The 72,089-nt window shown below is 39.0% G+C and overlaps 1 pseudogene; it reads right to left on the bottom strand.

The window, feature by feature from the left end:
• Positions 1–49,949: 49,949 nt before the first annotated feature.
• Positions 49,950–53,451, bottom strand: LOC149263006 (putative phospholipid-transporting ATPase 9 pseudogene; annotated as a pseudogene).
• Positions 53,452–72,089: the final 18,638 nt, after the last annotated feature.

The following is a 72,089-nucleotide window of genomic DNA, read 5'->3' as shown; positions in this document are numbered from 1 at the left end:
ATGGCAACAGTGATGGTAGCAGCAATAACAACAAAGAGTGGATAGCAGTAGTAGCAGTTGTGGTAGCAGCAGCAATGGTGATGGTAGCAGTGATGGTAGTAGTAGCAGCGACATAAAGTGGATAGCAACAATAGAAATTGTGGTTGTAGTTGTGGACAAATTGCACTTGGGCCATTATCCCTGATACAGGAGCCCAATCATTCAAGGAGCATTTGCTTCCTTCCAACATTCTTGGTAAAACCCATTCGGGTGTCTTGCACTTCCTTCTAGATCGACTGGTAAACTTTGTATGTACATCATACATAACCAAAGGACTTGTTGAGTGACAAATATTTGGTGTACTAATCTTGTCATCTAATGTTTCAAGTTCTTATTAATGTTATGAATGTTAAATTGTTAAGTTATGGTATGTTCTATGCTTATAATAGTTTACTTCTTTTTCTTATTATATTCCACAGATTAGCAATCACATGTACATAAAATAAAGTGCAGATAGAACATTAAACGATCGACAGAAAACAAGCCAAGACAAGAGACACAAGATGTGGCAGCTAGCCAGGGACAAACTCCACAATGTGTGGGGAAACCCTTTGATCAAATCTTCTTTTATCTTCAATAATTCAGCAGAGAGAAATAGTACAATAAATCCGACTTATATCAGCAGTGGCAAACCCTAGATCAGCAGCATCAGCATTAGCAGCTTCATCATCAAAACTAGGGCAGACGATATCTCACAAACCGACCATCGAATCGGCTTGATTCCACCACCAAAAGTTGCGACTTCCATAGGAGGTTCAGATGAACCTACAACGCAGTTCAGATGAGGAGATCTTCTAGTCCACGCAGGTCAAACTTTACTTCTGCAGTTCCAGTTTCAGTTTCGGCAACTTCTGGCTTCAAACTAGGGCAGTCGATATCTTGCCAACCGTCTGTCGCATTGACTTGATTCCACCACCAAAAGTTGCGGCTTTCAGAGGAGGTTCAGATGAACCTACAGTGCAGTTCAAATGATGATATCTTCTAGTCCACGTAGGTCAATCTTTACTTCTGCAGTTGCAGCTTCAGTTTCAGCAGCTTCCGGCTTCACATGTGTGAGGGAGAGACCCTTTTCTGCGCAGTATAGAAGAGACTCTTTTCTGCGCAGTAGAGAGAGAGAGTGATGAGATGAGTGTGTCCAAATGAGGAAAAGTCCTCCTGTATTTATACACAATGTTGGTGTCTGAATAGATGCGATTGTTGGGCTTCTGAGGCTACATGAGTTGTAGGTCGGCTTGATAATAATTCCATAATCAAAATAAATTTTTATCTCCATGAATCCTTATCGGAATCGGATGATCTTTATATCAATCCTACACCTCTCGACGAGAGGAATCTAATAAAAATATTATCAGCCATGAATAAGATGACCCACATGAAGTTTTGCCCTAGTTTCCAATTTTGACACTCCCTCTCAACTAGGGAGAACTTCATCTATAATCTATCTATCGGTCGTTACTATTCATCCATCAAATGCACTGCCCTGTACAGCCTGACCCTTGCCCTGCTCTGCTCTATTCTGCCTGTTCTGCTTTGTCTTGTTCTGCCCTGTACTGATCTGTATCGCTCTGCTATGTTATGCGCTGCTCTGCTTTGTTCTGTTCTGCTCTGCTTTTGCCTGAATTATGAAGAAGAAGAAATGATCGAGGATATATCATAATGACTCAAAGTCAGTCTCAGAGTATGTACCACTGGTCCCAGACCAGTCTCAACCAACCCGAAGTCAGCGTCATAGTGAGTACAACTCCACTGGTCCCAGACCAGTATCATCCTCCACTGACTCAAATTCAGTCTCAGAGTGTGTACCACTGGTCCCAAACCAGTCTCAACCGACCCGAAGTCAACTTCATAGTAAGTACCACTCCTACCACTGGTCCTTGACCAGTGTCGCAGTCTCGGAGAGTGTACCACTGGTCCCAAACCAGTCTCAACCGGCCCGAAGTCAACGTCATAGTATGTACCACTCTCATTGGTCCCAGACCAGTACTGCACTGACACGAAGTCAGTCTCAGAGTATGTACCACTAGTCCCAGACCAGTCTCAACCCACCCGAAGTCAGTGTCGTAGTAAGGTACAACTCCTACCACTGGTCTCAGACCAGTATCAATGATCCCAGATCAATGGAGGTCATCCTAGCGTAGGGAGTACAGTAGATACAACAATGCGTCCATCGGTACTACTATGGTCCCTAACTTCATTTCCCTGCTCATTGATCAGATGAGAGGTACTTCCCATGAGTCCCAGACTGCATGGGTAGGATGCCTCGACAGGAGAACTAATCAATCCTGTCCTCACAGGAGAACACATCAATCTTGCTATAATCGCCATGGAGAACACATCAATCTAGGCTGCCATGGAGAACACATCAATCCAGGCCTCACAAGAGAACACATCAATCCTGCTACAATCGCCATGGAGAACACATCAATCCAGGCCTCACAAGAGAACACATCAATCCTGCTACAATCGCCATGGAGAACACATCAATCCAGGCCTCACAGGAGAACACATCAATCTTGTTACAATCGCCATGGAGAACACATTAATTCAGGCCTCACAAGAGAACTAATCATCCAGCTACACAGGAGAGTGAATCATCGTGTTCCACAAGAGAGTGAATCATCTTGTCCCACAAGAGAGCGAATCATCTTGTTCCAATGCGCTCTACCAGGGGAGGGTGAGTCACCCTGTGGTCGTATGTTGCTCCAGTAAGAACTGCAAGCCCTCAGAGCTCCAAGAGCTCAATGTATGCAACATGCAGGACCCTTGTACAAGGGTTTCTTGACAACTCCAAGTCGTTTGGGAAAATCACAGATTAGATCTTTCCTCGGGGCTTTGACGGTGTATCGACCTGTACATCATCTTAATGTGATGGAGCCTCCTTGATCATCGACTTACCATATCCCAGATGATGTCTATCTGTTGGAGCAATCGACGAATATGGGATTCCTCAATAATCGAATCCCACCTCTAGTTGTTACAGAGAATCACAGTGATATGTGTTCAAATAGCTCACTAAAGAGCTTCCCCAACCAGGCAGCTTCATATGAGATCATACTCATAGATATGTATCCGGTCTCAGCGGTGCTTATGGCAACCGACTTCTGCTTCCTGCTCATCCATTATATCGAAGCAGAATCCAAAGAGAAACAACACTAAAAGGTGCTCCAGTGATCCTCCACACTACCTGCCTAATCAGCATTCGAATAATCATGCAGTTTCATATTTCCGGCAGTGTATCTCAATCCATGAGAGATTGTGTCCTGAAGACATCTCAGAAGATTGTTGACACCAATCTAGTGAGGCTCAACCAAATATGAGCTCACAATGCTAACTGAAAAACATATGTTCAGACGGAGGTTCACTAAGAACATCAACGCGAATGAGTTTTTGAGACTCAAAGGCATTTCCCAACTCTGGTCCGACATCACTACCATATAACTTCTGAAAGTTAAGATCCTCGAGGTAGTCATAGGCTTGCAGTCCACCATACCAAATCTTTCCAGAATCTTCACCACATATTTTCCTTGAGATTGGAAAATTTCCCTTGGCTTCTGCCACACTTCAAGTCCTTGGTCCTTCATTTCAAATTCAGAAGCCAACTCCCTCTTACATTTTTGAATGAGATGGTGTGCAACTGTTAAAAAGAGGTCATCCACATACATCACTAGTATGAGAAGCTTGTCATCTTCAACCTTAAAGTAAAGGTTAGGATCGGCTTCACTCTTAGTGAATCCCAGCTTCATCAAGTAGCTATCGATCCTCTCATACCATGCTCGGGGCACTTGCTTCAGCCCATAGTGAGCCTTCTTCAACCTGCATACATGAGATTTTCGATCATAAATCTCAAATCCTTCGGGTTTCTCCACGTAGACCTCTTCTTTGATCGAACCGTGCAAGAATGCGGTCTTGACATCCATCTGATGTAGGTTCCATCCTTGTGAAACCGCAAGGGCTATGATCGAGCAAATGGTCGTATATCTGGCAACAAGTGCAAATATCACATCATAGTCTATACCTTCCTTCTGGGAGAAACCACGAGCAACAAAATGAGCCTTACACTATTCTGTACTTCCATCTACTGCAGCTTTATCTTGTAAATCCATTTTGAAGTAACGATTGTCTTGTCCTGGGGTCTGGGAACTACTTCCCAGACATCATTCTCCATAATGGTCATAGCATCCTTCCATACTTGATGCTTGATGGCATCTGAGAATGATGAAGGCTCATTTTGTGTGATTGTGCTCATATTGGTCAGGTATCCCTGATACCTGTTGGGTTTCTTACTTTCACGGAAGGTTCCTCAGGGTGCAGCATGTCTTTCAGCATCATCAAGTATCCCCCTAAGCCATGAAGGCCTCTTCTTGGAAGAGGAAGGCTCAGGTGGATAAATACGATCCATCGGTTCTTCCACATCAGGCATTATTACATCATCTACCAATAGAGACAGCGTCCACAATCGTACGGTGCCACACCATTATGCTCTGGAGTATGTGGTGTAGTAGCCTACCTCTTAATGCCAACCTCAGGTATGCCTGAGTGAACCAACTGTAATATATCGAAGGTCTTGCTTAGGCTTGAGGGGAATGGTCCCCTTTTGAGCTTTCCTTCGGCACATCCTGAACATACACCTTTTTCTACTCGGAATTCAAGCATCCCTGTTACCATATGTCTTACATCGGGTAGATCTTTGTAATGAAGGTGGGCAAACCTCCAATGCCAAAGTTTGGACTGAAGAGATGTGTCATAAGGCATGACACCTACCTTACTTTCATTGACCTGATATAATGAATCAACACGAAACCCAAGAGTAAAGGCATCTTTAACATTATTTTTCGATACATGTACCTTGCCATCGTTAAAGGTTACCTCGTAGCCTTTGTCTTCCATTGCCGAGATGGACACCAGGTTCTTTCAGAGGTCAGGTGCATTTAATACATCCTAGAATTTCTAGCCTTCTTGAATGGTTGTCCTCTTCCTGGATTTCCAGCATTCCTTTTACCTTTGCTATTGAATTTTCCATCCCTTCGATTACCATGAGAGGGATTTTGATCATCGTCACGGTGAGAGTCCTTTCTATCAGGGCATTCCCTTGCATAGTGACCTACTTTATTGCAAATGTAACATCGTCCTTTTCTTCCACCCTTAGATCCAGCCTTTCTTTTCGATTTAGACTCGTAATTATTTATTTTCTTAGCAGGAGGACCTTTAGGCAAGGGCATTTCTTGCTCTTCTACCCTTGTTTCTTCTAGAATGCATCTAGCCATTAAATCCTTGAAACCAGGAATTACATGATTGTTCAAAAGAGTAGTCCTGAACACGTACCACTCGAATGGTAATCCTCTAAGAGTCGTGAGTGTCATTTCCCTATCAGTAATAGTCTCCCCAATAGATAGGAAATCGTTCTTGATCTCGGTGATTCTTAAGAAGTATGCTTGCATACTCTCATCTTTACCCTTCTTGATTTCCCTCAACTTATTTCTAAGAGACAAAACTTAATTTGCATCATTAACTTTAAATAAACTCACCAGTCTATCGTAGATTTCCTTGGAGGTGTTCAGGTCAGAGATGTAGGCCACCAAGTGCTTGTCAATAGAGTCCCAGATGATCTTCTTCGTTTTGACTTCTCCGTTTTTCCATTTGTTCCAGGCAGCGGCGGATGCATTTGATGGAGGCTCAACAATATTGCCTCTTACATGATCCAGCACTCCTTGATCTTCTAGGATTAGATCGATAGACATCTTCCATCCGTGCTAGTCAACTTTCTCACGGAGCTTGTCTTCGGCAAAAAAGAGTGTTGAGGACCCCATAGTTCTTTTAAGATAGCCTTGCCAATCTTCTCTTCAGTGATTGCTCTTGCTCTTACTCAGGCTTTGTCTTCACCTCAGCTCTGATACCATGTTAAGTTATGGTATGTTCTATGCTTATAATAGTTTACTTCTTTTTCTTATTATATTCCACAGATTAGCAATCACATGTACATAAAGTAAAGTGTAGATAGAACATTAAACGATCGACAAAAAACAAGCCAAGACAAGAGACACAAGATGTGGCAGCTAGCCAAGGACAAACCCCACAATGTATGGGGAACCCTTTGATCAAATCTTCTTTTATCTTCAATAATTCAGCAGAGAGAAATAGTACAATAAATCTGATTTATATCAGCAGTAGAAAACTCTAGATCAACAGCATCAGCATTAGCAACTTCATCATCAAAACTAGGGCAGACGATATCTCACAAACCGATCATCGGATCGGCTTGATTCCACCACCAAAAGTTGCGGCTTCGGTAGGAGGTTCAGATGAACCTACAGCGCAATTCAGATGACGAGATCTTCTAGTCCACGCAGGTCAAAATTTACTTCTGCAGTTCCAGTTTCAGTTTCGGCAACTTCTGGCTTCAAACTAGGGCAGTCGATATCTTGCCAACCGTCTGTCGCATTGACTTGATTCCACCACCAAAAGTTGCGGCTCTCAGAGGAGGTTCAGATGAACCTACAGTGCAGTTCAGATGATGATATCTTCTAGTCCACGTAGGTCAATCTTTACTTCTGCAGTTGCAGCTTCAGTTTCAGCAGCTTCCGGCTTCACATGTGTGAGGGAGAGACCCTTTTCTGCGCAGTATAGAAGAGACTCTTTTCTGCGCAGTAGAGAGAGAGAGAGTGATGAGATGAGTGTGTCCAAATGAGGAAAAGTCCTCCTGTATTTATACACAACGTTGGTGTTTGAATAGATGCGATTGTTGGGCTTCTGAGCCTACATGAGTTGTAGGTCGGCTTGATAATAATTCCATAATCAAAATGAATTCATATCTACATGAATACTTATCGCAATCGGATGATCTTTATATCAATCCTACACCTCTCGACGAGAGGAATCTAATAAAATTATTATCAGCCATGAAGAAGATGACCCACATGAAGTTTTTCCCTAGTTGTCAATTTTAACATAAATGAACTAACCAATTGTGAAAAAGAATGAAATATCAATTCACCCCCCTCTAAGTATTTCCAACTATTGATATCAGAGCAAGTCCTTCTTTGAAGCTTAACTGCTTGAAGGCAGATCCATAGCATTCAGAGTTGAGTGGTGGAGATTGCAGTGAATATAAGATGGTTGTTGATTCGAAAGAAGATGTTAACTCCCTCAAAGACATGCTTCGAGCAGTGGAACTAGACAGAGGTAGGACCATGAGATTGTTTAATAGTCTTTATAGAGAACATAAAGACCTGAAGGCCAAGAAAACAAAGTATTATGATAGTTGGAGATTTGTGATAGTCGATATCAATTGGCTTGAACTTCAAATTAAAGAACTACAAACATCAGGAAAGGATCAGGAACTTGATGAAGCAAAGAAGGAAGTGGAGCATCTCAAAAGCATGTTGGAAGAGGCAAACAAGAGAGAAAGCACCCTGACAAGCCAGCTCAAGGAAAAGGAGAAGCCAAATAAATGGAACAAGCAGGATAAATAACTTGGCAAGCAAATCACCTCCTTGAAGAGGGAACTTGAAGAAGCCAAAAGGACTGAGGATGTCTTAAGAAGTCAGATGAAGCAGAAGGAAGAAGATGGCATAAACCATGAGCAGTAAATTGTCATCTTGACAGAAAAAGTTAAGATAAATCAAAATTTGAGGAGCTCATCAGTCTTGGATAACATTATCAATTTCCAAAGATCACCGCTTATCAAGACAGGTCTTAGATATGTTGGTGAGTCCTTACGCTGCAAGATTGAAGATGTCAAAGAAGAAGAAATGTCACATGATGAAGATGAAAAGAAGCCTCAACCCAAAAATGAAGAGAAGCCCAAAGTCAAGGTCTTGTACAAATCAACCAGCACTGAAAGATGGAATACAAATGCCTCAAGAAATAATATGATGCACTCAAGACACCAAATTATAATAGAGCACTCAGAAGTCAAGAGCAGCAAAGATATTCTCAAGGGAGAGACACTTTCAGCATATCTTCACCCTATAAACCCAGGTATACAGGCACATTTTATGGTTATTGTTATTCATGTTCCAACTATGGACACAGAGCTCGAGATTGCAGGGGATATAGCAGGAGTATTGATTGAGGGTTTTATCAAAGCTTTAGAGGCATATTTTCTGGAAGACAAGACAGAGTCCCATATGCCTATGACACAAAAGGTTACAATGCCTTTGCTCCATTATTGAGACCATTTGTAAAGTCTTAATTATGCCATAGTTATGGGCATTTTTTGCGATATTGTAGAAGTGGCTTGATGTGGACCCCACAGAACCAGGAAGGAAGGAGTTTCACCAAGCAAGGAGACAAGAACACCAGGGTCTAGCAGAGAAAACACGCTTCACGGCGAATTCTCACACAATTGGTAGATGCACTAAGACAGGGAGAGTTTGTAGGAGAGCATACTTCCAGGGGGAGCCTATGTTATTAGAAGAGATGATGCAGCAAGCGAGCATGGTGTCATGGGGAGCCACATCACTTGGAGATATCATCAAGAACGTGTCAACCACCCTTTGCAATTGATGTCAAAGGGGGAGAGAATCTTGGGAGAATCAAGGGAGAGAGAGAGATACATGATGCAACATGCCTTGTCAAACTAGGTGTGTTGACATCAATGACAAAGAGACAGGTTGTTGAGTATGTTATCGTTGATGTCAAAGCGGGAGCAGGTGCAAGATGTCAAGCAGATGCAGCAAAAGCAGGATGGTGTCATTGATGTCCCTGGCATATGGTTGTCATGGATGAGTGGATGTAGAGGGTGTATTCATGAAACCCTAAGCCCTAGGGTTTGAATTTCTTGGACGATAGATATACCCCACACTTGTTGGAGTTTTTAATGATGCATATCAGTGATTTTGACTCGGAGGCCATCGCCATTAGATTCTCCTCATCATGTTGATTCCATTGATATGTGGAGCATTCTGTGGGCCCTCGCAGTTTGAGAGAAATGCTCAATCAAAGTTGAAGACCAAATTTATGGCTCAAAACCCCAAAGGGGTTGCTGAGGTGGAGACATATGATTAGTTTATGATGTGGCAATTTAATGTTGGTTTAGCAATGGCATGTAAAGAAAGAAGAGGTCAAAAGTTTCATTCATTATTATTGAAATATTTGAGGGAAAAATCTAAAGAAAAGTCTTGCAATTTGACCATGGTCTAGATCCTTAATAAAAAAATTAAATTAAATGGTAGTCAAAAATTAGATGGGAGGTTATTTGAAATTTAAATATTCAAAAGGAAACAACCCTCCAAAACCCTAGTCAACCTTCATAATTTGGGCTCAAAATTTAAATTTAAAATGATGAATTTCCCTTGAAACTTGGAGTCATCCTACCTATTGAAAAGAGTTTTCAAGCCCTCTCAAACAATATAAGAAAGGCATCACTCTTTATCACTGGACATATGGATGGTTTGCACATAATTATGTTATGAAATTCTTCTCGACTCTAATGACATATAGAGTTATCTTCTTGGGAGATCAAACCTTTTTGTGTTGGGCTTTGGCTTATGGTTTTCTGTGGTCATGGGTTTCGTTGGTCTCTTTCTGTTCAGGGTTTCATTAGGTTCTTTTTGCAGGATATGGATTTGATTCTGACCATACTCATCACACCTAATTCAAGCATGCTCCTCTTAGCCTTCTACAAGAGGGAGCATTGCGGTCCTTTCCTCTGTGCAGATCTAAATGCAAACCCTAGGTACATGTGTTTGTGTGTGTGTGTGTGCACATGGCTTCTTCTAATAATCCACGAGTTTCTGAGATAAAAACAGAGTTTGTTTTGTTGTTCTGAGCATGACCTATGGACTCATCTAAACCTAAGTTGACGCATATATGATACTATGCTACAAGGCCAAGTCTAAAGCAAATGTTTATAGCATGAATTAAATGCTCGTCCCTGTGGTATAGCTCTTGCGAATATCTTAGCAGCGTAATGTCTATTTTGAAGTGAAGAAGGACGCGTGCCTCTTTAGGGCTTTAACTCTAAACATTTTAGTGCCCAACGAAGAAGTTAATCCTATAATATCACCATTGTGAACCTGAATCAACATCTATTAGGATTTTATCTCAGTGAATTTGATATTTGTGTGCTTGCAGTGTTTCTTGGAAACAATTTTAGAGAACAGAAGACTTGTTACTCATCTTCTCTATGACAGACCTAACTCAAGGTCAGTGAAAAGCTTTGGCCTTGTCTAGGGTTTGCTACACGTGAAAAACAAAGGTATAAAAGGTTGTTTAATCATTTGCAGCTTAGACTTATTGTATATTTCAGAAGTGTATCTTGGAAGGCCTTCCTCCAATACAGTGTATCAGATCCCTAAAATTTCAACCTAGGGCATCAAGGAACAGCAATAAGGATTATTGTCTTTTTGATCATTTGCAGCTCTCTCTGAGGTTTAAGATTCATAAATGTAAAGGCATGAAGCAGCAATCAAATACCTATAGCATTTGTTTGAGACAGTATGAACCCTAATTGTCATGTGATGATGTTACAGCGTGCAATAAATTGTTGAGTTGATGAGTTTTTCACTATAGTTGAGACTGTCTAAGTTCATTACACCCTGTGGTGCTTGATCTCGTTCATTACAAGTGCCTTGTTCTCTACACTTGTTCTTTGTAGCAGTGTGAAACAATAGTTAGCAGTGACTGGAGACGATTGCAATGGGTTGGATGGCAGTATCTTCTATAATATTGTAACTATGTATGTCTATATGACAATGTCCCTAACATGTCACTGTAATCTTGCTCCATATCCTTGATATATGACAATGCTCTTAACCTCGCAGAGATATTTGACATGATAATCCTTTTATGAGTTACGCAAAGGACTTTTGTGTGAGTGAAAGGGACCTAACCACTGATGAATGAGTCTTTTGTGAAACGAAAGATAGGGCATGCTAGGGTTTGCACACTGTGATTATTCAGTATAGACAGCAATAGTTGTAGAATTTTAGTGACTGTGTGACAATGACCAAACTGCAATGTGATGTATGATAGTGAACTTGGATATAGAGTGAGCTTGGCAGAAAACCTTTATGTGACATACAACTTGTTGACATTCATGTATGGTACAATAAGACAAGGAGACAATATTGACATTGTAACAACGCTTCATTGATAGTGATAATAATCCTGATGTGCACTAGTTATATGATTGATATGAATGTAGTTTATTGAGAGATAATGATACAGCGAGTTCTAAGACATTTACATATGATGTGACCTCGAGGAACCTTAATGATAGCAGTAATCCTGGAGATGATAGTGATGATGGTATTCTTGGCACAACAATGACCTTGAGATATGTAGTAGTGATGGTACTTTGCAAAGTTGGCTTAATTAGCAACAGCAAATGGAAGAGCAACACTAAGTTGCAGTAATTGTTGTGGATGTGAGTGTTGCAGCAGTGTGTAGTGGATGAGGTAGCAGTGGATAGAGAAGTGGGCAGTAGCAGCAGCGGAGAGTGGACAGTTGTAGTAGCAGTTGTGGAAGCACCAACAGTGGTGATGGCAGTAATGATGGTAGCAGCAACAACAACAAAGACTGGACAGCAGCAATAGCACTTGTGCTAGCAGTAGCAGTGGTTATGGCAGCGGTGATAGTAGCAGCGGCTGCTGCAGAAACTGGACAACAACAGTAGCAGTTGTGGTTAAAATTGTCGACAGAATGTACTTGGGCCATTACCCTGGTACAAGAACCCAATCACTCAGGAAGCATTTGCTTCTTTCCACCATGTTTGGTAAAACCCCTTGGGGAGTCTTGCAATTCCAATTCGAGTGGTAAAATTTGTATGTACATCATACATAATCAAAGGAATTTTTGAGCGACAAATCTTTGGTGCACTAATCTTGTGATGTGATGTTTCATGTTTTTATTAATGCTCTGAATGTTAAATGAACTAACCAATTGTGAAAAAGAATGAAATATTGATTCACCCCCCTCTTAGTATTTCCAACATTAATTAATGATTTTGCAATATTAATACGAGCCTTGTAATAATCTAAGTAGCCATGTGCTGAAAAGAAGACCATGCCACCAACAAACACCAAGAATATTTATCAACGACCTATTTTTAGCATTTGTCTAACCATCAGATACAATTTATACCTCATATCAATCCAATCATTTGTAAATTTTCCCATAGCACATAGATTTTGGATCTTTCCCTATCGAGTCCCATGGTTCTAGTTTTTTCATACTCGAGGCCTCTCTATCCTTTAGGGGCATCATTGATGGTTTGTACCATTTAATGTGATTAAGGTGAGTAAAAAACATTGAATGGTACACCACATGCATAGAGAAAGCTTAAAATTTTTACGTCCACATCATCCCTAAAAGCTTGGCCAAGGACATCAACTACCGAACATTCTTTCTATGGACTCTCATAATCAAACCTTGATTTTTGGATTTGTTTTATGTCGCCTCCTCTTCCTTCTTGTATTTGTTTTTATATTTGACTAACGCATACTCACATTAGGGGAATTTTTAGGTCTAAAATGGGCCTCCTAAAAAAATGTACAACCAAAATAAACTTTATAAGAACCAATAGGATTCAAGATGATGATGTCAACCATTGGGGATGATTCACCATTTTTGGAGTAAAAAAGTAAAAAGATTATAAAATTATAAAACTACTTTTTCAACTCGTATTTTCAACTTATCGCCCTAAGTTTTTACTCAAATTTCGAGCGGGAGTACTCGTTGGATGCAAAATTTAATTCCTCATCCAAGGAGTACCCATGTTGCATACTTTTGATGGATCATGCTACACAAAATATGAGAAATACATGAAAAATCGTGATTGTAATCACGTTTTCATATATTTCCCATTTTTCATGTAACAAGGTCCATTGAAAATACGCAACATGGGTACTCGTTAGATGAGAAATCAAATTCTGCATCCAACGGGTGTTTCTGCTCGAAATTTGAGTAAACCGATTAGGAGATAAGTTGAAAATGAGAGTTGAAAAAATAGTTTTTTCTTTTTTCCCTCTAAAATTTGATGATATAATCTAACCTTATTTTATTATTTCCACTATTATTTTATAATTTCCTTAGGAGGCCCATTTTAGACCTCAAATTTCCCCTAATGCATGTTTTGATTCTTATAATTGTATCTTCATCCCATGACATAATCCAACGAAGATGCTTTCTCACATGGGTATAGCAACCTATGTAATTTTATAACAATGGGAGCATATATATTTTGTGGTTCCACCCCCTTTTGCTCCCTTAAGCTTTGTCACACACTTCCGCAAGGATGCTAAGATCTCTTTGGGTTTTTGTCCATTAACAATATCATTTTCATTATCATCATCCCCTTCCATTTCTTCATCCCCTCAATGGTATGTCTTGTCTCCTTTTTGTTCTTCCTCATCCTCGATGGTATTTCAATGTCCTTCCAACAACACTATCACAATCAAGCATGCAATAAAAAGGATATATATCACATCACATACTCATCATGTTGAAAAATGTAATTAGTGACGGTCTTCATAATTGTATTTGAGTCATAATGTAATGTATTTGTTAAAAGTAAGAAAAATAAATTTTATTGACTTATTAAAGCATGGGTTTCATGCTTGGGTCAATGGTTAATAGGTTAAAGCCTCCATTGCGGGCTTCTAGGGTTTTTGTCAAGAGTTTGTGTCCTTGTCATCATGTAAAAGACCCTTCTTGGGCTTCATCTATCAAGAAATAAAATCGTTTTAATGTAAAATAGGTATTTTAGGTCTCCTCCACCAAGTCGGCCTCAAAGAAGGACAAGTCAACCTCATCAAGGGAATTCAACCTCATGGAAGCAGTATAAATAAAAGAAACTCAACCTCATTTGGAACACATACACTCGAGTTCAACCTGTAGTAGATGGAAGCGGTAAAAGGGGTGTGAAGTTCAAGAAAAGAGGAAAACCTAGCAAAGGAGAAGGAAGTCTTTGTCAAGTAATTTTAGTCGAAATTTCCCTATCTATTACCACACGTGCGAAGTTTTTGAGTTGTTGGAAGGGCTAAAATTGCAGTAATGAAGTTGGGTCGGAATTTTGAAGTAGCTGAGCCGAAATTCTGAAGTAGCTGGGCCGAAATTTTGTCTTTGATAGTGTATCGATGCAGTATTGTTGCAGTGGATCTTTGGAATCTTGAAGGACAGTTTGAGCGCTAACTTGGTGGAGCCAGAAGAGCCTTTTGTCATGTTTAAGGTCTTGGTCTATCTCAATTTGATTAGCGAAAGAGTTTGACTAGGTTTTCCCCTAGAGAGGGGTTTTAGCCTTGACTGAGTGCCTATATCTGGTGTCATTTAATCTTCATGTTTTAATTTGATAATTGTTTGATTAAAAGAAGATAAAAGCAGAACATAAAGAAAGTTAGTAAGAATACAAGAATATCACAAGTAATTATCAACATAAGAGAATATGTCTACCTTTCTGATTTCCTAACATGGTTTCAAAGCTAAGGTAAAGGATGAAAAAAAAAGGCAACTTGAAGGTTTATTGAAAGAAGGGTTAAGAAGGAAGGATCTAAGGAAAGGTTCATATAAGAAAAGAAAGGCCTACTATATATATAAAGAAAAGAAAACATTATAAAGTCTATGAAAACCTTAATGAAGACAAAAAATAAGCTAGAAGGAGCCTCCAACTATAGAGCATGGAATTAAAAGATCGATCTCATCCTTACTAAGCACAAAGTTTTGGGATTTTTTCAAGGAAAACATAGGAAACCTACAAATGATGTAAGAAAGGAAAATTAAAGGGAAATTGATATCTTGGCCATGAACCTTATAATAAATGTAGTAAAGGACAATCTAACTCCATACATATCCAATATATATTATGCACAAGAAATGTATGAAGCCCTCTCCAAGTTATTTACTATCAAGAGCATTGGTCAGATAACTAACCTCAATAATGAATTAAGAACAATAAAGATGACTAAAAATGACATTGTATCATCCTACTTCGTAAGGATATCTAGAATAAGAGATGAACTCCAAGCTATTGATGAAGTTGTACTAGAGAAAGAACTTGTGATTGTTGCTCTACTAGGTCTACCAAAATCTTGGAGCCCTTTTGCATTAGGAATTATTAGTTGGAAGGATACACCAATGTTTGAACAAATGTGAAATTCATGCAGTCAGGAAGAAGCTTGTATCTCATTAGTAAGTGACAAAAAAGAGAATGAAGAAAACAACACTTCAAATGCCTACTTTGCTCATCATAAAAAGAAGGGAGTATACAAGAAGTTCAAGGGACCAAAGAAAAAGATTGATCTATCAAAGTTTGAATGCCACAATTGTCATAAGATGGGACACTACAAAATTCAATGTCCTAAGAACCTAAGAAATAAGAAGAGAGAAAGAGAACATGAAATTGTTGTCAATGAAGCTCCACCCAAGAAAATCAACACTGAAGAATCTGAAGTCAAAGACTTATTTGCTAAAGCCCCTTAGGGATATTGTTCCTTGCATATCCTTTTAGTAATGTCTTCTTTTATGTTTTGATTTCTAGAGTTTGTAGATCTAACATATCTTGTTAAAACATTTTTTGGGTTGCTTAAGTTGTAGGTATCCCTCATAAAGACTAGATTAAGATAGAGCCTTCACCATTTTACCAAAATATAAGTATATTTTTCTTTGTTTTCATTTTTCATGTTTGGGTTCCTCCTCATATCAAGATTCATTTGTATTGTATACCAATAACATTTTCTTTATATTTTCATTGGTTAGGAAAGCTTGCATAATACACAAAGGTTATGGAGGAGACTTCAAAGGAAAGACTTGAATCATGAAAGAAGTTATGTTGCAAAGGAAACCCTTCAAGAATTGATGTCCTACAAGGTTTGTTAAAGAACAACTCAAGGTATGTCTTAGACTACACGTTTTGTTACAAGGTTCTCTCCATACAATAGGTATGATCATTCTCTTTTGAAATGTGGTTTACATTACTAACATCTTTATGTATAGGGTTTTGAATCATTAAGATTATGGTGATTACTCATTAGATTGAATCTACCCTCGTTATACTATCTCTATCTCTTGCCATTTGATCATTCTTATGAAACCCTAACCCTTAGGGTTCACTGTAAAACCATAGCCTCTTGATGTTAAGGGTATGTCAATGTTAATAATGAAACCCTAGTTTGCTTAGGTGTTGTTGATAAAGTTTATAAATCTTATTCTTTTTAAGTTTAGGGTTTTGATAATGTCATAGTAAAACCCTAATTCTTTGGGTTTGTTGTTATACAATGGAACCTTAAATTTTTAGGGTTTGGTGAATTACTGTTTATGAACAAAACCCTTGCAATAATTATAGTAAGATCCTAGGAAATAAATCGTAGGTGTATATTCTTATGTATAATTGAAACCCTACTATGGTCAAAATTGTCGTATATCTAACTTTGATGTATTGATGCTTGTATCTAGGGTTTACCTAATAGATATTAATATGAGATGCTAGTGCATGATAATGAAACCCTAGATATATATATGCAAGTATGTTATCTTGATTGATGATAAAATCTAGGGTTTGCAACAAACCCTAGTAGACTCTGACATGTAATTCTAAAAGCATGTTGTTGAAACCTTAGATGTATAGAATTATGATTGGATTGTTATTTGATTAAATTGTTGATATCTAAGGCTTTGTGTCTCGAAGATGGAGTCTACGGTTTATGACAAAACCCTAGCAAGAAGTTGAAACCTAGTATGTAAAAAAATGTGACCCTTGTTGATTATGAACCTAACTAGGTTTAGGTATTTGATGTCTAAAGCTTGAATGTTTTGATGCTTCCACTGTAATGACATAACTTTGATATAGTCAACTTCATGCTTATATATATTTGTATTTGGTTGTACTTGCTATTAAAGTATTACAGGTACATGATCTTCAAGATGTTGAAGATGTTCATAATGATGAGCATGATGAAGGAAGCTACAAGAATGATGGTAATCAAAGACAACCTTGATGCCATGAGAATGAAATGAAGCCTTGAAAAGTTGGAGTCTCTCCAATGCTATAAAAGAAGGACGTTGTTAAGTTGAGAGGGAGCATGGTTAGAAGCAAAGGTATATTTCCCCAGTTGAATAGGGGGCATATTATGACAATCATAGTAAATACCTTGAAGAAAGAATGAAACCGGAGATTGAATGAAAGTACTACAGATGGATTTGCAAACAAAAGACTTGAAAAGCACTGAGGTTGTATTTGGTGCTACTGAAGAATTGAAAGAAGAATAAAGCTTTCGACAAGTTGTATTTGGATAACTTGATGTTATAAATAGCATCAGAATGATTGAGGACCCCAAAGGTTTTTGTTTGTTTGTATATATATTTGAAGGTTTATTATTGATTAGGGTTGTGATTTTACGGGATCTCTCTGTAAAAAGGTTGAACGTTTGAAGCATGCTTGGATTGATCGATATATATCTGATTTAGTTGATAAGGAGAGATGAAGCATCTTGTGGTAACAAGATGCTTGAGAGGACATTTGGTCGGCGTATGTGTTGATGTCTAGATCTCGAAGTAGGGAGGGCAGTGTTGGTCTTGGAGCTCCAGCCTTGGATACGCACCTAGATCCCCAGGTTGGTGTTAGAGCTTAAGAGCTTTATGGTACCTAGAGTGGCTAAAATTTGAGCACACCTTACTCCCACCCAATTAGAGTACCCTGGTCAAGTATCTAATCTATAGCAATGTGTGTGTTGTGACTCTTCTTCATAGAGTATATCATTTTGAGATATTACATGTACCTCTGTATATATGTAATTATGAAAACCTCCCTAATTAAAAGGGAGTGTTGAAAAGCGAAACTAGTATATGTCTTCATAATTGTATTTGAGTCACAATCTAATGTGTTTTTTAAAAGAAAGAAAAAAGAAAAAAAATTGACTTATTAAAGCATGGGTTTCATGCTTGGGTCAATGGTTAATAGGTCAAAACCTCCATTGTAGGATTCTAGGGTTTGTGTCAAGAGTCCATGTCCTTGCCATCATGTAAAAGACCCTTCTTGGGCTTCATCTATCAAGAAAGAAATTTATTTTAATGTAAAATAGGTATTTTAGGTCTCCTCCACCAAGTCGGCCTCAAAGAAGGACAAGTCGGTCTCATCAAGGGAATTCGACCTCTTGGAAGCAATGTAAATAGAAACAACTCGACCTCATTTGGAACACATACACTCAAGTTCAATTTGCAGTAGTTGGAAGCAATAAAAGGGGTGTGAAATATAAGAAAGGAATAAAACCTAATGAAGGAGAAGTCTTTGTCAAGTAATAGAAGTCAAATTTTCTCTCTCTACTACCACACGTGCGAATTTTATGAGTTGTTGGAAGGGTCAAAATTGCAATACTAAAGATGGGTCGAAATTGTGTCTGATGCAATGTTGTTGCAATTGATCTTTGGACTCTGGAAGGGCAGTTTGAGGGCTGACTTGGTGGAGTGAGAAGAGTCTTTTGTCAAGCTAAGGTCTTAGTCTATCTCAATTTGATTAGTGGAAGAGTTTGATTGGGTTTTCCCCTAGAGAGGGGTTTTAGCCCTGGCTGAGTGCCTATATCTGGTGTCATTGATCTTCATGTTTTTATTTGATAATTCCTTGATGAAAAGAAGATAAAAGAACATATAGAAAGTTAATAAGAATATAATAGTAGGATGGAGAAGGAGAAATGTGAAAGGATAGGAGATGAGAACATTCACGTGTTCAACATGGTAAATATTTTAGTTTACAACACATGGAAAACTAAAATTAAAAACAGACAAGAGTGGGCTTTAGAACCTACCTCTTCAACTCTCCAATGGTGATTGAATATAACTATGGCATCCTTCAATATCCCTTCTAGGATCTCACAAATGGCATCCTTCAATCTCCCTTCCAAGATCTCATAAATGGCAGCCTTCAATCTCCCTTCTAGGATCTTACAAATTGTAGCCTGCAATCTCCTTTCCAATATCTCACAAATGGCAACATTCAATCTTCCGTCCAAGCTCTCACAAATTTGCTCCTCCACAACTAGTAAACAACCCACTCAAAACCCTACCAAAGATTAATAAAATGAGAAATAGATTGAGAACAAATGGAGTGAGTAAGTATTTTAATCCACCAAGGAACCCTAACAATGCCTAAAGCAAGATTATGGAACATTGTCTTAGTTCCCATAAGCAAAAAAGTTTCCTAAGTTCGCCTCATTGTGTAAGAGAACTAAGGGAGCAATTTGCAAGCTCTTGAAGCATTATACGCCTACATCCTAGGAGCACTCCCTAAAGGGAAGGTAGCACCTTTTTTCCCTAGGAGTGCACTCCCAAAAAATGCTTCCAAAAGAGAACGCTTAAGAAGCATGCTCCCCAAGGGGCTTCCTAAAGAGTCCTTTTGGAAGCACACTTTAAGAGCGAAGAGCTTTGAGGGGGTTCGCTCTCCTATAGCATAGGAATTAACCTCCCTCTGGAATTATACTTTAGTGTTTAAGGAATCATGGAGGCAAATGTGAAATAACACCATATTTCCATCTCTTTTCATCATGGTAGCTCAATCAACCAAACCCCTAGGTCTCATTCATGTTATTTATTAGAATGGAGGAATTTTTTTATGAATTAGGTACCATCTTCATTACACATACGAAATTAATGCCTTAAACCATCGCTCTTGCATGTATTATGTCAATTTTCTTCATTGGTATGCATTTATACTTATTGGATGCAATTTAAAACCCAAAAGGTTCGATGTTAAAAATTTGAAGCCATGACAACAAGTTCATAAACAACCCTCCCTTAACTACAAATGTTTTTTCCCAAGTTATTTGACATCCAAAATTGAAGTATGGCACTTGTGGTTCTATATGGCAAAAATTCACTAAAACCTCATGTTTAGCTTCTTGATAACTCCCAAAACTAGAATTTCATTCTTTGTTTTTGGTTTTTTGAGATTACAACAATGTTATCTTCTTCAAATCCAACATATGCATTCTAAGAGGAAATCTAATTCATTAAGGGTACAGTACACCCCCAAATTCAGCTTGAAAGCCTAATGAGACAGGAGAATAATCCTCCACATATGCCCTAGAATTGTTTCATGCAAGAAGGTACAAGTTGGGGGACAACATAAACTAGCATTATTGTCAAGGAGAGAACTGTCCTTGGGAAATTAATGACAAATTTGGTGACTCCCATATTTGTCTGATCATTGCATTTCAAATCCAATGGAAGATGGTACCCAAAATCTTGAAATCTTACAATATTGAGGAATTTGCAGTTGGTCGAAAAGTTATTGGCAACTCAACATTTTTGTGAAGGCGCTAGAATGAACCCACATCAACACATGTCTCTATCATATCTAACTTCTCAATCACACCATTTATCCAAGTTCGAAATCTAAACTAACTTATTATTTTGAATCATATTCTAGAAAATTCCAAGTTCAAAAGTCATGATGTCATTTCATAGTAAATCCTAGGTAAATGCTCTTATTTCAAATGCATCTCTATCGGAATTCAAACTCTTTTAATCCTCCTTAATATATGGTGTTGCACTTTCTTTCCCAATTATTCTATCCCTAAACATTGCTTATATTAAAAATTGTTATTCTATCTTTCCCTTAGTTGTGAATACATCCAAAATTGAACCTAGTTCTGTGAATCCATGGTTGGTAGCAAGGTGCTAACTCATAGACTTGCCTAAGACCCTTCATCACTTGTACATTGGGCATCTAAAACTCCTTTCTTAGTTCATTGGTGATGGGCCCATAATAGTTGGTATACATATCTCAACATCACGAGATATCCCTAACAATGTTGTCATCAAGTATGAAGACATTTTTGTGTGTCCTTTTGTGCATTCCTTCAAAGGGAATGCTAGATCTAGGTTCTGAAATTTGACCAAAAAAACACCATCTCTACTTCACAACGATTGGGTGATCTCTCTTTATGTCATTGGCGAGAAAAAAACAAAAAAAAACAAAAAAAAAAACATTTTCAAAAGTTAATGGATTTTAATTCTTTGAACAAAAATGAGTCTAAAAGTGTAACAATATTCAATGGTAGGTTTCATAAATCTTATTATGGAATTCCTAAGAATGTAGTGACCCTTACCATTTCCTAAAGCAAGGCAATCTCCATATATGGATTTTATGTTTGATAATGCATTAGAACTTGAAAGAAATATGATGGCTCACAACAAGTTGGCTACTTCTCATCCCCAATCCCCTAAAGAAAGTGAATGCAAACAAGAATCCATTTTGGCATTGCCTTCCTCCATTCTTGATGATTATCGCCTACAAAAAAGCATTCCAATGTTGCCAACATTTGAAAATAATGAAAAGGCAACGCCTAGTTTGCCATTAAAAATGCAAAATCATGTGTTTTGACTAAAACCCTACTTTTATTGATCTCACAATGGCTCAACCTCTTGGAGGAGGCTCACCTCCTCCTGCCCCCTTTTCTACTCCACCGGATATCTCTACCTTCAACACTTGTTTTTGTGCAATCGAGAACCACAAAGTCTTCTCACTCGAAATTTGTCAAGTGTTTGGATAAGAGCCCCAAAGTTGTTCATGCTTCAGAGTCTTGAACTATGGCCCTCTAACTCGCAGATGGCAGCCTCATAAGCCAATTCATAGGAATATAGCCCTCCCCTCACACCCTAGCAACATGGGTAGATAAGAATTGGAAAGCACTAATAAAAGGTAAAATTCTCTCTTTCTTTCTATGGAAAAGGATTTTATACTTTTCTTTTTCAGAAGAAAGAGGACAAGGACCTAAAAGCGACCCTTCATAGGAGCACAAGGATTATATCTGAACAAATGGACCCTAAACTTCAATCCAGAAAACGACATCCCCTCAGCAGTCCTAGTCAAGGTCAAACTTCTCCATCTTGCTCTACACTATTAGAATGAATATACCTTCAAAATCATTGGAAACACTCAAGAAATACATTGATAAAGCAGAGCCTAAAGATGAAATGTTTAGTTGTGCTCTAATATGTTTAAAAGTAATCTAGAGAAGGGGCTTCCTAAGGCTGTCCAACTCTAGATTGTTGGAGCTTCATTTAGCAAGTCTATTACAAACAAATCCCATTCAAATGAAAGTCTTGCCATGAATGTGGCCATTTCACAAGAGATTGCCCAAAAGCAACATTGGAAGAGACACAGACATAAGCGAGTGATCAATAGCAACAACCAAAAAATAGAAAGGCAAAACAAGACCCTCCACAAAACCTTCACACCCTAATTCCCCTGCTTCTCATGACCCATCCTCCTCCAAACAACCCAAAAACCCTTCCACCAACCCTGATGCCATACAAAAACCTCAGATCGAATTTCCTTTTGAGATCAACCCTATGGGATTTATATAGAATATTTTCAAGTGAGAAAGGGCATGATCCTTGAGAGAGCCGACATGAAGTCAACCTTGGACATTAGGAGGGAAATTATCATTTAAAAAAAAAAAAAAAAAAAAAATCAATTTTCTTCCAATATAATCAAATTCCTTTTTATTATTTGAATTACTTGTAGGCTAGGGAATTTCTCCCTAGCTGCCAAAAATTAATACTCCCTCTCAAACAGGGAGGAATTTCCATTAGCATCATAGGCCTCATGTAAGATATCATAGACGTATCATAACAAATGTCGACATAGTTGCGTCATCGAAAAGACCCATCTCATATCGTCTCGAAGACATATCCCATAAGTATATCAATAAGACATCTAACTCAGTGATCAGTTGAACAAGAAGAAGAATCACCATCGGGGAACTCAACTCAGTCATCATCATAAGAGAGCATCCAGCTTTAACCCTATACATATCTCGACCCAGCTCATCTCTATTCATCTCCATCTATTAAACAATCTTGAACCTAAAGAAGAAGAGTCTGGCATCATTAGGGAGCCCAACTCAACCCGCAACAACATCGGAGAGCTTAGCTCAATCCAGAACAACATCAAGGAGCCTTGCTCAACCTAGAACCACATTGGGGAGCCCAACTCAACCCAATACATCTTCCAATGAGGAGAAAAATGCTACAACACGGGAAACTCGTCATCGAGAAGCCAATGCTACTACCCAGAATCCACTGACAATGAGGAAGGTCATATGGGACGCTCTCACCTCATGTTTATGACAATGGGTAAGGTCTTATGGGACACTCTCACCCCAAGTCATCTCATATAGGGGAGCATCAGGCTACCACCCTATATCGAGCAATAGGTGAGATACTACTTACCAAGCAAGGATCACAACCTTCCCATTGTGCAATCAATGGGCGAGATACCACTTGTCATACATGGTAAGGGTCACAACCATCCGATTGCATGTTGATCTTCCCAACAATTACCTGTCATCATCTCTACTGAATATTCTCGAGTCTAAAGAAGAAGAAACATCACAATGGAGCCCTTTGCTTCCACCCTATATCCAAATACAATGGGTGAGATCAGACCTACCCCAATGCATAAGGATCACACTCTATCCCAAAGTCCTTAACAATAGGTGAGATCAACTTAACAGAGGTAAGGATCACACTCTACCCTATTGTCCTTGATCTTCCCATCTTGACCCGCGAGAGTCAGATGGTAGAACACTTGCATCCACCAGCGTGGACGAGATCCACCTACTGCAATGGGTAGGGATCACACTCTATCCCAAGTGCCTCATCCCATTGGCCAAATGGGGAGGTTGGTTATCCCACAGTGAGCAGGATGCTAATTGTGGCATACTCTAACTCGGGGGGATCCTAGATCTCACACACCTTATCGGTCAAAGGTCCCTCATCCCCAAGAGCCTGCACACTCAATTCCTCACTCTAGGAGCTCAACCAGGGAGGAAGATTAATGGTCAATGTCCTCGATCAGCCTAGACCCTTAGCCAAGAGGGTCACACCCATCAATCCAAGGAAAATCATAAACATATCAACTCATTGAAGAGGTCCAAGAGAAACAATTCTATGTTGTATTGTTCATATAGGACATCAAAAGTCAAAGCAAAAATATATATAACATAAAGAAAATAATACCATATTCATATTGTATCCCTCTCATGCAGGGAGGCAATAACCACAAGCCTAAGATTTTCTCATATAGGAGTATCATCTTAATTCATGAAGATGGCTTTGTCCCAATTATATACGATCAGACTCTGTAGCCTAGGGAATTTCTCCCTACCTACCAAAAATTAATATTTTAAAAGCTTCTAGGGGACTGGGGCAAGGATGTCCATTATTTTCTATTGTTTGTATTATTGTAGTTGATTCCCTTAGTAGAAAATTAGAATGTGAAAGTAGGATATGCAATCTCCTAGGGTTGAGAATTGTCCAAGGGGTAGAGGTATGCCACATCCAATTTGCTAATGATGTCCTTTTAATGGGAGGTGGCTCTACAATAATAGCAACAAGATTCAATGAAATTATGAACCAATTTTCCAAAGCCTCTGGAGGTCTAGTCAACAAAAAGGAAAGTCTCATCCTTACTTGGAATGCCAATAAAATGAGAAAAGTTGCCATACAAATAACTCTTTAAATCCCAGTGTAGGAGGAGGGGTCCTTCTTCAAATATCTAGGCATCCCTGTTAATCTAAATCCATTCCCTCACCCTTCTTGGCAATTAATTTTCAAAAAATTCAAATCAAAATCCAATAAATGGGGAGCTCATCTACTTAACCCAGCTAGAAGGCTTGTCCTTCTCAAAGTTGTTCTTTCTACTCTTCCAATCTTCCAATTCTCTATTGCTCCTTTAGCAATGACGAAAAACAAACTCTAAAAGATTTCACCTGGTAAATTGGAAAACATATAAAACTCCCTTAAGCCATGGTGACCTCAGTGTGAAGGACCCCTCCCTAAAGAATATAAAACTAGGAGGGAAATTACTATAGAGATTGATAACAGGATAACACAACTAGTGGCAGCAAGCTATATACTCGAAAATATCTACAAGGGGAAAGAGAGCAATGTTCGGACCAAGTACCTAACCCCAAATGGGGATCACGAATACGAAAACTTGTGGCTATAAAAATTCCATTTTTAGAAGACTCACTTGGGTCCCTGGAAAAGGAAAAAACATCAATTCGTAGAAAGACAACATTTTGGGAACGCTGCATTTGAAGAGCATTCCTTTTCATTGTCCCCTAATTCCTCAGTTCTCCTGGATATGCTCCCTATTTGACCTAACAATGTGGACTTGGGAGGGATTTTGGAGCAGCTAAAACTTATCCTTCATCCCATATCATTTCCTTAACATTTCCCCCTCCCTCCTTTCATCCCTTGTTAGTTTTTGCTACTATCTCCATTTAATTTGAAGACTCCAAAGGTTAGGGAAGTACCTCCTATTTTGTAGCACTGGGATAGGAATCTTTATTCTTTCCAAATGGTCCCCTCGCTCTTCAATCTAATCAACCATATGGGATTCAGATGGTCTCCCTAAATAAATATATTTTGTTGAACTCTCGCTCACAAAAAAATATTAACAACTGAAAATGTTTCCAAAAAGGGAATCAAAATTCCATCTAGATGTGCTCTCTATCATTCCAACAATGAAATTATAGTCCCCATGTTTTTAGAATGTCAATTTAGTATGGATGTTTGGGTTGATGTTTTACAAGGTCTCTTTCATAGAGTAAAGTGGCCTAAATCTCATAACCAGTTTTTTGAATCATGGCATAAAAACTACCCTGCCTCATTTAAAGGTAAAGCTTGCTTTAGAAGGATATGGTTGGCCCTTCCAAAATATGTCTGTTGGAAGATATGGTTGGCTAGAAATAAAGAAATTTCCCAAGGCATCTCTCCCAATGTGGAAATGGTGGTTGATAAAGCAAAAAATTTGTTGGTGGAACACTTAAGGACCAGGAACCCTAAAATAAGCAAACCTCGTGAGTTGAACTACTATGGGGGGAAAGTGGATTAGCAACTTCAACATCCAACAATATATTTATCTTCTTTTGAAAAGGAATCAAGAATGGCAATTGTCTCTCACAAAGGGAACCTTCCAGGAATGGACTTGCTCAAAGCACACTCACATCTTATGTTTTGATGGAGCCTTAAAGAAATGTTGAGAAATCTAGGTGCAACTAGATTATGTGATTTCTCTTATTTTGATAATTTCTTGTGATGTATTTTTGCTTATCTTGATTAGATTATTTTTCACCTTAATTATTATTGTGTTATTTTCATCAAACAGCTACCAAACCACAAAGAATAGTGAGACAAAAGGACACAAGGTATAGAGGATCATCCAGGGCCAAAACCTCTCTCCACTTGAGAGGAAAACCCACACGAATTCTTCTCTTCTTATAGAATCTTCAATTGACAAATTCCAAGACCTATGACCCTTGACCAAGACCCTCCAAGACCAAGTCAACTTCCTTCTTGATTTGCACAGCTTCCAACAAATTCTTCAGCAACTTCGATCCCCAACAACAATTTCTACAACTTCGACCTAGTAGATTCACAACTTTGACCCTGATGCGGCTTCACAGCTTCGACCTAGAAGCAGCTTCAACCTTGCAACTTCACAGCTTCGACCTTGCAGCGTCAGAATTTCATCTTGCCCAGAAACTGTATAAACCCTTACACAAGAGAGAGAGAAACACATAGAGGCTCAAAACTTCGATCTTGCTCTTTTTCTTCCTTTGTGTACTTTTTCTAGCGTTAATGTGTCCAAAAAAGGTTGAGTTCCTTCTTATTTATAGGCTTATGAGGGGTACGAATTGTTATCTTTAGGTTGGCTTGTCCCTTCATGTAGGCTGACTTGATCTTTGTGCCATGACAAGGTCTTGGAGGATCTTTTGACTTTTTTTTGACTCAAATAAATTTTCTTTACAATATGTAACATGCCCAAAATCGTCTTTCATATATGACAATGACTCAATTGACTTGTAGACTCAATGACAAGCCATAGAAGCACTCAATGGGTGCTTGACCTAAAAATAAATCTCCCTTGAGCATGAAACCCATGCCTCAAGAATAACAATAATATATTTATTTTTCTCTTTTCATTAAATACATAAAATCATGATTACATATGTCATTATGAAGACCGAATCTAGTTACATATTTCAACACTCCCTCTTAACTAGTGAGATATTCATAATCCATACAAGGTACTTGGACATTCTCAATCTAAAGAATTCTCATAAGAAGAGTTAGATTGGTAACCCATATGTTTAGCATTATATCATCTAGCATTATCACATAGCAAGGCCTTGACTAATAGCTCCATCTCTCCACAAAGTCAAAACACAATGTTCGCAAGACTAATGACTTATAGACACCATCATCATTGTCTCTCAAGGTACATACCCCACCCAAGTGTTCATAGAGTATGTCCTTTCAGGACTATTCTTATCTTGGATTCTCATTCCTCAAAAAATATCAATCCTCTACGACTACTCTTATCTTGGATGCCCTATCTCATCCTCAAAGAGTATCGGATGTCAGATGCTTACCCAATCCTTCATTCTTTCTTCCAAAGTGAAGACAAGAATGATGTGTCTATCTCTCCCTCTCAACAGGGGAGAATATACCCATTCCTATGAAGGAATGTGCCCATTCCTACAAAAGGAAGGTATCTATGCTTCCTCTTATCTAGGGACTTGTCCAATCTCCCTCTTAACCAGGGACTTGCTTCTAGAAGCTTTCTGCTCTAGGTGGAGATCATGGGTCTATCAGTTGCTTGTGGGGCTCCTTTTGATGATATGAAGTTCATCTTTAATATTATGGAGCTTTCATCTTTTGGGACTTCTTCGTAGGCCATCGGCCATCCATCACTTTCCTTCACGAGCCACATCAGTCATGCCATCCTTCTCTCTATCAGAAAGTGATCCTCTAGTCCCAATCTGGCTTTTTCCTCATACAACTACTTCTTTCAAGTCATGTTTCCTCCAGGATATTTCATCCAACCACATGAGTGTTAGTTGTATCTACTATCAACCCATCCAGATGTTGTTCAAAAATAAAAATAAAAATGAACATCAAATCAAAGTTACTGTTATGAATAAATATATAAGAAATAATGTAAAATAATGTAAATGATAATAATCATAAATAATGATTAGTTAATTAATAATTAGGTTGAAGAGGCATGTCTAAATGAGACATGACTCTCCATGAAGAGACACCTGCTTGGTATATAAGCAAGCCTCTTGCTCTCATTGTATCATCATTCTTACTTAGACATTTTAATATATAATATTTGTATCCTCATGGAGATCTTTATATTCCAAGTTTTTTGGAGTAATTAATTTGTAGAAGGAACCTTGTTCGTTTCATTTGGTATCAAAGCTTCGTCTGATCCGATCTTTGGCCTTCAACCTGTTGTCAACTATGTTTCCATCGTGATTATAGTGTTGCACTACCAGTTTTGGAGTTTCTCCAGCTTGTTGTTAGGCCTTTGGCCATTAAAAAAAAAAAAGGTTATATTAAAAAAAACATAAAAAACAAAAACTACTATAGCCGAATCGAAAAACAACAAAAAATAATAATAATAATTAATAATAATAATAATTATTATTATTATTATTATTATTATAAAATATATATATATATATATATATATATATATATATATATATATATAAATTTAAATAATACAGCTTGAGTGGGCCTAATGGTTAAAAGCATGTGTTTCCTCCTAAGAGGTCACGGGTTCAAAACTAGAGGGGGGTAGAGTATGTATGCCTTCGTAGACTTAGCAGTCAAATCGTTGCGTGGAGGTGGGTCCCTTGTCCCACAAACAAGGGGGTCTCATACACAAATTTGGTGTTTGGCTTGGCTGTGACCTTAAAAATGGATATAAGTATTATTATTATTATAAAGACTAAAAAGAAAAAAGAAATACGGTAGAAACAAAAAACAAAATGATTTTTATAAAAAGAAGATATAAATTAAAAAACCAAACAAAAAAATAAAAAACAAACCTTACCTGACCCACCAACGCTCATCGAGAGCCACCGCCACAAGCTTACAACGAGAAACCACACCGCCACCGCACCACTAACACCTATCCGCCTTCCATCATCGTTCCACCTCCAACAGCCAACATCGTCGCCGAAAACCTTCGACCAAGCCGCCATACCTTCAACCCCATTCTTCCATTCCCAGTCGCGCACACAAGCGTCGAGCCATATTTGTCACGTAACCGCCACTATGACTTGCTCACAACAGTCACAGAAGTCGTCACTACAACTCCGTCGTCAATTATCCATTCCATCCTCTTCGTTTTGCCTTGTTATTTTTCCATGCCCATTAGCTTTCCACTCTGTCATTACACCCATTCAATTTTTGTCTGTACGATTCGACCACAACATTTCGTCCCTCCATAAGACGTCGGTTCGTAGAGTTGTGCTGTTGGGTTTAATTAAAATTTTATAGAAATCGTAAATTAAAGTTCCAATAAGATCCTCCTTAACATTTTATATAAAGGTATTAAAGATAAAAGGCACAAGAATAAAATAAAATAAAATAAAATAAATATAAGATCAACTTTGGTTATTGATGAATTATTAAAGATATTAAAATTAAAAGACATACTAAGTTTCAAAAAAGGTTTTATTACATTTATAAAAGTTATAAAAATAAATAAATAAAAATACTTTTATAAAATTTCTAGGAAAAAAAAAAAATAAATAAATAAATATATATATATATATATATATATATATATATATATATATATATATATATATATATTAAAAAACTAAAGAACTGACAAAACAAAAAAAGATGTCATCCACAAAAAACAATCAATCGCAAGCGATGTAGAACAATTAATGACAATACTTCAACGACAACATGTTGATTTTAATGAGGAGAGGAAGAAAATGGAATCCCAATTGCAAGTTGAACGTCCATCATCACTCCCACAAAATGATGTAATCCAGTGTACAGAGAAAGTGCAATTGGAAGATCAAAAGAAAGGCAAAATAACCAAACTTCGGCAAAAAAAGAAAGCGTTACAACGGGAATATGAAGACTTTGTGGATATGCATTACAAAAAAGTAATGGAAAATGATGAAGAAATTTCTCACCTCAAGGACCATGTCGAAAAATTACTTGCACAAGTAAAGAAGACTAAGGTCACAAAGAAATAACTCAAGAAGCGCTCATCAGAACAAGAAGAGGAAACTTTACATTTAAAGAACCTTAATAAAAAATTATTATAACAAATCAGAGATCTAAAAGATGAAAAAGTCAAAAGTCAAAACATTGAAAAGAAGGTTGATGAATCAGAAATCAAAGAACTTTTACGTCTGAGAAACCATAATCAAAGTCTACTCACTCAAATTAAGAAACTTAAGGATAATAAGAAAGCATTAAAAGACAAGTTATAACAATTCACTTAAGAAGGTGATATATGATCACTGAACTGAATCGCGACTGAGCTCTGGAGTAGCCATGGAACCCTAGCTATGTCTCGGCACCTTCGCGCCCTTGTTGCTCTGCGGCCCATGGCTTTGGGCCCTCTGCCCTCCTCCTCTGCGTTCCTTTTGATTTTCTACAGATTCAAAGCACACATCTTCTACTGGGAGGGAAGATTAAGTCGGGCTCGCCCTCATGGAGCCCTAAGCTCGCCCCAGGCTGGCCGGCCTTCATCTGCAGAAGCTTTCTCTCGGCTCTTGGTCGGCTTGCCGCAGAAGAAGAAGAGTGAAGCAGCCAAGTTTGTCAAGAGGCTGGAAGACATCCCTGAAATCTCCTTGCCGCCAGATACCCCGATTCAAGTCGCCCTTTCCTTAGCTAAGTGGGCTCTCATGGGACAGTTCACAGGTCTTTGGCCTTCTCCTAAGACCACGGAGCCCTGGGTAAACAGGAACTGGGCTCCTCTGATCAAGTGCAGCGTCACCTCTTACTTCTTAGGACGAAGGTTTTTCCTCTTTGAATTCACCTCAAAGGAAGACAAGGATCTAATCTTTCAGAATGGCCCCTATTTCATGGACCCCCAGGGATTGTACCTCAACAAATGGACGCCGGATTTCGACTCTGCAGTCAATGTCCCCTCGGCTGTCCCGATATGGGTCAAACTCCCTAATCTCCCAGTCCATTGCTGGAACTGGGACTCGCTGAAACACATCAGAAACGCCCTTGGAAAATTCATAGATAGGGCAAACAGCAAAGATCAATATGACTGTGCTCGTATCTACGTAGAAGTAGACCTAGAGGTGGGTCTCTCGGAAGCCATCAAAATCAAAGTAGGAAACTGGACCCATTTGTAAAAGCTGGATTACGAGCAACTACCTTTCAAATGCCGAAAATGTCATGTCTACGGCCACTTTGCCAGAGGATGCCCAACCAATGTGCAACCAGATAAGGGTAAAGAAAAAGGTTGGAACCAGGTCAAGTGCACCAGGAAAATCCAAAAGCAGGTTGGTCCAAACAGAAGAGGTCCTCAGGCCCCCTTAGAATGGATCAAGAAAATAAATTCGCCCCTCTAAGCTCGCAAATAGAGGAATCTCAGGAACCAGAAAATCAAAAATCAACCCCTCCCTCTAAAGGTACCCCCAAAGGTCCTGGAAACGGAGTTGAGCAAGCTGGAAGTGGTGTTCCAGCAATAGATATGGCAATGGCTGAGAGCTCCAAAGGAAACACTGTCGAAGTAGAGGAAGATGAGCATGAATCGGAGTGCTCGGAGGAAGAAGGGGAAATAGGAGAATCCCAAGCTTCGATAAGGAGATCCACAAGAGGCAAATCATATCGGGAAAAAAGAGAGCAGGAAACTTTCAAGGATAAGCTTCAAGGCAGGCAGCCAACCCTTGAGAAGCTACTAGCATCAAAAGCAACAATGGCGAGAAACCAATCCCAAGGCTCCAAAGGAGCCAACCAGAAATACAAATGATGAAGATAGTCTCCTGGAACTATAGAGGTATGGGGAGCAGAATCAAAGAAGAAGCCATCAGAAGTTTAACAAGAACAGAAACTCCTGGCATACTTCTCATCCAGGAGACCAAACTGGAAGACTCTGTCTTCCTTCAGGCAAGTAAGAAAATCTGGAACAAATGTGAGTCGAAAGCAATCTCAGCCCGAGGGGTTTCCAGAGGGTTGGGCACTCTTTGGAACGCTAGCAAATTCACATTTGTCCCTGAAACCCTCAATACTCACTGGCTACTCTTAAAATTGCAACACATAGATTCAAAAGAGATAATCAGTCTCTTCAACGTGTACACCCCCATGAACGTTGTGGAAAAAAAGGCCTGCTGGGACTCCATAAGAACCCAAGCAGATCTAGTTAATCTTGAGAATATCATCATAGCAGGAGATCTCAATCTCACTCTCTTATCAGCAGACAAGAGAGGAGGCAGCATTGTTCGAGATCCGGCAAGGGAATGGGCAGAGGACCTTATGCAGGACTGGGACCTACTGGACATCAAGCCAATCTCTAGTAAGTACACTTGGACTAATAAAAGAATTGGTCCTGGCCACATTGCTGCTAGATTGGATAGATTCTTAATTCAAAGCTTTTTTCTTCTGTTAGGATTAGAGGCTAGAGTGCATATTCTCCCATGCAGCACTTCAGATAATAAACCCATCAAGTTGGAACTCGTGTTTCAGCTTGGCCTTGGACCTATACCTTTCAGATTTAGCCCGCTCTGGACTAAGGAATCAAACTTCATGCAATTAGTTAAGGACACTTGGTTGCAGCCGGTCAAAGGCTCCCCTTTTTTTGTCTGGGAAGAAAAGCTCAGAAGAGTGAAAAGGGCTTTGAAAAGCTGGCCCAAATCTCTACGAAATCTAGCCAACGAAAGGAAAAAATCCAACACATGCTGGAAGTCCATCAGCTCCAAGCCGAAATAGCTGACATAACAAAAGAGATTCTAGATAAAGAAGCCATCTTTCAGCAAAACTATCATAAGGCATGTCTAGCTGAGGAAGAATATTGGAGACTTAAGTCTCGCAGTCTTTGGCTTAAAGCAAGGGACAAGAACTCTTCCTTCTTTCACAAACAAGCTCAGGCAAGGAAATGTACCAATTCCATTTCCGAAATCAAAGATCGTAACATCATTCACAAGGATAATGCAAACATCAAAAAAGCAGCTTCTCTTCATTTTAAAATTTTGTATAGCGAAGATATAAATCTGGACTAAAACTCAGAGATGATGAATGGGATCCCCTCCCTGATTTCTGTTGAAATGAATCACCTCCTTGAAGCTAAAGTCACCTAGAATGAAGTCAAGGCTACCTTATTTGCCATGAACCCAGACAAAGCCCCTGGGCCGGATGGATTCTCAGCTAGATTCCTCCAAATCCGCTAGTCCATTATGGAAAAGGATCTTTACAAAATGGTTCTAAAATCCCAAAGTTTGCCACAAAATCAGAGGAAGCACGAAGTCTGCTTTTCTTGCTCTCATCCCCAAAGAGAAGGGAGCCAACTCCTTCAACAGGTTTTGTCCAATTTCGCTTTGTAATATAGGTTACAAATTGATCACCAAAGTCATCGCTCACAGACTAAAGCCCATCCTCCCCAAAATCATTCCGAAAAGCCAAGGAGGTTTCATTCAAGGTAGACAGATTGTGGACAACTTCATTCTGGTCCAGGAGGCAATCCATTCAAGCCTGAGTCGCAATGAAAAAGGTATGGTTGTCAAACTTGATTTAGCAAATGCTTTTGATAGAGTTAGGCATAGTTTTCTGCTGAAAGTCTTACATAAGCTTGGATTTGGTGAGAAATTTATAAATTGGATTCGAGCTTGCATCTCGGAGCCTTGGATTGCCCCATTAATAAATGGCAGAGCTACAGATTTTTTCAAAGCCACGAGAGGGCTCAAGCAGGGGTGCCCTCTCTCACCTATTTTATTTGTTCTTCAAGCCTCTATTCTTAGTTTTTACCTAGACAAAAAAAAAGAGCAAATCAGGATATTGTTGGGCTCTGTATTGCAAGAGGTGTGAAAACCATTAATCATTCCCTATTTGTGGATGACTCACTGCTATTGGGAGCAGCTTCTGGGCTTATTGCCTCCAGATTTAAAAGAGCTTTGGATGAGTTTTGTTTGTTATCGGGAAGCAGTCTAAACAAAGGCAAACGCCATATCTATTGCTGGAACACCACTTCCAGCTTGCTCAACTCCATTTTCAGAACCTTTGGTTTTGCAGCATCCTCAAATTGGACTTCCTTCAAGTATTTGGGCCTCCCAGCTTTTCTCAAAAAAGCTTACAACAGAGATTGGCTCCCCCAATTGGAGAAATTCAAGAACAAGCTACTTGCCTGGGGTTATTCCTGGCTTAACATTGCTGGTAAGTCTGTCCTTATTAAATCTGTTCTTTCCAGCCTTCCCTTGTTTCAGTTTTCTATCCTTATCGCTCCAACTGGTATTCTCAGAAAAATGGAGGAGACCATTCAAAAATTCTTTTGGAAGGGGGGCAAGCAGAATGAGAAAAAGAATCCGCTGGTCAACTGGGAATGTATCTCCAAACCGCTGTTGGAAGGAGGCTTGAATTTCAAGAATCTTGGCTACCATAATGTAGCAATGGGAGCTAAATTAATCTAGAGAATTATTACCCCTAAACCTGGTTGGGCGCAATTAGCTCTTTGGAAAAAATACTTCAAAGGCCAGCGTTCTCGCTGCCTAGATCACCCTAAGATGCATTCAAATTTTCCCTTTCTGAAGCTTTGCAGCAAAGCCTGCTCTCTCATCAAAGATCATGCCTTCAAGGTTCCCGGTAATGGAAAAAAGATCAACCTCTGCACAGATAAAATTTTGAATAACGAGCCACTGGGACACTGCCATTCACTCCAAACGCTGCGCAGATGGATGTATGAGGCTGGAATGCGAACTCTGTGGGATATTTCAGCTTGGCAAAACTCACGTTGGGCTGGCTGGAATCTTCAAACTCCCCCAAAACTATCTATGGAGCGCGAGATTCTGATTTCCAAGCTCCACGGCCTGTCTCCATTGCTCGCTCGAAAAAGGGACACAAGAGGATGGGGCACGCAGACTAGTGGATACACTATTGCTCAAGGTTATGCCAAGCTGTGTGAGCGCCCCCACGTGGCCACAAACCCTGAGCCTTGGAAAAGGATATGGCATTATCCCACCTTGCCTAAAATCAACTTCTTCAACTAGCTCATATGTCACTCCAAAATCTTGACAGATGAGAATCTCCAGAAACGTGGTTTTCACGGTCTTTGAAGGTGCAGCCTTTGTAAGGTAAACCAAGAAAGCGTAATTCATCTGATGCTTGAATGCACCTTTACTCTGCAGATTTGGACAGAATTGTTGGGAACCCTGAGTTCCAGCATCGTGTTGCCTTCCTCCATCCCCGATATTTTTACTAAATCACTGCAAAGGTATCCCGGATCTCCCCCAAAAAACAAAATTATCAAAGCTGCTTGAACTACTCTCCCTAAAATAATTTGTTGGTAGGTTTGGCTTGAGAGAAATAAAAGGATTTTTAGAAGCTACGAATAGGAGGCCAAGCTTGTGGCAGTTAAGATTAAAAGCCAGCTTAACGAGAGTCTGAGAGATACTAAAGATGACTTAAATCTTAGCCAACAAGATTTAAATTGGGGCTCCTCTCTCGAACTCCAGTTCCAAAATAGTGCAAATGGTATCTCCCTCCCCAAAGATTGGCAAATAAGACTTTTAGCAAATGACTACAAGGATTGGGCCATAAATCAGCAGAGATTCTCCCTCTTTTTTGATGGGGCAGCAAAGGCCAATCCTGGAAGCGTTGGTGTTGGAGGCGTCATTTTGAATCCCGATGGCAAAAGGATACACAATTTCGCCTGGGGCATGGGCATAGCTTCTAGCATTCAAGCTGAGGCTTTGGCTCTTTTCCAAGGACTCAAGATTATGAAAATGTTGAACATCAGGGAGGCAAATGTAATTGGGGACTCCCAGGTTATAATTAACATTATGGTGACTCATTCTAAGCCAATGGATCTAAGGCTGGCAAGGCTGATTTTCAGAGTAACAGATCTTAGAGACTCTTTCCAGAAGTTGAATTTCTATCGTGTGTTGAGAGCTAATAATAAGGAGGCGGACATCGAAGCCAACAAAGTAGCCCTCCTTATGGTTGGAGCCTTACTCAGAGGAGGACAGGAATCATGGGAACCAATTCCTTAATTTAGATAGCTGTCATGTTTTATTGCCTTTTGTTAAATCAGTTTGTATGTATCCATAAAGTTGGTAAAATCTCTGAAATAGATTACATAGTAGCAGGCAAAAAGAGATGTGAGCTAAGCATAAACGCCATGGCCTTGCATAGTTGTGCAGGACTTGTGGAATTATTGTAATCCACTTTTTGGCATTAAGGCCAAGTATCTAATATATCCTCCATCAGTTTCTTTAAACAAAAAAAACATAAAACAATTCACTCAAGAAGAAGTGTCGAAATCTCCAGTCATAACAGTCCAACTTGAAAATAAGGGAACGAATACTGATCTAGTGAATATGGCAACTCAAGAAGACAAGTCAGCTGAAGAAACGACACACTTAGATGTTGCAGTTCAGATGGTTAACATCCCAAGTGAAGGTTGTGTAACCAATTCAACAACATCGTCCCATGAAGTAAATCAAAAAATTCCAAACACTTAATAAGGGAATGTCAAACCAAAAAAATTCCCTATCAACATCCGAATCATGAGAGTAGACAACTCAACCATGCTACGTATCAGGACCATTCAAACCAGAAACAACAAACTGATGTTCTAGAGAATAGTGATGTAACTTCAATCCAGTCCTATGATGACAAGTCGTTACAAAATTCCAGAGATCAGAATATTACACAGAAGATTAATCTAGGATGGTCTTATCCCTTTTCAGTGTGACAATTTTGTTTGTCACTTAGAAGATCATATCAACATGTATTGACAAAGATGACAGTTCCAAGACAAAAAGACATTCGAAGCCAAAAAAGAGATCAAGCTTTTTTCATTAACAAGCTTTGAGGACATCTTTTTGAGGAGGAAGGCAATGTTAAGAATAAATATATAGGAAATAATGTAAAATAATGTAAATGATAATAATCATAAATAATGATTAGTTAATTAGTAATTAGGTTGAAGAGGCATGTCTAAATGAGACATGACTCTCCATGAAGAGACACCTGCTTGATATATAAGCAAGCCTCTCGCTCTCATTGTATCATCATTCTTATTCAGACATTTAATATAATATTTGTATCGTCGTGGATATCTTTATATTCCAAGTCTTCTAGAGTAATTAATTTGTAGAAGGAACTTTGCTCGCTTTAGTTACCTTTTGTGATGACCCTTCTTCATGACCTCTGTGTGTTGCAACATCAACATCATGTATACATATTGACACATTTCCAAGATATTCAATGTCAAGGGTCACCTTCCTTTCCAGACTTCATCGGAGTCTTCATACATTTTCCATGGAGATGTCATGGTCAATTCTTCCAGTCATCGAATGATGATTTCCTTTTTTACGTGACCATAGTTGCATCTTTCACGGTCTCTTCTTTCTTTCTTCACAGATTGCTCCCTAAGAACTTCCACCCATAATTCTTTTATCTTTGTCAATCACCTCATATGGACATATTATGTTGATTTCATCTTTTCAATATGTGAATCATGCTTTCATGCATCTTTTCAATGGAAGAGATCCCTTTCCTTTTATCATACTCATGAGGGAGAGTATTCACCCATGTTATCTGCAACTATATGATGATATGACTTAATTTATTAATCATATGCATACATACCTCTTTTCTCATTTTGGTCATCTAGACTTCCTTCCGCAGCTTCCTTTCCTTGATTGAGAGTGCTTCAACCATCTTGACATGTTGCGCTCCTTGGTCACCATACCATCATCCTTCTAAACAATGTTTCCCACACAAGGTGGAATGATCACCAAGACACTTGCTTCTTCCAAGTAGAGGTGAACCTTCTAGTGAAGATTCCAATGGAGGATCTTGATTATCTTTATTCAACAAATGCTCCTTTCTCATGATGATGATGTATGATGAATTCCTTTTATCATGTTAGATGAATTTATTTCAATCATATGTACTATATATGATTTCAATGAGGTTGTCAAGAGCTACTTCCTTTATATGATAAATTTACATCTGTGCAGACTTCTACTTCAGTTATTCTTTCAAGCTTCTCTAATGATGTCATGAGCTCTTGCTTTAACAGTATGCTTCTAATATGATGTCATCTTCTACTAAGATGCATATTGTCATAATACTTCTCATTTTGACTATCATGGTGGAGATCTTTTCACCTCCTACTTCTCCTTGCTATTCATTGGAGAAACCCTAATAATAAAGATCTATCCCTTTGGATTTCTTCTCGTCAAGTTCTTCCACTTCTTCAGTGATATGAGCTTCATTTCTTTCTTTCCTCTTGTTGTCCTTCTTGAACTTCGGACAATCTCTCTTGTAGTGCCCATATTCTGGACAGCCATAGCATTAGACTTTTAACATATTCTAGTTCTTTTTATGAGAACCAGAATCTCAAACTTTCCTTTTCTCTTAGCCATGGAAACAATGCTTGAACTTGTTCCCCTGGTCCCACATTGCTCTTTGCTTTCAACCTGGTTTCTTCAATTTTACACAAGACCAATGTTCATTGAATGGGGTGGCTTCCTTCTTTCCAAAGATGTTAAATGTGAAGTTGCCCCACTCCTCTGGAAGTGCATTGAGCACTATGGTGGTCATTTCTTTATCAGACATTATTTCTCCCAACTCTTGTAGTTGGTCTCTTTTTCTGATACCCTCATAAAGTATGAGGTTATTTTATTTTCCTTTAATATATTCATTTTGTAGAGTTCTTATCTTAATGATATCACTTCTCTAGCAATACTTACAAAGGCAATTCTACTAGTTTATCGTATATTTCTTTTGATGTCTCCAACTTTGATACATAGGGTATGAGGGGATCCTTGATGGATTCAATGAGAATCCTATGAGCCATTACTTCCCCTTTCATATACTTTGCTAGTGCTTGAGCTTCTTTCTTTGGAGGCTTAGTAATTGATCCCTTAACATGTTCAACGACTTCATTTTCTATGAGGATCAAATTTGTCCTCTTCTTCCATGCAAGAAAGTTTGATGACCCAACCAATTTGTTGTTTTCCTTGCAAAATGAAGTCATTTTGATAGCAAATTCAGTCATAAATATAAAGGTACTTACTTGTCAAGTGAAGATGCTCCTTGATGACAATATCTTCAACTTGATGCCTTCTTGATTTTGATGATGATGTTGATAATAGAAGATGTCTTCTTGATGAAGATGTCTTCCTTCAAAAGTGATCCTTCAAAGAGAGGGAGATCACCTTGATTCCTTGATAATGATGATAATGCCTCTTATTGCTTCCCTTGAATGTAAAGACTTTGAGATGCTTCAAAGTTTAGTCCATCTAGGTAGGGTCCTTGAGATCTTCTTTGATGATGATATGCGAGCTTCCCAACAATCCTTCAAGTGAGAAACCCTTCTTTTGATAAGTTAGGGTTTTGAGGTCTTATTTGCTTGTAATCGGTCCTTGTGAATGTCTTCTTGATGGTACAATGTCAATTTTTTTATCTTTCTTGATAGTCCTTCTAGCGCTTCGGCCTTTGAGTGTCCTTTTAGTTATCTTTCCATGTCTTGTCACCTTAGCTCTAATACCATGTTGAGAAATCTAGGGGCAACTAGATTATGTGATTTCTCTTATTTTCATAATTACTGGTGATGTATTTTGCTTATCTTGATTAGATTATTTTTCACCTTAATTATTATTGTGTTTTCTCATCAAATAGCTACCAAACCATAAAGAACAGTGAGACAAAAGGACACAAGATATAGGCGATCAACCAGGGCCAAAGTGTCTCCAATTGAGAGGAAAACCCACAAAAAATTTTCTCTTCTTATAGAATATTCAATTGACAAATTCCAAGACCTATGACCCTTGACTAAGACCCTCCAAGACCAAATCAACCTTCCATCTTGATATCCATAGCTTCCAGCAACAAACTTTGACCTTCCAACAACTTCGACCCCCTGCAACAATTTCTGCAACTTTGACTTAGTAGATTCACATCTTCGACCTTGATGCAGCTTCACAGCTTCGACCTTGATGCAACTTCACAACTTCGACCTTGCAGCTTCATAATTGCGACCTAGCAACTTCAGAAATTCGACCTTGCAGCTTCAGAATTTCGTCTTGTCCAAAAACTATAGAAACTCTAACACGAGAGGGAGAGAGAGAGGCCCACAACTTCAATCTTGCTCTTCTTCTTTTCGTCTGTTTTCCAGCTTCTATCTTAGGAGATCAAACTTGCTTGAGAGTGTGTCCAAATGAGGTTGAGTTCCTTCTTATTTATAGGCTTTTGAGGGGTATGAATTGCTATCTTTAGGCCGACTTGTTCCTTCATGTAGGCCAACTTGATCTTTCTGCCATGACAAGGTCTTGGAGGGTCTTTTGACTTTCTTTTTACTCAAATAAATTTTCTTTACAATTGTAACATGCCCAAAATGGTATTTCATACATGACAATGACTCAATTGACTTGTAGACTCAATGACAAGCCCTAAAAGCACTCAATGGGTGCTTGACCTAAAAATAAATCTCCCTTGAGCATGAAACCCATGCTTCAAGAATAAGAATAATAAATTCATTTTTTTCTTTTCATTAAACACATAAAATCACGATTACGTATGTCATTAAGAAGACCAAACCTAGTTACATATTTCAACAAGAAAAAGCCAAGGGTGGCAAGTGAGGGGGGGTGTTCTATGGCCTTGACAGACAAATTGAAACAAAGTACTCATGGAGTCTAGGTATAATGAGCAACAATAACACAAAAAAATGCCCTGCTTCAAGGTATAAATTTTAAATGTGGAAAAGAAATTATTTGTTCATATCCTCATAATTATGGGAGATTTCAAAAACATAATTATGTATTTAATCCTCAACACCTCTCCAACAGATTATAGACTAAATTCTTTGTACAAAAGAATCATGGACAATCTTTCTTCATTTGCTAGCTTCCATGCCAAGCATGTGCTAAAAAAACTCAACACATTGGCAGACTCCTTGGCAAATTTGGCAATCAATCTACCCCTCAGAACAATGAGAGTGAATGGAACATTGAGGGAGGTCTCAATTCCTTAAATATTATAATATGACATTGGCAAACGACAGCAAGTGCAAGTCTTGCTCCACGTGCAATAGAGGTAAATCATGGGAGGTCGAGCAAAGTTTGAAAAGTACAATCAACCAAGGTGATCATTCATCTATGCATCACCCTCAACATGATGGAGGTACATCTTTAGTTGAATGGCATGAGAGAACCTAAAGACCAAACCAAGGATCACCATGCAGAAATGATGGGCATCATTCATAATAGTGGTAGAGCATCGCACCCTTGTGTGTAAGAGGTGGAGTAAGACATGGGAGCAAGAGAGGGTCAAGTGCAGTTACGAGCACAATAAACATGCATTGATCAAGCCGGTTCAATTCCCAACAGGATCAAAGGCAGGAAACAGGGAAGGAACTCATCCTCAGTCTGTGCAAAAGCATTTATAGAACTCAACAAAGGAAAGGGATTTTTCTCCAACACTTGATAAGTGTAGAGCCCGAGAGTATTAGTAGTCACACTTGTGTCTACTCCCGGGGAAATCCATCAATAGTCGTTGACTTCCCTTCATCAGGAGCAATGGCAGATAGGCTAGACAACAATGGTCGGAGTTCAGGGACATATTTGGACAGGTTGGAAGCTTCAAAACAAATGGAAATTATCATCTTACGCAAGCGGGTGGAAAACCTTTCAGCCAATTGACTCGTTATTGGGCACTATCACAATCCAAAGGAACAAAATTCAAGAATTGGAATTGGAAATAGTTCTGACGCAGCAGCTAGCAGAAATGCAGGCAAAGCAGGAGGGACGAGCTAGAAACTCTAAGGCAGTGGCATCTTTTGAAAATTCTGTTCATGCAGCACCAGTGGGATTTCTAGATCTGAATCGGGATTCTACAGCAAATATCATAATTTTAGATGATTAGATTTTAGATGTCTATCACAAATTTTGTAAATGCCATCCAAAAGTTATCTGGCCCAAGGCACCTTTTATAGATCTTATACTTTCAGTACCTTATGGATGTATGTAACAAATCTGGATCAGAAGAGATTAATAACTCTTAGCTATGCTATATAAAATGTAGACTCATCATGCTACTCAGGAAAGCCTCGTAATTTTGCTGTGCATATGCACAGAATTTGCTAATATGATTTACTCAATCACTGTTAAAACAGAAAGGAAAAGAAAAAATAAATAAAAAATAAAAATATATATATATATGCAAAATCATATGTTACAGGAACCTTTTTCACCCACTGGATGGACAGCACAACAATTTTATTAGCACAGGCAACCAATTTTTTATTGAATAAAGGTTTTCATGAATTCTTGAGAGCATTTTCAGCCTGAAGTGATTCTTGAGCCAGCATATCACGTGAGTCCTTTCGATCAGACCTCTACGAGGAAGAGTAGCAAGCCTTCGGATTCCATTGACATTCAATTAAATGCTAAAATAGATACTTTTCTTCATGAGGTGCATCATAGTGCCGAGTGACATATGAACTCAGTGTTCACACCTTTGAGCAGCAAACATGTTTAGCCGGTTTTGATATGATTCAGTATCAATCCCAAGAGCAGAATGAAGGAGAATATAGTGGAACTTATGGCTTTCAAAAGTGTTTTGACAGCTCTCCACTCTCATTCACTTGTTTAGATAGTTAGCAGCTCGCTGATGAAGCTCAAAAAGATATTGTTTCCCAGCAAAAGTAATATGAAAGTAATGAATCAATTGATGATCATTTCTTATTTGATCAATGGCGCTGGCCATCCAAGGCATTTTCAGCCTTCACAGAATTCTGATTCGAATGTGGATAAAGAGAGTAATAAATCCTCTATTCAAAATAGAGGATGTTCTTGGCTACTTTTGCTTATGATGGTTAAAACTTGCTTATGGATCTTCACTATGATTGCGAAAGAGGAAGAAGCATTCAGCCTGGGCATAAGGATCTCCAAAGCGGCCATAGAAGTACAGAAGGCAGTGGTGGCCATGGATAACAAAAAAGAGTGCTGTCATTAGATTAGATATGGATAGAATGGTTTTATATTTTCCAGAATGTGAAAATTTTAAGGTCTCTAACAGCCATGACCATGAAGATGATATGGATGAGCTGATCCTATGCTTTGGCAAACAATAAAGTGCAAATTTCATATATAAGGAGAAATGTGATTTATTTCCTGCACTTAATTACGAGTTCAAGGCCTTGAAAAAGTGATTTTTCCTGGAGATCCTACTGAATCATGGATGAAGGAAACCGTCCAAAAAACAAAGCAGCAAAGAAAATCTTGGAAATCGGCAATCATTCATTCTTTGCCTCTTTTCACACTCTTTTCCATTATAGTTTTGACGCTGCCCAGAGCTTTACTAAGTTTAATTGTGCTTCAAGAAGTCTTTTCCATTTTGGGGCATATTTTACAAAAAATGGGAATGTGTTGTCCTGTCATCTTACCTATGAAACCTAAATTCATGCACCATCCAGCCATCAATGTTCATGCATAAGTCTAATAGCCTTTTAAAAGTGCATGCATGGTTACATTGGCAGTCTCATGTGACCCAGCTGTCCACTTTTGCTACCTAAGTTAGGTAGGTAGGCTTTGCTGCTTTCTAAGTTAATTTCTAGCATTCTGCTTTTAGTATTTCTCAAATCTGGTTTTTCTTTTGTCATATATTCCAACAAAAGCATGCACTGTCCTTAAAAGTAGAAGTTGAAAAGAAGAATTGAATTTTTCCAATAACTGATTGTTTTAACTCCATAGCCCAATGTTGCATTGGCTCCATAGCCTAGTTGATTAAGGCATTGGTCTACTTATCCTAGAGTCTGGTTCTTGGCAACTCCTTATGAGGAGTCATCCCACAATACGAGCTTATGTTGTCACCTAAAATGGTCCTCCCTCCAACCTTGGTTTAGCCTGCAGAAGCCGCTTTGGGTTAAATTATCCATATCGACCAACTAGTGTATTTAAATGTATGAAGTCACTTGGATATGTTTTTTGATGTCATTTATCATCATGGAGTTGGCAGAACTAATTCAAAAATCCATAAGGACAAAAACTAGGCTTTGACATGTGGGATCCAATTTGGATGAACCGGCCAAGTGATTAAGTTGAATCCAAGGAGTGACTTTTACATGTTTTTAAGGCCATTGATCCTTATAAAGCTGATAAAATCCACTTATGAGCTCCAGAAGTACAAAATGCAGCTATTAAAAATCCCACCAGATTGTCCTGTTTCTTCTTCTGTTTAAATATTATATCAAAAAGGTGTCAAACGCTGTATCATGCAACAAGTCATTAGAAAGCTCTCCGTGTCTACCACACACTGCTTCTGATGGGGGGTGATTCTGTTTCTATATGCAGTAGACATAGCAATATGAATCCCACAAACCAAGAGGTAACCCAATTTTAATGATTTTTCTGGGCATTTCCAATGCAAAAGTCAGTTGGTCAATGTTCTCTCGTCAGTCCACCAAACAAGAAACGGTCCTAGAAGATAGTTGATGAGGGCAGGGGCTACTTATGAAACAGTTTTTTCGGGCCAATGCGAAGCACACAGACCAAGAAAATTCTGGAAACCTAAATTAAGCTCGATTGATCATCTCTCGATTTGTGGTGCTTGGAACCCATATCTGCCCCAGGGTTTTCTAAGTTTGGGCCTGAGGATGATTTGTCTTTGTTTCAAGGGACCAAGATGCATTATATGAAATTTTTGCAGACAAACTTTTCCCACAAATTTCAATTGCTAAGTTCTCTATCTCTGCTTTATCAATTGAGAAATACCCCGAAGAAAATCTCAGTCTTCCCAAGGCTGATCCTTGACAAAAATTTCACAACATGAGATTGACCGTAGCTCCCATACTGAGCAAACCAAGTTTGTGGCTCTCCCTTTCCCTTTTGCAGGTTGCATGATGCATTATTTTGCATGAATCCAACCCGCATTGGCAAAGCTTCGGCTAAGGGAATATACCTGTGCGATTGGTGTTAGCATCAATCAGGTAGAAGGCTGTCACTTTGTAAATTAACCATAGTCATCGATTTTCCCATGGTGATTCAAAGCCATTCATCATTAATTTTTTGATGAAAGGAGGGAGAGTTCAGGTGAAAAATGTTGCAAGCCTTCTCCACCATTCAATTTAAAAATAAATGTGGCCAGGATTTGGGAAGCACGGATGGTTCAAAGGATGCAAAGGATGGCAACTACAGCAATAGAGTCATGTGCATAAAGGCAAAAGGCAAACCAATGTGCCATTTGAAGTGGGATCCGTTTGGGGTGAGTTCAAATAAGTTAAAAGTTATATGGTGGCCCCTCTTTAAGCATCCACCAAACTGCACCATTTAACTTCATTTTGCACCACCCCTTAAAAAGGTTAATAATAAATAATAACAAAGTTGTTTTTATCAATACCAAGTAGATTTAGGTGCTAATGATAAAGTGTAAGTGAGTTTATAAAGGCAAAAAATGTTTGGGTTCTACACACCCACTACAAAATGCTGCTACGGTTATAGAAAAGAACACAACACCACCACCTAACACCCATGTGTGCTTCATAAAATGAAGCACTACTAAGATATATTAGCACTAATTAAAAAGTGCAACTGGAAAATTAGAGGGAAATGAGCTCTTGGGTGCAAAACACACCAGCTTGAAGAAGCTACTACAGCCAGTTTTGAAGACTAAGACAGCAACACTAATGCAGCCCCAAATTAAAGGCAAAGCAGTTAGGGTATAACATTTTAATATAACTAGATCTAACAAAAGGAATAAAGTGAGGCATGTGATTGGTTGAGAGGAAATCTGGTGTAAAAGATTTTGGGGTCTCATGTATTCTTCCCAAAATCTATATGAGAGTCATTTTTTCCTCATTGCAGGAATCAAAGATTCAAATCAGCAGGAAACGAGTATGAATTAAAGAAAGGAGGCCATTAGAGATTGAATATCTGCCTAGGAACATTACTCTCTCTGCAAACGTAAGTAGCTATTCCTTTCTTTTTCTTCCATCATTCTCATTCTTCCTGCATGCCCAAGAGGCAAATTGTAATCATTGTATGAACCCAAACACCAGGCTGGCTCAAAAAAGTGTATGTGCCCTTCCAAGACCCAATTTGCACCGTCCTAGAAGAATATTTTAGTGAAGAATGCCATGGATCAGTGGTGAATCCCATGTGCCATGCTACCTCAACTTAGAAGGAATGAGCGTAGTGTACCTAGGGAATAATATGGGGTACCTAAGGAGGGGGCCTGTTACCCACCAAAAAGTGGGTAACCCCTAGGAGAAAAAGTTCCCCAACTTTGGACAGCCAACCAGCTAGCAGCCCTATGAAAGTCAGCACATAAAATTATGCTAGGACTCTCCACCTATTGCTCCAGTCAGATCTCTCTCCCATCTGCCACTTCTTCCTTAAAGGAGGAGGGTCATCTATCGGCAAGTACTTTAGCGGTTAACCATACTTGCAATTGTGTGCTTTCATTTAATGTTATGGGTATACTAATATGGACGACAGGGCAAGCTAGATGATTGACCGATCTTGATTTTATCACTGTTCCCACACTACAACTAGGAGGTTAGTCTCTGACTCTAGTCCAGTGGGACCTACTCTAAGGCCTAAGGGTTTAGGAATCGCACTAATACGAAAGCAATGATTGATGTAGTCCAAGATAATCCATACTTACCACTTTCCATCTTTCCCTATTATCCATATCCATTCTTCGAGCAATGATTGGTCATTGGGATTGGCACCCTTCATCCGCATCCTTGAGTCAGGGCCCAGAAACTTGGCCCCAAAGGTTGATACAACTAAAAGAAAGTTAAAAACGTATCAATCCACAATAAAGAAAAATGTAAAAATGCAAAAGATGGTTGGGACATTATTTAGCACATGACAAAAAGCCTAGCACGAGCTCTTCCCCCCTCATTAGCCATCACCCAATTTCTCAAGCATTTAATGTTTCATCTAAAGAAAGGAACTCTTGAAAGTCCCAACCCTAATGAGCAAAGAAACTACTACATCTTAAAGGGGTAATAAGATACAAAAGCAAGCTTGGGCTCCTAAGCTATGCACCAAATAAAGACAAATCAGTGAAGTAAAAGTCACACCAAAGAGGTGGAAAAAGCAAGATGAGGAAAGGGGTAACTAACGCCACCATGATTGCTCCCTCCTTACATCTATACACTCAGGATGTTGGACTATGGAATCAAAAGCTTCTTTTGCGTATTAGTATTAAGTGTACCAAGTCCATCTAAGGATATCCCAAATATCCACATCATTCATATCTACAGCATAAAAAATCTAAATGCAACACATTTATCCATGGTAAGCTTCAAATCTTTAAAAAATTGAATAGTCTCATCCTCTTCCTGTGTGATTTGAATATGCTTTGTGGCAACTTGCAATCTTTTAGCCAAGATAATATTAATGACATTTTAGTTGCAACTAGGGTTAATGGAAAGTGAAACAAGGACCTTCTCTTGCTAAATACATCCATGAACTTGTAATAGGAAGGTTGTGCATAAAAACAAACCCTTGGTGCTCTTTTTATCTTTTTTCCCAACATGAGGCCACCTATCTCAAAGTACTTTTTCAAAGGTTGCAATTGATAATGCCATCAATTTGTCATGGTTAAGAAGCTTCCACCATAGGGCAACATCATCTTTAAGACTTGCACAAAATTTCCACCTTTTCCCCATATCAACTTCCTTTCTTTTATATATTCATCAATAGTATGACTATCATATTTTCCTGTAAAATACACCTTACTTGTTGAAACCCAAAACTAGAACTAGGCTTTATAAAATAACTTACTTTTCAATAGAGCTCCTTTATGCAGCCAGGGTTTGAGGCAACTAATGTAAAATGATCATAACCTGGGAAATATTTCCCTGATTCGCTATTATGACTCCAATTATAAAATGCCATGGCCACTCTGCATCTACTAGCACCAATTGATCGAAATCCGGTCATTTTATTAAAAGATATTTGATCTGCAATCTGTGCAACCATTACCAGAAATACACTAAAATAGTTGATTTCAAATCAATGATAACTCTACTTCCCAAACTTTGATTCGAATGATTTTTTTTTGAATTTGGGTATTTTTTCGAGATGAACATATAGCTACAACCAATTTCTTTAGATTTTGCATACAAAGTTTCAGAAAATTATCTAAAGGTTGTCATCCTTCTTTTCCTTTGAAAAAATTGCAAAAAAGAAAAGAAAAGAAAAATCTTTCCTTTTTCGGCCCAAGAAAGAGATTTGATACCAATTGTGTAACTCAATAGATCTGAAAACGGAAGACAGACATTAACTTGAACATAATAGATCCACACAATAGATAACAAAAGAATGAACACAAGAATTGTAGAGAAAACCCTTAAGGAGGGGTAACAGCATTAATTATTCATCAAGGAATGAGGTTACTCCACAAAGAACACTTACTACAATTACATTATGTTTCACAAGACATCTCATTACATCACTTATGCTTTCTTTATATAGTTCTATCTATGTAATATCCCCCTTAGGGAGATTACCCTTGGGATGCAATTGTGAGTTAGGATTTTCAATAACACATGAAAGAATTGTGTTTCATAACAGTGTTACACAGTGTTACTTGGGAACAGGAGCGAAAGCGGCGAGCGGGAGCGACATTTTCAGAAGCTCCTGGTTTGGGAGCGAATCCCGTAGCGTTTTTTATATAATATATATATTTTTATATTTTTTATATTTTGATACATATATGTCAACAAAAACATGTAGAATAATGAATTAGATATAAAAAACATAAAAAAACATAGATTGAACCATATAACAACAATCATCTAGAAGTTATAATCTTCATCAACCACGTCCATAGTTAGTAACATACAACATATTGCGTCTCATGATTCATCAATCTTAAAGTTTCAAGCCTTCAAAATTCGATATATAACATTTATCATCATTGATCACCAAAGTTGTACTTGTAAGCTAAGTGTAACCATTACAACAAATAATATCTAACATGAAATGAAATGTTATAAAATAAAATGAAATGAAACAACTTTCAACTTTCATGAAGCATCATATTCATAATTCATTACTAATTGAGTTATAATTGCCAACTTCAAACTTAAATTGTCATATATTGTCTAAAAAAATATCATAATAAATATGAAAGAGTCAATAGTTATAAAAACTACTAGAAACTAGAAAAGAGAAGTAAATCTATTATCTATTTCTTATGCTTGAGCCTCTTGCCACCACTAGAAATGTCTAATTTTTTAGTCTTGTTGGAAAATCAAGATCTTTGTCATTAATATCACCCTCTAAGCATTAATATCCAGAGGTATCTTTGTCATTACCTTTGTATCTGTATAGGGATCTTTGTCATTAATATCACCCTCTAAGCATTAACATAAGATAGAAAAAGCATAGCATGTCAAGTCAAGATTTTGTTTGAGTGATGCGTACATTTTTAGGAGGGTCATGATAGAGAAGTTCGACAACCAATGTCACTAACATCAAGGTACATAGAGGGATTGGTGCTCTTGATTAAATACGAATTCCATACCCTAATACATGACAAAATTCAATGGAAACATTGCAATCCCCCAATCCTGAAATCCTGAAAAACTGATAAGTCTGCTGGATTTTGAATGAAATCTAAAATTCTACTTTCTCCATGGTAATGTTAAAAATTTAAGTAGAAGGATGAAAATGAAGATTAAGGAGAATGTCACTTTTACTTAAACATTACCATGAATAGCATATCAATACTAGGGACATAGACTTGATCATTAAGCTGCCCCAATCAAAAATTATTTGTTTCTTTCAAAAAAAATTGCATTTCGAACATTGCTAAAAAAAAAATTGCAAAAAAGGCAAAACACTCCCGAAAAGGCAGGGAGCGAAAAAAAATTTAGGGAGCGCGCTCTCGAGTCGCTCCCCACGGAGCGCGGATTGGGAGAGGGATCGAGAGGGGGGAAGGCGCTCCCCCACAACATTGGTGTTACAAAACTCATCAATCTATAAAACAGTGCTCATTTTTTATTGAATGCACAACTAGTATAATCAAGAATGCAAACAACAATTGATTCCACTAGCAAACACTATAAAGTAGGGTTGAATCAACAAACAAGTCACAGACTTACAAAGATCAATAGTCTCCTAATATTGTTATCAAAACATGATTTTTTAAGCTTACAACTCTAGTCGTCCCTCTTGTTACCACAACTCATATCAGCAGGCCATGTTGCTGCCTTTCACCCATATTCACCCTTACTACCTCAGTCTTTAGTGCAACCAGCACTTGAATTTGCCCTTAATCCCTCGTCGTCTCCTGATTGTGGCCCTTTTGGTCACTCGTTGCATCAAAAGAATGCTTCTTGCCTTTTGCTCCCCCAGAAAGTCAGACCGTTGCCTCAAGAAGACATGTACCAGCCCTCACTGCCTTTGTAAGGTAAGTATTAGTCCTTTGTTACCTCAAGAAGACAAATCTAGCTCCTCGTTGCCTCATAAATGCAATCTTCAAGTCCTCGTTGCCCCAGAAAGGCAGTCTCTAACCCTCGCTGCGTCAAAAATTGGGTCCCAACCCTTCACTGCCACAAAAGGTAACATTCAGTTCCTCACTCACTCAAAAAGGTAGTCTCTAACCCTCAATGTCTCAGAAGAATGGCTCTCAACCCTTTGTTGCCACAGAAAGGGAACCTTCAACTCCTCATTGCCTCATAAAGTACTTTACCATCCCTTTGCTGCCACAAATAGAAAAACTCCAATCCTTCATTGCCTCAAATGTTATAACTCAGCCAGAATTTGGACTTGGTCCTTTAGCAAGAGAAAGTGGAGGGATTGGCCATGGTGGAATCTTTCACCACCAAAACCAATTGAATAAAAAGGGCCTTGAAACCCTCCAAGAACCTCAGCCCAAAATCAAAAAGAATAACAATCCATGATGATCATAATGACTCTTCTCCATTCCTCTTATAGATTTTCTTTGGGGCTTTTCCCTCCTAAATTCAATTTTCAGTGACCAGCAAGTTTCCCTCCATTTGCCCCAAATTTAACTTTCATTGCAAGTTTCCCTCCATTTGCCCCAAATTTAATTTATATTATCTAATGTTACCTAAGTAACATTAAATAATAATAGTAGCCTACGGGGTTAAATAGGCTACTATGTCTTCCCTTTGGGCAATTAATTTGAAGAGGACATTACAGTTCCCCCTTCCCAACACTGTTTGTCCTCAAGCAATTGCAGATTCGAATGTTGCAAGATCTGTTCCCCTTCCCACATGAAATAATTGATGGCCATTACTGTCCAAACAATGCAAGTATACATGGTTGCTCCAAGGATCTCCATACCTGAAACTTGACCACCATGTCGAATTGCCTGATGCTTAAGGATGCTTGTAGAGAAAAAGAAAATTACGGTAGACCTACAAATCCCATTAAACATCCAGCCAAAAATCTAAGCCCAATGAAAGAGGATATTTTGCAGTACTTCCTGATACAAAAGTGGAAACATAATGGCCTGCATGCCTTCAACACCATTGATACCAATTCCAATATCTGCCTCCTGAAGCATGCCTACATCATTGGCTCCATCACAAATTGTTAATGTGGTTTTCTCGTTACCTTCCTTAGGCAGTCGTGTAACAAGTGCTTTCTGTTTTGGTAAGACTCAGCAGCAAATAACTAATGCACAGCCAATAGCCACACTTAGAAACTTCTCTTTAATCTCTTTCTCCAATGCTTATGACAATGACTTCCTGTCAATAATCAGTGTAACACATCATCATTTCCCATTACTGAACTCACTTACATTTGTCCATCGCTAATTTGTTTTCGTACACATTCCTTGGAGACATTTGAAATGACTTCCTTGTCTCCTTGTGCCTCTACTACATTTATCTCAGGTGTATCCAATGTGATCAATATTTGCCTCATTCCTTGTCTCAGAAAATTGCATGCAAATCCAATATTGATGGCAGTTTCCAATTTATCTCCAGTCAAAACCCAAAATTTAATACCAACCTATGCTAGTTTGTCAATGCATTGAGGAACCCCCTTCTGCAGGTTGTTCTCGACAGCAATTGCACCAACAAGAATCAATTCCTTTTCAATTTTGTCTGTGACAGCATCCACTTTTGCATCTCAGTCTGCACTTACAGTGTTTAATATTTATAGCCTCCATATATTCTTCATTCCAAATTTTGTACCTCTCTTCATCAAGCTTACAGTATGCAATTGCCAAGGTTCTTAACCCAGCATCAGCATATTTGCTTATATGAGTTCTTGTGGCTTCCCCAGACTCCTGTCCTTGCTCCTTTGACAATCTTTCAAAAATGACACTATCTGCATCCTTGCAAAATAGAAACAACTGATCCTCCTCATACCTTACTATCACAGACAACCTTTTTCGAGCACAACTAAACTCCAATACACTTAAGATTTTGTACTTGCTCTCTACCTGATCAAGAAGTTGGACCTGGTTCATGCAGCATAACACTTGTTTGTGTATGTTTGAAAATTCAAAGCCTCCCTTGCTGCTACCAAAAAGGTTGCTTCATCTGGTGACTCAACTTCGTAATTGATTTTACTAGTCTCTTCATCTTCGTCGTGGATTGCAGTTTGGCAAAATGGCCAAAATACAGGAAAACATGTGAATAACATCTGCATGTGGTTCCTGCTGCCAATGTCCATTCATGAGGCATTTGTCTTTGAAATTGAAACCTTTCATGCGAGGTTTCCTCTCCATCTCAGGACCGACTTGATCATTTATATCATTGTCTTCAAAGGACAAGTTCTACAGCTCTACAGCATCTTTTCCTAGCCTACTGTAATATCCCTGTCAGGAGATCTCCCTAGGGGAATCTCTCCAAAACCTAGTCATGCTTATTTAGCCATAACTGAATATCTGCCTAATACTACTAGCTGCTAACTCATGCTTCTGACTCGAAATTAGACATTATGTTGCGCAAGCTATATCTCCATGCTTGAATACAGCCTCCATTCTTTAGCTAATTGAGCTCGAGGAGCGCCACTGGACATGCCCCTCAACATTACCTTACTTCCATTTGAGACCCTGAATTCCATCTCCATTACCTGGTAGTTCATTGAGAACTTCCCCAACAAGTATAACCGTTGTACGCCCAATACAACATTGGTGTCTGCAAGAGCTACTACATAGAAGTCATCAGTAAATGTGTAGTTTCCCAGTATCACATTCAAGCATCGAACACTCTGTGTGCATGTCATGTTGTACCCACCAGCCACCACATAGTTAAAGCCCTCAAACTCTTTTGTGACAATACCTCACTTTGCCACCAAAGCTACATTGATGAAGTTGTGAGTTGCTCTGCCATTGACCATACTTGTGACTCGTTGTCCCTCTATGACCCCCCTAAGCCTAAAGGAGTAGTATATAAGGACTCCACAAAGAGTGGAGATAGTACCACCCTTAATTCTCGTACAAGGTCTCTTATCCTCTTTGGTTTCCTCATGGGACTGCCCCCCATCTAAACTGCTAGGCTCACTATTTGGTGCTGCCATTGTACTTCTTCATTGTTGTTGTCTGACATCACCTCAACATAGTGGACATTCCCTTGCCCAAGCATCTGTGACCTGGTTCCCATGGTTCCTTGCAACTAAAGAAGAGTTTCTTCCTTCTCAGCTGGCTCTGAGCCTCGTCATCCAACCTATCCTTCCCAGCCCACTCTCTCTGAAATGGCTTCTTATCTCTATTCTTCTAAGTGATGAGTGGTTTGGATGGAGATTTAGCTTTAGGTACTGCATCTTCCATGTCTTGTGTCCTAGTGACGGCATCTTGTAAGGTGGTGGGTTTGAAGGCCTTGACAAAACCACACAGTGGTTTAACTAAACATTTTGTGAAGAGCATGATTAGCTTTTGTTTTGATATGTCTGTCACCATAACAACTACTTGCTCAAATTTTGAAATGTAGGCATCTGGTGTTTCAGTTTACTCGAGTTGTGCTAGCTCCTTGAATTGTATCTTTGGATCCTCCCTCTCAAACCAATCTATCAATCTTTGTGTGAAGTCCACGTAAGAAGTAATGTTGGAATGTTCCGAGGTGACCAATTCATGGTACCACCATTCATGAGCTTCTCCTTCCAAATGCAAGGTAGTGAATTTGATGACCTTTGCTTCCAACATTTGGTTAAGTTGGACGTAAGTGTCTAACTTTTGTACCCAAGACCTTATCAAGTATTTGGGGGAACCATCAAAGGAGGGGATGGTCAATTTCCCAACCTGGCGCGATAGATCAAGTTTTGTTGTGTGCCCCTATTATGATCCCTGGGCCTATCTCCATATTTAATGCTATCGAACTCCGTAACAGGTCATAGTTGCGAACATCCTTTCCAAGTGACACATACTCTCGGAAATATTCTGAAAAATCTTCGTTTCGTTTTGTAGGTCCTTGATTTACAACTCCATGACCATCTAGAAACTGGGGTAGTGGAGGTCTAGGGTTCCTCCTATTGGTTTCCCCTATGTCCCATGGGTTCCCGAACACGAGGGTGGGGTTCTCGAACCTGTCCCAGGTTTTCGTCCCAAGTACCGGATTCGGGTTCGGGTGCTTTTGAGAAGAACCCATAAGAATCGGGTTCTTCTATGAAGAACCGGGTTCTTCATTAAAAAAAATTGGGTTCTTTTGTCTTGACGGGTACGGAGAATCCTAATGATGGGTGTTGGAACCCCAAAATCAGGTTCTTTTGGGTTCATTTTAGCTTTTATATTTTATTTTTAAATTAATTTAATGGGCTTCCCCTAATATTCTGGGTAGCTAGTTCCTCATCTTGCCAGAGGAATTGGAGTAGTTATGCCTTTATCCATTTAGTAAAAATAAATATGTTGGGCTCAAAGAAGGCAGAGAACTTAGTGTACGTTCATAGCACTCTTCGTCTCATATCTCGAAAAGACCCTGGATACGAGGGTCCTTTCAAGAGATGGGACCAATACACAAACGATGTTATGTGTGTGGACAAGGAGATACAACTAGATGGCCTTATTGAGCTACCTCTAATTGCTATGGATGAGCAAGAGCCTCAAGATGAGAGTCATCCCTACCTTGTGGTGGGCCCCAGTATTGCAGCAATAATGCTGCAACTCCTGGAACTCCCTTTTTTAATTTTATCAACCCGGTAGTTCGTAACAAACTTGGAAGCGACGGTGCTGTATGCACAAGCACTAGCTCTTGCCGCGGCTGTCACTTGATCAGCTGGCACAAGTCTGCTAGGAGCTTAAGCCAACTTCTATGAGCTCTTAGAAGAAGCTTTTTAACTGATGGATGAAAGCTAACTCAAAGGAGGCTAATCTACTGGCAGAAAGAAACTGAAAGCGCAAAGTAAATGCAAACCCAATCAAACCCTAGTTTTACCAGCTAGCTCTACTGATGCAAGAAAGAGGATGCAAGCTACTGGGAGAGATGCCATTGACTTCTAAGAAGATGAAATGCATGTGTCTAAGCTACTTTTATAGTCAAATCTGAAATAACCATCTTTTTGTATTTTTGAATAAGTTGTCAGAATTATCATGCATGCGATTTAACTGTTTTTTGATTGCGCAGAGGTGGATTGGTGAGAGGAAATGCTTGGAGGAGGTCGAGAAGGTTCGGAGAGGGCCTAAGGGGTCCCTAACACCCTTCCAGAAAGTTTCACAAAGTTTGGCTATCAAGAAACCGCTCTCGTGAGCTTCTACAGGAAGTCTGCAGGGGTTCTACAGGATGTTTTGTAATTTCTACAGGATGTCTGTAATTTTCTACAAGATGTTCAGAAATGGGATTTTGGAGGATGGATGGAGGAAGAAAGATGAAGGAGTGGGTATGGAGGTGAGATAAGGGTGTGAGGAGGTCCAGGACTTGGGGAATGGAGCTGAGAAGTGGCAAAGATGGTTGGATTTGTTCAAGGAGAGGTAGAGCAATGTTGCACAACAATATGGGAATTTAGGGCAGAGTGAGCAAATGGCAAACGTAAGGCAAAGATTCTAAGTAGAGGATGAAGCAGGTGGGACTGATGGAGAATGGGCAGATAAAGAAGGATAACAGGTGCTCTGCAAGTTGTTTTTCAAACGAAACAAACAAGGATTTGGAAAATCAAAGACCTAGTTACGTTAGTCTATTCTGACCTAGATAACAGCAAAGAAATGGAACAGAAGTTTATTTGCACTGAAATCAGATGAAATAACTATGCAACTAAGCCATCATAACCCTAAGCATGCAACCAAAACTGATATCAAGTTTAGCAACTACGAACCTAACACTACTAATTGCATGGTGAAGCAAAGACAGTGTTTTTGGTGGCAGCAAGGTCACCTTTGTCCCAGCTCACGATCCCACTGAGGGAGAGGTGAGATCAGAGGTCCTTGATGGCCTTTTTCTGGATATCTTCTCTGTCAATAACCTATCAACTCAATCTGAACATAAAAAGCCTTTTTAATCATCAAAAGCAACCTAAATAACAAAACAAGATTTAAATCTAAATAGCAGATTTTATTCTAAGAATGCAGCAAAAACACATAAAGGTAAACAAAGGAGGTACTGGGCACTTGAGATGGGCCCAACCCCAAGAGCTACAGCCTCCTAAGAGAGATTTAGAGCTGGTGCAAAGCTGGATTCATCTTTATTGATCAAAAGAATAGTTACATTCCAAAAACTGTCCACAAGGAAAACTTGAAAATGTGTTGAAAATGCAGCGCTAATCTACTGCCTAAAAAATGACTAAAATCGAACTACAAACTAGCTAACTTCTGCCTACAAAGTGACTAACTGAAATGAGGCCCTAAGCCTTCTTATTTATACAAATTGAGGACCCCAACAGCCCTCCTAAACTTTAGGAACTCGGCTGCCAAAACTTGTAGTTAACAGTACCTTTACTAGCCCTTGCTCGGCTGCCCTTGTGATAATTGATTTGGTAGCCCTTGAACTCCGAGCTGATGGTGGAGAATTCGAGGTAAGGGCCCATAGGTGAAGGGGACACCTTCCTAAAAATCCTCTCCACGAATTTGGCTGCCAAGTGCTCATTTAAACCTTTGATTTTGTCTCCAAATTGACCAAAAAGACTGCAGGAAGCACACATTAGACTTGTTGGCATAATGACTAACCCAATTCACTCTATTAGCATAAATATAATCAAAAACATGCAATAAACTAATGAGAATGGTGGATTAAGTCGAATTAGGAAGTTGAATGAGCCCATATAATTATCCATTTTTGGGGTTCATCACCTGGAGAGCATGCTAACTGAAGATTTGAGTGATGTTGATGACGTCTTGAGGAAGCCATTGTTCACCATTAGATATTTTTATTTTAGTATTTTAAAATTTTCCAGTTCTTGTTTGGAGATGCTTTAAGACAAATTTTGAATGTAGTATGACAATGGACATATATCATGATTCTTATTAATATGTAAACTCCAATTTGCACTTGATATCAAACTAGAAATTTTGAAATTTCATTGTGAATGTTGAATGTTCAATGATGTGCATGTTTAAACATTTAAAGTTTAAATCATATATATTTTAGTTTTCTTGTTTAAAGTTGAAAAATATACAAATTCATATATATTATAATTTATAAAATATAATATATATACCCCCGACGAACCCACGCACCCTGTTTCGAAAAATGACGTACCCGTCCCCGTCCCTGCACCCGCCCCTGAACCCACATTTCCTGGCAACATAGGTTTCCCCTATGTTAGTTTGCATAGATATGTTAAAAGTGTGAAATTTCCTTGAAATTGCAGCAACTGAAATTAATTCTCCTAACTGATTAGCAGTTTAATTGTTTGCAACAATTAACGAATAAATCACATTGCAATTCTTCATAAAATAAATATGTTGCGGAAGTAAATAAGGAACCGAGAAATAGATGCACACACTAAAAATCGACATCACTATTTTTGGACTGAAAGTCCACAGAAAAACCCGAAGGGAAAACCGATGCAGCAGATGAGGGTTTATTTATTATTATATTGCTAATCTTTGAGAGTACAATAATCTAGATGCCCAACTGGCAATCCTCCGGCAAATACACTGCCAAAATATCTGGGAGATCATTTTCTCCCTCTGCAAACCAACTCGCCCTCCACTGGCCTGCTCGCACTCCTACTGGCAACTTGGCCTCTGCCATAAATGTGCACTATTGGCCTGCAATAACACATGATGCTTGTAAACTGGCTCCAAGTGAGTTGTCCAACCCCCCTGTGCCTCTATAAAATATTCTCTCTGCTTTCTGGATGATCTACTAGTCTCTGGCAACTTGAACGACTCCTTTCCGGCAACTCGCACTAACGTTTCTAGCAACTCGTATTGGCTTATGCGGCCCTCTATGCAAATAATTTGGCCTCTTGTCTCTTGCTTCTCCGGCACTGGCAAAAATGTTGGAAAATTCCCCGAAATCCTCCTCCTGAATTTTTTGTTGCTCCCTCTCTTTGATACTCTCTCTCTGCTTGAGTTGCACCCTTATTGAATCACTGCAACTAAGTAGCTCGATCTGCCTTAGCTAACTCACTCTCCCTCTTATGTCTATCTCCATTCCATCAACTTGCTCTTATAATCTCTCGCTGGAGCATCAACGGCCCAAATCCAATCGTGATCGATGGTTAAGATCATCTTAAGACTCGATCCAAGTCATTTTTTGGAAATCCTTAGAGCATAGGTCAATCACCTCAATTAATTCCCATTAATTAATCAATTTTCCTAAGTTAGACTTTGGCGTTTTTAATTATTGATCAATTAATTTAATTGAGTGGTCTCTAGGTGTTTTCTCCTGAAACCTTTTATGGGTTTTGGAGATCTTTTGTTCCTTAGCCTCATAAACACAAATCGAGACTAGAACACTTCTCTGATGCCACCATATCATCCAAAAACTAACACTCCCTCTTATCGGGGAAGGTGTTCTCTCCCTCAGCATCTCTCTCCTTTACAACTCGTAACTGGATTGACCACACTGTTGAAGTCTGACATCTGTTACACCTCCTTTCTTCACATCTCATTCTGACTGGAAATCACTGTGAAGAAATCAATTTGCCGAACATTGTCCATCAACCACTGTGCATACTCTAATCTACCTCACACTATTGTTGCCACTGCTCTGCTACTAACACTGCACTCTTTCTGCAACTACTGCAATAATGAGTATGGAAACTCCTTTGTGGAGTCTCACTCAGGCTAGAACTACTCCTACAACCTGTAACTGGGCAATTCGCACTGCCTCCATCAACCATATGAATTTCCTGCAAATGCAACTGGAAACTCGACCTCTACAGACCTACTGCGTCCCTGCAACTGGTTCTGCAATTGTCCTATGAGTCTCTGATTGCAACTAGCTCTGCATTGTCTACTAAGAAACTGATTGCGCCCAATTATCTTTGCACCTCTCTAGTATCTTACTGCAACTAGCTCTACTTTGTCCCTCAAGATCTGACTATGCCCGTTGAACACTGATCGTCATGCTACTGAATATTGTGGGTCCCTGTAGCAAAGGTAATGATCCATGAGGAAACAATTGTCCCATGTTGTGCCTCCTCGAACCTTGCGTGATCCTGCACGTCTAAAGCATTACACTCCATCTGGAGGTATAGTTGCTATCAATGCAAAGTTGCAAACTACTCCAACCTGGAGGTCAACTCATCTATCTTCGTTGAAATTGTCATTTGCTCCTGCCCCTTCTTGTCCTTCTTTCTCTTGGGACATTGGGTGACGCAGTGACCAAACTCACCACATCTGAAGCATTTGACCTTCGACATGTCCTTCTTCTCGCCTCCCTTTGAGTTTTGTCCCTGACTGGGACTCTTCTTCACCTTCCCTTTACTCACAAGGGCTATATTATCTTCCTCCTCAACTTTTGGTCCTCTGTTGTTGTCGCTGATAGTACCTTCGACTAGGCTGAGCCTTAGGTCCTCTTGCGTGAATTCACTCCATAGGCGTTCCCAATTTGGTAGTTGATCTTGTCTAGTGATCCCCTGAACAAAGGTCCTCCATTCCTTAGTAAACCCATTTAGAGCCGCCACTCGAACAAGTTCTTTGTCTTTAGGTTTCTCCCCTACTGCTACAAGCTCATCATGGACATTCTGAATTCTGGTGAGATAAGAGGTCGCTCTCTCACCCTTCGGCATCTTCATGGTCCTCAGCTTCTCCTTGAGAATCATTTTAAGATTCTCTGATGGATCCTAGTACAGCATCACAACGACATCGCACATGTCTTCTATCGTATTCTTGTCTACAATATCCGAGACAATGTGATCCCGAACCCTATCTAAGACCATAGTCTTGGCCATCTCTTTCTTGAAGGTTGTCAGTTGTTGTGGATTTGCTGGCTTTGCCATGAGGTTTGTCACAAACTCCTTCAAACCATGCTCATCCAACAAAAATTGCATCTTGGCCTTCTAGAAACCAAAATTAGAGGCTCCTTCAAGTTTGTCCTAATCCCTGAGTCTTGTTGAAGCCATCTCGCAAAACTTAAATAAACTGGAGAATGAATCTGGAAATCTCCTTCTCTTCCATGCTCGGCCTTCTTTCTGCTACTAGCACTCCCTTAGGAATGCACAGATTTGCCTACGAAAATCCTTCTCTGGCTAATGTACTGCCTTCAGCTACTCACTGAGACTACTCGCTCTGCCTTTCGAAAGTCCTTCTCTGAGAACTAGCACACAAACTGCAAGCTTTGCAACTCAAACTGGCTATTCTTGCAAACTCGCGCTAACAAATTAATTTGCTTGCCTTGGCCGTACTGCTTTTGGAAATCACAGATCTCCTCCCTGAAGTTGGAAGTGGAAACCCTCTTAGAAATTTGCAAATTCCTCTTAGTGTGCTTTTCTCTTCCTACCTAGTGCAAATTTGCAACTGCAATCCTTGTTGCAAATCTTCTACACCCAAATATGCTCTACAAATCAACAAATCTACTCTTTGGAACCTCTTTTCAGCAACCAAACTACCTGATGAAACCCTGCTCTGGGCAAATCGAACTTTTCCTGCACTCTGCCTCTCGAAAATGATTTTCCTGCCTAGTAATTCTCACCCCTGACCTGGCCTGCACAGATCTGAATCTTATGCTTCAAATCTCCCTCTAAAATTGCATGATTTGTCGATATTTCGCCTTTGAGCCTTAGATCTAATCAATAATGCTTTGATACCATGTGAAATTTCCTTGAAATTGCAACAACTAAAATTTCTTCTCTTAACTAATTAGCAGTTTAATTGCTTACAGCACTTAACAAATAAATCACAGTGCAATTCTTCACAAAATAAATACACTACGGAAGTAAATAAGGCACTGAGAAATAGATACACACACATAAAAATCAACACCAATATTTTTGGACTGAAAAGTCCCCGGAAAAACCCCGAAGGGAAAATCGGTGTAGCAAATGAGTGTTTATTTATTATTATACTGCAAATCTTTGAAAGTACAATAATCTGAATGCCCATCTGGCAATCCTCCAACAAATACACTGCAAAATATCTAGGAGATAATTTTCTCCCTCTGCAAGCCTACTTGGCCTCCACTGGCCTACTTGCACTCCTCACTGGCAACTCGCCCTTTGCAGAAATGCGCATTGTTGGCCTGGAATAACATGCATTGCCTACAAACTGGCTCCAAGTGAGTCGTCCAACCCCCTCTGCCTCTAGAAAATATTCGCTCTGCCTTCTGAATGATCTACCGACCTCTGGCAATTGAAACAACTCTTTTCCGGCAACTCGCACTAGGGTTTTTGGTTGCTCGCACTAGCTTTTGCGACCCTCTGCATAGATAATTCGACATCCTATCTCCTGCCTCTCCAACACTAGAGAAAGTGGTAGAAAATTCCCCAAAACTCCTCCTAAATTTTTTGTTGCTCCCTCTCTCTGATGCTCTCTCTCTCTCTCTCTATCTCGAACTACGCCCTTGCTAAATCACTGCAACTGGGTAGCTCGATCTACCTTAGCTAACTCGCTCTCCCTCTTGTGTCTTTCTCCATCCCATCGACTTGCTCTTATAATCTCTCGCTGGAGCATCAACGACCAAGATCTAATCGTGATCGATGGATAAAGATCTTAGACTCGATCCAAGTCATTTTCTGGAAGTCTCTAAAGCATAAGTCAATCACCTCAATTAATTCCCATTAATTAATCAATTTTCCTAAGTTAGACTTAAGCATTTTTAATTATTGATCAATTAATTTAATTGAGTGGTCTCTAGGTGTTTTCTCCTTAAACCTTTTCTGGGTTTTGGAGATCTTGTGTTCCTTAGACTCTTAGACACAAATCGAGACTAGATCACCTGTCCGATGCTACCATATCATCCAAAAACTAACAAAAAGGACCAATATTATGATTGTTACTTCCTTCTGCTAGACTATGGCTGCCTCCATTAGATCCATTAGCACCATAGTCACCCATGTTACTTAGATTTGCCAAAATCTAATTAAGAAATTGAGCCATATGTTGTTGTCGTTGTGCCATCAATTGAGTCATCTGTCGTTGTCCTTGTGCCATCTGTTGAGCCATATGATGTTTCCCTCTTCCTAGCTCACCTAAGATTCCAAAGTGGTCAAACTTTGGGGGTTGCTCTTCCTTGTTCGCCATGACTGAATTGATGGTCCCCTTCTTTTTTCTGGTTGTAACTTTTTTCCTATCCTCCGGGAGCATCCAGGAATCAAATGCTCACAAGATGGCAAGATGCACAGCGTTGATCCCACTGTAATATCCCCCTTACGAAGATTACCCTTTGAATTCAATTATGAGTTAGGATTTTCAATAACAAATGAAAGAATTTTGTTTCATAACAGTGTTGCAAAACTCATCAATGTATAAAACAATATTGATGTTTTAATGCACAGGTAGCATAATCAAGAATTCCAACCACAGTTGATTCCATCACCAAAAGCTATAAAGTAGGGTAATTCAACAAACAAATCATAGACTTACAAAGATCAAATGTCTCCCAATAGGGTTATCAAAATTAAGCTTACAATTGTAGTCATCCCTCTTGTTGCCACAAGATCATATCAACAGGCCTTGTTGTTGCCTTGCACCCTTATTCAGCCTGACTACCTCAATCTTTAGGCCAGCTAGCTTCTAAATTTACCCTTAATCCCTCGTCTCCTGATCGTGGCCCTTTTGGTGACTTGTTGCCTCAGAAGAAGACTTCTTGGCCTTTTACTGCCCCAGAAAGTCAGATTGTTGTCTCAAGAAGACCTATACCAACCCTTGCTGCCTCAATATGATAATTATTAGTCCTTTGTTACTTTAAGAAGACAAATATAGCTCCTTGTTACCTCAGAAAGGTAATCTTCAATTCCTCACTGCCTCAAAGACACAATCTCTAACCCTCGATACCTCAAAAAATTGGGTCCTAGCTCTTAATAGCCACAGAAAAATAACCTTCAACTCCTCGTTGCCTCAAAAGAATGGGCCCCAACTCTTTGCTACCACAGAAAGGGAACCTTCAGCTCCTCGCTGCTTCAAAAAGTACTTTACCAACCCTTCACTACCTCAAAAGTTATAGCTTAGCCAGAATTTGGTCTTGCAGCGAGAAAAAGTGGATCGATTAGCTAGGGTGGAATCTTCCACCACTGAAACCAATCAGAGAAAAGATGCCTTAAAACCCTCCAAGAGCCTCACCCCTGTTGCGCACCTTTTGTCAAAGTTCCAAGTAAGCAGATGTACCTATTTTCTTTTCTTCAAAAGAGCATATCATCAGATGTCAACATTATGTGTCATTGTAAACCCATTCTTCAAATTTTTAATGTAAATGATGCTAGTACGACCTTGTATGTATGTAACAACATAGATAAGTCTATTATTTTAGCGAAAATTTCATCCTAGAAGGTTTTTTGTCTCACTGACTTATCTGTGATTCTAAACACGGATGGACGACAGAGTTTTCCCTCCAACCTCACCCCAAAGCTAGAGTGGAATTCTTCTTCAAAGTCTTCGGTGAGCCCTAGTGTTCTAATCGAGCCTTATGTAAAAGTGATTTGGGAATAATTTAAGCTAGTTGGCTAAATTATTTTATTACAAATCACTTGGTCTACTAGATCATGTTGTGTCACAAATTGGGTACGTCATTTGAGGGTCTAAGCGAAACGGGTATTCCCTCCCTTTGAGGGTTGAATTATAAAAATTCTTAAGTAAAAATATTTAAATGCAAGCTCCCTCATACTTAGACACCATGGTTAAAATATTTGGGGGTGGTAAAAACATTAATCCCCTCGAGTGTCAATTAATTAAATTTTTTGGCAAAATTAAATTAAAATCCTAAGCCATAATTTAATTAATTAGAGACAATTAAAATGTCTTAAGAAAATTAAATTCTCCAAGTGAAAAATTCGTAAGTCTTAAAATAAATAATTTTTGGAGGTCATCCACCAAGGGAATATTGGATAATTCAAGACAAAATTGAACCCTTGAGCCTTGGTGTTTAAGTCAAAGTCAAATTTTTGAGGAAATTAGCTCAAAATAATTAATTTTGAGCTAATTAAAACGGAATTAAATGATAAATTCGAAAACTCATCAAAAATAAAAATTCAACAGCCAAGATTAAAAGATGATAAAGTATTTTTCGACAACCAAGATTATTTTGACAAGGGTCAAGGAAACTAGCCATTATTTTTCACTTGGAGGATTTATCTATAAATTAGAGAGTCACTTGAGTCTCTAGCCATCTGATTTCTAGCTAAAAAATTGTTGTTGAAGCATTTGTGTAAACTGTTGTCTTGTTGGAAACTATTTTTTCTATCGTAATAAAGACTTTGGGGTGCAACTCGAGGTGTCCATGTTCATTGATTTGTGGTATGTACTGACAATGAGCTTTCCTATGTTGTGTTAATAAATGATAAAATCTGTTTTTCATTAGATAGAAATAAAATCATTCTATTGATAGTTTTGGGCTAATCTTAGGTAATTTGATTCATCATATGATTAACAGATTGTCTTGAGATAAATACATAGTGTTTGCAAGTACTTTAGTCCTTGGTCTCCAAGTTCACAAACTGTGGGCAGGGATCAACTTTGCTTGGATCCTGAATATTGATGTGGCGGAATAAATCATCGCTAAGGCTATACTGTGCATGGGGTTTCTAAAGCATTTTTAGCCATTTATCAAAGAAAATAGCCATCGAAAAAAATTATTTTTCAAAAAAAATAACTTTCAAAACCCTTCTATATTTGTGTATTTGTAAAATAATTTTGTAAACTAATTTGTAAGCTATTTTGTCTAATTTGGGTTTAGGGGTTTTAATATTTTTTATATATATTGGGTTTTTGGGTATTTTTATCTCCATTTTTGCAGGTGAAATCAAGAGAAGAGGCCGAGGTAGAGCTAAATCTAGGCCCTTGAGGGTAATATCTAGTCTCTAGAATTATTTTGCAGGGTCAGCCATTAAAAATGTTGCAATAAAATTCAGATCTAGAAGAGGGAAAAAATTTGAAGCAAGGGTTTCATTATTTGGGCCTCCCAGACCCGGATCTAGCCTCCTCTATCCTAGCGTCAGCCTCTAAGGCCCCTGCGTCAGCATTTTCAGCACTTTTAGGGCAGGTCGTAAGTCGTAGAAGCCTCAGCCTCCCCTCCTAGCCCCTGCGTTGAGGATTTAAGGCCAAATTTGGCCTAGTCGTGGCCTCAGGAAGCCTCAGCCTCCCTCTGAAGCCCTAGTTGTTTGCCTCCTAGTCCTAGTCATCCATCCCTTTAGCCTTCTCTCCCTCCAGCGTTGGCTTTCCTTGGCCTCCTCCTTCCTCATTTGCCCTTTCCTCATCCTCCTAGCCCCCTTAGCCCTCAACATTAGGCCTATAGGCCTAGCGTTGGCCTTCCTTAGCCTTAATCTGCCCTTGTTCATCCCTGAATTTTTTGAGACTAACTACTTGGCAGTTTTGCAGGTTTTGGACCTTCAAAAGTTTGATTTTCAGGTGGCATCTTCATCCCCCAAAATTTTGGGCAAGTTCATCTTCGAGGCCTTGAGCCTAGGGTTTGCTCTCTAAACCCTCGTCTTGCCTCTGTTTTATTGCAGCTGTGATAACAGTGATATAATAGCTCTAAAATCACCTTTAAATTGGTCAAAAAAAGTTAAAATTGCAAAATTTGAATTTTCTTTAATTTTGGCCACTTGAGCATCTAGGATCTAGCCTAGATCTAACATTTGCTTGCTGGAATTTTCTGCATAAGTCACTGAATCAGATCTACAATTTTCTGAATCACACACCTAAAGAGGGCTCAAAATTTGATTTTTTTCAGTTTTGGTAAACTTTTTCTAGTTTTGGGCATATTGGGCACTTGTTGTAGCATCATTAGCTTGTTTATCTACTGATTTGTTTACTGCTGCAATAAGTTATATCAGATATGATCTATCACTAAACACTGCATCTTAAAGTGGTTTGAAAACTCATATTTTACTTTGGCAAGTTGTTGGGTATTTCACTGATCATTGCTAGACACTATTGACTTGTTTTCTATTGAATCTAGGGTGTTTTCCTCATTGTTGTCATAATAGTAACTTATTGCTCATAAAAGGGTCATTGGAACATAAAGTGTATAAGTGTTTTCATGGTTTAATATTTTGTTGTTACTTGTTCCTAACGTTTACATTGTGGAAGTGGCTAATATTGTGTTCTCCTTGTGAGTTTATTCATATTTCACATCTAAATTGGCTCGCTCACTAAATCACTTAGAATCTTAGATCATAAATCATCTTGGTGATAAGTCTCTTGGGCATATTGGTATCTTGTGAATCTGGTTGAGTTTCTCTTAATAATTGGCAATGAGTAATGAGATCACATATAATCTTGTTTGGAAACATTTTTGGTATCTATGATTGGCATCTTATAACTTTGTGGCTAATTGATTAATGGATAAGTTGATCTAATTGGTTAAGCATCTTGTGGAGTAATTTATAGTTGAAGCTTGCACTTATCTTGTTTAAGAGTGGTATCTCATCATTGTTAAGTACCCTTGCTTTAAGATAATTCATATCAAGTACTTAAAATAACATAAACAAATCTTAACTCAAGATAATTTTCACTCATTATCGATGCATAAGCATCCTAGAACTTAGTTTGCATTAATAACTTACCTCCAAGCATAAGCTTGGTTGATAGATTCCTAGGGCAACCCTTTTCCAATTAGCTTGAGGGATTCAACTCTTCTTCAGAGCCATAGTCTTTGCAGCGTCGGAGGCACTAGGTGGTTGGAACACAAGGGGAGGTATCGTTAATCAGGCCATTGTTTGTTTCCCGTTGGCTTCCATCTCACAACCTACTCTGAAGACTGCGTCTCAAAAAGTTAAGGAAGAGGTACAACTTAGACTAGGCATTTAATCTAAAATTAACTAGCGCCCTTGCATCACACCTAGCTCTTAGGAATTGCATCTCATATAGGTTAGTCTATTATATTAAGCAGCAGGTGTCCATCCAATTACTTGATCTAAATTTGTAATAAGCAAGAATTGTGACTCCATAAGGCACTGGGCTCATACTTAAAATCTAATCTAATCATGAACCTTGCTAAATTCTACCGAGTAATTAGGCCACTCGTTTGTGTCTCCAAAACAAGTGGATTCCTAACTTGTTTTCCTTCACCACCTCATTTCCATAGGGACTAGTTACTTGATCTAAATTTGTAATAAGCAAGAATTGTGACTCCATAAGGCACTGGTCTCATACTTAAAATCTAATCTAATCATGAATCTTGCTAAATTCTACCAAGTAATTAGGCCACTCATTTGTGTCTCCAAAACAAGTTGATTCCTGACTTGTTTTCCTTCACCTCATTTCCATAGGGACTACCCCCCATAGCCTGTTGTTGGGAGACAACGAGAACGGAGTGGGTGGGGATCAAAGTGACAGCCCCCGCCCTGAGCAGTTGTCTCGATGCCTATACAATCCAAGCGACAACATTTTTTGGCGCTGTTGTTGGGGACCAATTTATTGGACCTTGGTGTTGATGACAATCTCATTAATATTCCATCATTTTTCATCCTCTCATCACCTTATTCTTTCTCCTCTCACTAATCCTCTCATCTTGTTCATTCACACCTTTAGCACCTGGACATTTAGGTTGGTTTCCTATTTGGGTGGCAACTCCACTTACTCATCCATTTTTCTCAGAAAGGAAGCTTTCCTTGATATCCATCTGCTTGATCCTTGACTAACCTTTCGATTTTTTGCCTTTTGGATCTTGGAGCTAGATTCATGTTCAAGTGACAACTCCACTTCTTCCATTTCTTACAAGAATTTCTGCTAGAAGCTCGCTTCTTGTGGATCTCTTGATTTTCTTGAGTCGTGATCTCTTTCTCTAGCATCCATTTAGCCCCTCTTCCCCTCAAGCAGGTCATCATGAGTAATTTCACCCCTTGTCGCTTTACTGACATTCTTCATGATCTTCCGGGAGAGGCCCTTGATAATTTGCCTTCTTTCACAGGTAATGATGCAGTCACTGCTAATGATCATCTTACAAAGTTCGTTTTTCGTATGGAAAAGTTCGGTGGTTGTACATATGATGAACATGAGGATCTCAAAATGCGACTCTTTGTTCTTTCATTAGAAGACAATGCACAAGATTGGTTTTGGGAGTTCCCTTATGAAACTTTTGACTCCTTACAATCAATTTTTAAGGCCTTTGAAGATAAATATGGAAATCAAAGTGGCTCACCTTGTACCTCTAGCACTGATCAAAGAGATGAGATTAGTCATGTGAAAGACCCAAATATCATAGATATATATCAAGAGGATGTACCATATTGCAAACCTTGCGAGAAATTTCATGATGAATCCACTTGTGTCATTGCAAGACGATTCCGCGACAATGGAAAGGCAGGGACAAGTTGTCGAATTGGTATCGATTATGAAAAAAAAGATAAGCAACTAATCAATGAGTGTTAATTTTAGGTATGTTCTATGCTTAGAGCAATTTATTTCAATTTTCTTTCCAGATTAGCAATCACATCAGCATTAAAGTAAACTGCAGATAGAACATAAACATAAATCGCAGAAGACAAGCCAAGGCAAGAAGACACAAGATGTGGCGCTAGCTAGGGACAAACCCCAATGTGGGGAAACCCTTGATCAATTCTTCTTATATGTTCTTCAATAGTTCAGCAGAGAGAGAGAGAGAGATAGTATGTTTACAACAGAAGTCAACACTTTGACTTATCCAGATAAGAGCATAGATCATCTCTAAGAAGATGATACATGAAATCAGTTGAAGACATGCTGCTTCAACTGATTCTCCAAGGTGACTCCTTCACCTATCGTTGTGTTGCATCTCACCACGTTGCACCATGCTACACCCATCATCACTATGTTGTATCTCATCACGCTTCATTAATCATGATTGTACCCATCACTGTACTGCATTATGTGCCATTGTTGCACCATGTTGCCATACTGACGTATGTGTTGGTTGCACCTTGCTTGCTTGTTGTCCCTTGCTTGCTTGTTCTCCCTAGCATGCTTGTTGTCCTTAGCATGCTTGTTGTTGCATGCTAGTTGTCCCTAGCATGCTAGCTGTAACATTGCATGCTTGGTGTATTTGCTGCTAAGTACCATACAATTGTCCCAATGTTAGTTAGTTGTCCCTTGCATGCTGCTCTCCTTCGGAGACAAATGCTCCGGCTGTTTCGGCAGTTCCCGGCAGTTCCGGCAATTCTAGCGGTTCTGGTAGTTCCCGTTGTTCCGGCAGTTCCGATTGTTCCGGCAGTCCTGGCATTTCCGGGTTTTCCGGCAGTTCCAGCTTTTCCAACAGTCCCAGCTTTTCCAGCAGTCCCGGCTTTTCCAACAGTCCCGACTTTTCCAGCAGTTCCGGCTTTTCCAGATTTTCCAGCAGTTCCATATTTTCTGGCTTTTCTGGCTTTTCCGGCAGTTCCAGCTTTCCCGGCAGTTCCAGCTTTCCCGGCAGTTTCGGCTTTTCCGACAGTTCCGACTTTTTCGGCTTTTTGAGCAATGTAGAGCTTATTCTCCCACGACTACATTTAGATCTAGGGCATGTTATCTAGGGCAGCATATACCCTAGGTCACTCCCTCTAGCTCTCATCTTCAACAAACCCAAAACAGGATGAAGTGAGATCACAAGAGAGAGTGTGTCTGTGACAAATGACTTCAAGTCCTCTTCTATTTATACTAAAACGTAGAGGTTGAATAGACATGACTGTTGGGCTTCTGAGCCTACATAAGTTGCTGGTCGACTTGACAATTTGTCCATAATCAAAATAAATTCATATCTTCATAAATACTTATCGGAATCGAATGATCTTTAGATCAATCCTACACCTCTCGATGAGAGGGATCCAAAAAAATAAATCAGCTGCCATAAATAAGATGACCCACATGGAGTTTGGCCCTAGTTGCCAATTTTAACAATAAGTTAACTCAAATGATGAAAACCATGGAACTAAATCAGGAGAAATTGATGGAAGATCATGCCAAGGATATGAGAACCATGTATACCAAATTATTGGCCATAGAAGAAAAGCATGATGAGGAGCTAGAAATCATGAAAGTTAAGCACTCTAATCAGATGACCACCATGCAAAATTATTTGATCACCATGGAAGCAAATCATAAAGAAGAAATGAGTTCTATTCAAATAAATCATGATAAAGTGATAAAGGACATGGAAGCCAATCGAATGGCTCTTCAGAACAAGTTACATGTTATGGAAGTTGTGCAGCATAATCAGACGATCACCTTTCAGAATATGATGAACACCATGGAGGAGAATCATGCCAGAGAAATCAATGCTATGAAGGACGAGCATTCTAATCAAATGAATGCCATAAGAATCAAACAAATCATTCTTCAAAATAAGTTACAGGTTATGGAAGTTACGCATCATAATCAAACGATAACCTTCCAGAATATGATGAACACCATGGAGGAGAATCATGCCAGAGAAATCAATGCTGTGAAGGATGAGGATTCTAATCAAATGAATGCCATAAGAAGCAAACAAATATTCTTCAAAATAAGTTGCAAATAATGGAAAAATCACAGGTTCAGGAACTCCAGCCAAGACCAAAGGATCCAAAACACGAGCCTCCCAGCTCACAGAAGCAACCTTCATCTTATTATGAAGTTTTTGATTCCATTGATGCTTGCAAGGTTGATCCACCAGTCATAACAAATTAGCTTCATGAAAAAGTAGAGTAGGTCACTGTTGAAAAATGTAACTAGGTTCGGTCTTCATAATTGTACTTGAAGTCAAAATGTAATAAGAAAGAAAAAAGAGTTTTATTATGAAATTGACTTGTTAAAGCATGGGTTTCATGCTTGGGTTAATTGTCATAGGTCAAACCTCCATTGTAGGCTTTAGGATTATTTACTTGAGTCAAAAAATCAAAGTTTGTTTGGTCAAAGACTCCTCTATCAAGTCTCCTTCAAGACGGCTTCAAATAAGATCATCATCAAGTCGGCTTCATTTAACAGAACTCAAGTCAGCGTCAACATATGAAGACACAACCCTTCAACAAATCCATGTCGGCCTATTACACATGGAGACAACTATATATACAAGACTAAGGCCTTCGCTTAGAACACAAGTTCAGACAAGAATTTCAAAGGATATATTTCGGTGTCACTACAGGAGCTCGGATAGGGTACAGGGATGATCTGGGTACTAACACAGAAGGTCAGATCTCAGAAACTATTGCAGATTACAGTGAAATGTTTTTGGTACTATTACACAGAGGAATAAGCTCGGATCTCTCTGAAATAAGTTCGGATATCACAGGTGTTCTCTCGGTGCAATCACATAATAAAGGTTCGTTGCCAACACTGTGAGAAGGGTTCAATGTTATCACAGGGAGAAGGTTTCGGTGTTCTCACAATAAGAAAGTTTCGATGTCATCACAGTGAGAAGGTCTCGGTGGTATTGCAATGATTATATCTCAGTGGCAAGAATTCAGTGCTAATACAATGACATGGATCTTGGTATACAAGCCCAGTGAAAGGAAGATCAAACAAGGATGACTTGATGGAGGTAGTCTCGAGTCTAAGTTGTAAGGGTCTTAGTCGTCTCATCTTGAATCTGCTGAAGAAATAATTTTGACTGGGTTTTCTCCTAGAGTGATGTTTTACCCTGACAGCGTGCCTACATCTTGTGTTCTCTTCTATTTGTTACTTAGCATTAGACTTGATGGTAAGAAAAGATAATT

Source organism: Pinus tabuliformis, chromosome 6, assembly GCF_031772625.1.
Source record: "Pinus tabuliformis cultivar Carrire ecotype Pingquan chromosome 6, CPIR1, whole genome shotgun sequence".
Lineage (NCBI taxonomy): Eukaryota > Viridiplantae > Streptophyta > Pinopsida > Pinales > Pinaceae > Pinus > Pinus tabuliformis.
Note: the sequence above shows the minus strand (reverse complement) of the source record. Positions and strands in the feature narration are given on the sequence as shown.